The sequence below is a fragment of the Dermacentor silvarum genome, chromosome 6 (assembly GCF_013339745.2).
Source record: "Dermacentor silvarum isolate Dsil-2018 chromosome 6, BIME_Dsil_1.4, whole genome shotgun sequence".
NCBI classification, from domain to species: domain Eukaryota; kingdom Metazoa; phylum Arthropoda; class Arachnida; order Ixodida; family Ixodidae; genus Dermacentor; species Dermacentor silvarum.
The window spans coordinates 91,554,634-91,626,722 of NC_051159.1; the positions used below are offsets into that span (position 1 = coordinate 91,554,634).

At 44.4% G+C, this 72,089-nt stretch overlaps 1 long non-coding RNA gene across 1 annotated transcript; it reads left to right on the top strand.

Annotated features, from left to right (window-relative positions):
* The first annotated feature begins 34,366 nt into the window (after positions 1-34,366).
* Positions 34,367-53,121, top strand: LOC119455105 (uncharacterized). The gene is made up of 3 exons (XR_005192782.2): positions 34,367-34,542; positions 52,405-52,524; positions 53,042-53,121. It is a non-coding gene; the product is annotated as an uncharacterized LOC119455105 (long non-coding RNA).
* Positions 53,122-72,089: the final 18,968 nt, after the last annotated feature.

The following is a 72,089-nucleotide window of genomic DNA, read 5'->3' on the forward strand; positions in this document are numbered from 1 at the left end:
GTGTTGCAGGCATAGGAAGTTGAATTTATGAAGCGTTTAAGTGGCGTTAAATTTAACAGCGCAGAAATAGTTCAGTGCCGGGACAAAGGCGCTCATAAACGTGCCGACAAACAGCTCGCCAGCCTTTGCTCCAAGGCCAACAAGCACCGTTCTCGCCTTATTTTCAGTAGTCAAGGGGAGGCTTTACCAATACGGGCGTGTTATGGGGAAACACTACTTTAAGGCATGATCTCCAAAAAAACTTATGGAATGCTAAACAAATTCAGCGTTGATAAGAACACTTCAGCATTCAAAGAACCAATCAGTAATGTCTAAGGAGCAGGTTATTTTTTATATGAATATTCCAAAGGCTTGCCTATTATGTTGGTAAACCTACTGCCAGCCGTACATTTATTTATTCTTTGGTGAATATAGTGCAGTGAAAGTCGCTGTTACGGGTGTTTTTTTCTTCTGCTAATACCTGCGGTGCACGCCGTTAGCATCAGTTTTCAATTCCATTCGCCTGACTTCTAGCTGCTGCGCTCCGGTACCAAAAGGGGGAGGCGTCATCCAGTTTCTTAGTATATGAAATTTACATTCATAGACAGCAGTTGGTTAAATCATGCCGATGCTCCTGAATACTGACATTACCAGATGTTCCCCACGGAACGGTGCGGGACGCATAGACATGAGGTCTCATTGTGGCAGACAACAGAACAAATGTTTAAATTTAGCTCAAGTTTGTTTAGCTTACGTCAAGGCGAAGAGCTGCTAAAGTGGACGTGCGAACACACTACCTTTATACGCGACAACACATACGTACATAAAAGCTTTAAACTAGCTCCTCATCGTTGAACTTAGCGTTTTACATTGCATGGACAGCCCAGAAGCAATGTATTCGTAGTCCCGTGTTGTTTTTCTAGATAAAACTCTTGCACGCTTGTATGAAGTGAGAACACCGTGTGGAGATCTTTATGTTGTTATTCCCACAGCTGTCCTCTGTTTTGTCTTTATGCATCTGAACTTCCGACAAATAGCCATACCAATTTCAAGCTGTTCATCACTGAAAGGACATATTTTATTATGTTACATCAGTTCTTGTAATAATCATTACAAAAAGTATAACACGGAGGCTCCCTCTAACTTGACTTCGTTCAATTAGGTTGCACTCAAACTAATGTTTGTTAGCTACAACGTTACTGCTTAAAAAACTGCGTGCGGATTACCTAATTGCTATACTTGCCACTAAAGAAGCACTACCTTATGAGTGTCGTCAATTTGAACGCACGTTTTATCATTTAAGCGTTGCATGCGACAACCCGCCAATAAGGAAAGTTTACCTGTTTCTCTAATAAGCATGATGATTAATGAGGCTACCACTTGAGCCAAAAGCACACCTTAATAACGGTGATATTTTGCGCGTTTCAGCCGACAACGTTATTGGTTAAAAATGCACCGTTATGGTGCGGTAGTTTTTAATTAGTTAGATGTAATTGGTCATTCGGTGCGTCATTTGCAGCGAACAGTATGTATCACACGTGTAAGTGCCAAGCCGAGCGAGCAGACCTACATACAAGTCTGCGATGATAAAGAAACATGAGAAAAAGTAAACACGTTTGGCTCTAACAGCGCTCATCTACGTCCCCTTTCCTCTTTTTGCATTGCTTTCCTGATTTCTCACTGTTTAACAACATGGAACGCCAACTAGCACTGTCTCATACCTTACTCTAACTAAACAGGTGTGAAAAATTTACAGAAACCATGTCTGCAACTAATTACCTAGTCACTGCTGAGAGAACGACAAGCATGTTGCACAGCAAAACTTTTTTTATCTAGCGACAAAGTTGCGATATTAATGACACGGAACGACCGTTCCTGCCAGCGCCTTAGGCATTAAATATTCTTGGTAATTACAAAAGTTTTGGGATGCATATAGTTAGTTATGCCTCCATGTTACAGCCTTGAATGCACGTCATCACTGCTATGGTAGTTGAAAGTACGGAACAAGAAAATAAAAAAATTTACCTCAACTTGGGAAGTGTGTTCAAGCGTGAAACTCGTAAGTGCGTCCGACATCAGCAAATTTAATAAAGCCCCCCATCAATGTCATGGGCTTAACAGTTTGCCAAACGACTCTTAATGGATGGCTGTTTGTTGGAAAGCTACTTTGCATGCGTGGTGGAAATCTTCGTCATTTCAAAATCAATCAGAATACCTGCTTTCAATAGGAAGTTTTAGCTTGTCTCTGTACATATTGCACTGCACGTAATTAGGGGTGTTCGAGTACACAATTTTCGGATGAAATCGAGTGAGAGAAATGACCTACGAACGCGTAATAGTTTTCAGCTTCTTGGCAACCTAAATTTGAAGTTTCTGGTGGGTCCGTTTGGTAAAAAGAACGAAGTTTTATTTATTACTTGTATATAATGCCATTCGCAACCTGACGTCTGTTAGATTAAGAAGTTTGTTAATAAAAACAGCTTCTTTCGGTTATCTGGCGCACAATGACAATGACAGTAATGACACAAGGTTACAGAATGTGACCAGATGCACGCTGTACATATAGTCGATATATTTTAGGCAGCCACAGAGAGGGGAATTCTACTCGAATGGCTGAAATTTACTGACCAGAAGTTGTTTGCCCATGTGTTCGCTCAGGGAGTGGTGCTTCGGCGCAATAAGTGTGGCTTTCCAACTGCAAAAAGCAGTCAGAACAATCCTGACTCGCATCGATCCCTATTTCTCGAGACTCCTGCAAGTTTTGTTGTTTCTTATATTCGAACAGAAGCGAATATTCGACAACTGCGAATAGTAAATTCTAGAAGCGAATACGAATCAAATAGGGAGGACGATTTCATATGTATTCAATATCTTAAAATTTTCGACTTTTTTTTATTTTCAAGTAGACGCACAATCTAAACACTTTTTTTTCATTTTCCACATGCATGGTGCAATCTGTACGAGCTGGCCTGCGTGATGCGTATACTGCTACAGATTAGTTTATACAGGACGTCACTCACGTCAATACAGCCGCATGGTTAAATACAACAAGCATGATGGTGAAAATCTCCGTGATAATTGTACGTTATTCTAGTTTAACTATCTCCAGCTCACTTCAAGCATAGCTATTGAGGCTCTGAACAGTATTCTAATATAATACATGGAATCATGTGAATACTGCGAGTAACTTGGCTAACAAAGCCAATTTCTCAAAACTAAATTGTTAGGTTTGACTGTCACATAAGCTAGTGGAACAAGTGTACATTTCTTCTTATTACTAGCGATGTATCATTCATGGCCGACATTCGAAAGATATTTCCCTCCAAATGTGGCGGAAAATGGCATTAGCCTAATCATTCTCTTATTCTATATTCCCAAGAAGTGCTTCGCTTTTTTTTTCGTCTGTAACCTGGCTAACCGAGCTCAGAAAGGTTCGCAAACAATCGCTATCACAACCCGCTAAGATAAAAATAATGTGTGTTCGTAATCTGAATTGTTCAAGAAACAAACATCGAGCACGCAAGGAACAAACAACGCAGTATCAAAACATTCACTGCTTGCAAGATGCACCCTGCCTGTGCTTACGTAAACGTATACTTTGACTGGCTCATGTGCACATTACACCTGAAAACCTGCGAGATGAAAGCGCGGCTGCTTGCTTTCTCACTGATGCAGGTGCTCTGTGTGATACATTGAGAATATAAATGTATGGCGTGATTCGCGCTAAAGCCTTTATCACTTTTGTGACAGCCTTCTGAAGCAGTCATACCGGGCAGGTGAAGCATTAACAGGGTGCTGCCTTGCGTGTGGTAGGAGCGAGGTCGCAGTGTAGTTTGCGGTAAATACATGATGCGAGAAAATGTAACATTGTCCCTGTACTGAGCTCTGAACCGAGCGGAGATTACTTAGGTTGGTGTGACTTTTTAGTACGTTGAGGATAACTCGTCCGAGATGGCATTAATATTACTTGGCCCAGCAGAGGCTATCCTAAACCCAGGAGCGGTAATTGCAACCTCAGGATAATAGCTTTGGATGCCAGACATTTTTATGAGATCCCCGACCAGCAGAGAAGCAAAAAAAAAAAAAATGTCGCAGTTTCGCCCGAAAGGCGAAGCATCAGTTGCGATAGCAAATTAGTAGAGGGCTATTCGGAGTAGGGATAGTAGTTTTATCGGCTGCATAAACTTGGACACATTCGTTTACTAACTGAATTAACAAGCGTGGTGTCAGCGCACATAAGCAAACATGAATAGATCACACTGAAAGACCGCGGACAACGACTGTCAAAACGCTGGCAGCAAGCGCAGCCGCCGCAGCGGGCGAAGGTTCGTGCGGTCTATCGCTTCAACGGAAACTGAGCGGCGAATGCACAGGACATACAAAGGTCAGAGCCGTGTGGAGATAACAGATGGTGTGGGCGATCGCCACAGCCGCGGGCAAAGTACGAACGCAGTTGTTAGCAGAGTAGAAGCTGCGCCGCCCCCTACCTTCCACGCTGCCTTCCCGCTTTCTTGCTTTCGCGTGGAAGATTGAGTGTCAAGTTCCCCTTACGCCCGGTTGCACGATACGCCTTTGGTTCCGGAGCACAGCGTCGCCCCGCTTCCCTCCCTCCCATACCCCCATGGCCTTTCGCGCGACGGTAGCGTTTGCTTTCCGCCGTGCGATCGCTCTCCGTGATAGCGCGCGTCCCCCGCGCGCTTTCGCTCGCGCATACGGCGTGCGGATTTATATGGACTTTATACGGAACCTCACGGCGACGGCGACGACGACACCGACGGCAGAAATCTGGCTGAAGTGTCCATATAATTGCTATCGCAATAAAACAGGGCTCTTGAGTAATACATGGGGTAACTTTTCTTACAGTTTCGCTCCACGTTTGTGCAATATTATTTTTCGTATGTGTGAGTTTCCGGCAGTATAACTTCACTTTAGAAAACGTGATTATTTAAATTGCCGGGTGACTGGCGATGTTATTGTGTGCTTGACATAAAAAAAAACATTTAGTTACAAGGCATGCATTGTGTTTCAAGCATGCCACACAGACCCGCGGTTAGTCAGATGAACTAAACTGTTCTTATATCGTGCATTTCCTTATATATACATTTGAGGCAGTGCAGAATCGAGCAGCCATATTTATTCGTTCATCCTATTCGTATCACACCAGTGTATCATCCTTAAAAGCAGAATTGTGTCTATTTCCTCTCACACTCCATCGCCGCATTGTATCTCTAGCCATGTTCCATAAGTTTTATTACAGAGTCCGTGTCCGCCCAAGCTTTATCATCCCGTCAGCCCGAATATCTAATCGTAGCGGCCATACCCTTCAAGTCGCCCGGCCACGCAGCCGCACTGCTACATTCTCCACCTCCTTTTTTCCACACGCAGCATACGAATGGAATTACCTTTCTCACAGTATTGCCGCTATCACCTGTCCGACAACATTTCTTCATTATGTAACAGACTATCTTCAATACTTCTTTTTGGGCGAGTTGGTACATCTTGAAACTTTGGGTAACAGCGCAAACAGACGACCACAAGAAGGGAGACACGGACACACAGGCGCTGTGTGTCCGTGTCTCCCTTCTTGTGGTCGTCTGTTTGCGCAGTTACCCAAAGTTTCAACAGACTATCTGTCGCAGTATTAACATGTGGTCACCTTTATTAATTTTTTTGTACACCCACTCCTTATGTAACACCCTCTAAAGTTGTCCTTAAGGTAATAAAACGAAATAAAATCACTGTGCGCAAGTGGTATCCATACACAAGCGGCGGAATTACGTAAGTACACGACGAATAATTCAAGCTTCGACAGCTATAGATGAGTTCTTTTTTTGTGTGTGGAAGTGGAACAGTGAGGGGAAGCCGAGTTGCGGGAGCCGAATATTGTGACCAAACGTCAGCGAAGAGCCACTGGCCTTGAGTTTAGGGCAAACGAAGCGGAACGCCTGCGACAGCGTCGTCTTGCCACAAGCTTCGCTTACCCCCAATTTCTCAACAGGGGAAGCGCTGGTGATATTTTAAAAGAAAATGTCAGATCCGGGCCACTGCCACTTCTTGCAGACAGGCGGACACTAACAGGAAGAAATGTATCAGCAATAATTTGGCTGATAATCGAAGTTGTGCCTATAAGCGTTGTAAATATTCGCTTCAGGGCAGGCTGTTGGGAAACAAACTGAAATTCCAAAGAATTTCATAGCGCATTCTAACGTCCCATGTGCATATATATATATATATACCGAAAATCAAGCTAGTTTTATAAGTTACATGAATAAGCCTACATCAGTTCACGACAGATCGGCGTCACTTTCGCGATTACAACATGTACCCTAACGTGAATCATTAAACTTGAACACGTTTTAGGTATTTCGCTCGATTTTTGGTGAAGTATTCCTTGCTGCTAATGACCGCCTAGCGATGTAGCCCATTTGCGAGACATCATAAAATATCTTCCATCGAACATGCAAACACCCTCCCGCTTCCCAGACCGGCTTGCACGTCACGGGGTTTACATAATCCTTGCAGCTTCACACGCCTTTATGTACGCACTCTCGCCACCAACTCATCCACCTTGCCACACTCCACTGAACTATAAAACCATTCATCTGATCATGTTGTTTGTGTTCGTGACCATGACAAGCTCAGACATGAATTAACAGTCGTTTATGAATCACAGAGTATACCGGGAGCGCTGGGTATATTTTTTCTTTATATTTTTGTTTTCTTATGTACTGCATAACGTTGTGCCCCGTTTTCCTTTTCATTTTGTTCTGATTGACTACTGTTTGCGAGATCCTTGCTTGTTAGTTTTGTTCTTTTTTTGCGTTAACTACTGTATACGGCTGTAAACTTTGATTTGTAAGAACTTTGTATCTCCCCCCACTTACTACTCCGACCCTGGAGCCTGTAAGGTATGTAAATATAAATAAATAAATAAATAAATAAATAAATAAATAAATAAATTTTTGAAAATAAAGTATTCCACACAAAAACTTGTGTATAGAGAACGCCTCCCGGAGATCTTTTTCTTGCATCTTTGTGACAACTACACTGGTGAAATGCCACATCAAGACCAGCCCTTTTCTCACTTCTTAAGTTCACAGACTGGCACCATCTTCGATCGAATAAACAGTTCGTTATATTTTTAGTACGAACTCACTCCTAAAGGGGATAACAATGCTTGGTTATGTGTGGCGTATCTCTAGGCTAAAAGGAGGGGAAAATTCGGATATTACCTTGACAGTATTTTTATAAATTACTGCAGTCTCAAGTGACAGACTTAACGAATGCATTCAGCGGATAAGCATTTTCTCGAGAGGCACTTTTTTCCTATTTTGCGTGGTCTGGCACGCAATTTAATTATGAAATTAGGTTAAAACATCGAGATGCCTTTGATGCATAAATTGCAGGAATTATTTTATCAAATGTCACTTCAGTTATTGCTGCAACTTAACTTTAACTTTAATTAGAAATATTGTGAAGGGAACAAAAATTATCTCAAAGATGGTGAAGGTGAATAGTATGTGGCCTGACTATTATCCTATCTAGCCGGTATGTAGAATATGCTTTTAGTTTTTATAGGGGTTAGTTTCTAGTATAATATTTAATCGTTGTATAGGTTGCGAAAGAAGAAAATTAGAGAATTTTTAACATATACGGCGATCTTTCTCTCCCTTGGAATTGGCCTCGTTTACAGAGCTGTTTTTCTCTGTCATGTTCCAACTCTCATTCAAAGTTCCGACTTTCAAAATTCTTCCATGGCTCACTCTGAAGGCTAAACTGTGGCCACTCCCTTTCTCATTGGGTTTTCTCATCTTTCCTATGTAGTGTGATAATGTGGTTTAACTGGTATGCAAATTAAAAGCAAGATATAGGCGCGCTAAGCTGTTAGCCAGGTGTATTAGACAGAGCAGGTGTCGGATTCGCCCATTCTTGCGCATGTGGCTACATTATTCATCTCATTCTCAAAACTGAAACACATATTCTAACCGTGCTGTCCAGGCCTTAATCTTAATCTTTCACACCGAAAAAAAGTTTTCCAGCCTTCTTTTTTCCGTTTAAACGTTTAAACAGGGGAAAACGAGACAAAGGACGGCAAAAAAGGTGGGACAAAGACAGCACTTGTCTTCGTCCCACCTTTAAGCGTATTCGCAACACAGTAAGGCTGCTTCACGTCAAGCAAGACAATGCAAAAGTTGCAGTGGCATGTATTAGTGAAATGCGCATATTCAGAGGTTGGTGAGCTTGGGTGAATTTCGCGTACTTAATGTGACGGTACGGTCGGGAACCCTTCGTTGCCATACTAAGACTGATGGCGCAGTCCTATTTTTGCTTAAATTCCAATTGCAAGTCTCTATAAAGTCTAGATATCAAGTTTATAGTGCACTTTGGAGGTTTTTCAGACGACAGGAGAAGGCAACCCTACTGCAGTTTATTCCTCATCTCGTCCAGTTCTCTGTGCGGGCGTAATTGGCATGGCGTTCAATTTCATATGTTCAGTATCTTCAATTGACTTTCTTATTATGCTTTTAGTGTTGATGACTAACGCAGATATTGTGCACTTTGCGGAAGGAAAATGGACAGTGACATTCGGCTGATTGGCGATACCGAGAAAATATATTATTTACAGCAGTTACATTATAATATACCAGCAGCCAGACTTAAAACAGCCCTAAGGAAACTGTGGCGTTGCGGAAACCCCTTTCCTTTTTTCTATTTCAGCTGCAGACGGAAAGGGTCACTCCCAGCTTAGACGAAGACAAACGGTCCTCCTGAAACGCGTGTATACGTGCTATACGCAAGGCGTATGGGAAGGTGATTCTAAATGGTGCTTCTTCATCGGGCCGCCCTCAACGGCTAAGTTTCTCACACTCCCCCCTCCACCGCGCAAGGAGGGGTGGCACCCGTACTTATAGTTTCGGTAGCGGCCAGAACCAATCTTTTGCGGTCCAGCCACTGACTTGTAAGGAACGACGAGAAAAAATAAAAAGGGAGAAAGGCAGTAGCAACGGGGGTGAGGGTTAGCCGAAGCGATCTTGGGATCGTGTTCGGACTTCGCACTCTCGCGAGTATTCACCATCGTTTATCTTATCACCGTCGCCCGTTCAGAATTCGCACAAGTACAAATGTCGCATGTATAAAAGCAAATCACAAGGTGGGTTCACATGTGGTGAAGCCACAAACGGGCAGAGACAATAAAAATAATAAAAAACTAAAACTGGAGAGATAGAAATTCGGAGGGGGGAGCTGAAGAAAAATTGACACTGGGTCCCTGTGTGGCCATAGAAACAGGTGAAACCGCCACCATTCGTTCCTTTTATCATTGCTTTGGTTTCGCTCACATTTACCCACGTTTTCCTTTTTTTTCTTGGCTTCTTGACACTTTATTATTTTGCGAGTTCCTATCCTGCAACACGCATCTAGCCGTATGCCTCCACCCTGGTGCGAAACGAAACGCGCCACCGGACACTTTCCGAGTTCCCAGTCACGGCAAAATTTTCAGGTTGTCGCCGTTAGCCATCACGATCATTTCTCATTTTTTTCGCTCGCCGTATTCCAACTGTTCTTGTTTTATTGCTTACGGTTGTTTCTCTGGCCACCAGGCTATTCTCATAGCAAACCACCATTTCACCCTACCTCGGCCATGCCTTCGTAGTTTTACCGGATCCGCGTGGAAGATTCTTTTGTGTTTGTGCGATATCTATAGCGGTCCCCGGAAAGTCATCTATCTAGTGAAGGCACTCTATACAATTCATAAACCTTTTTTGTTGGCTTCTTTGTTTCGCTTATTCCCTACTGTGCATTGCATGTCATGTATTCTCGTGGCTTCGGGTGAACGCCAAATTCCAATGTAGCTATCCTTACATTCCAACACGGCCGCTTTTTAAATCCATCCTTATATATATATATATATATATATATATATATATATATATGTGTGTGTGTGTGTGTGTGTGTGTGTGTGTGTGTGTGTGTGTGTGTGTGTGTGTGTGTGTGTGTGCTTTAGAATTAGAGCGAAATGATATGCGAAGGCTAGGAAAGTTGACCTGACGAGAGGTTTCTGGTTTGCTGCCCTACACTGGAAGAGAGCAGGAGGCCGGTAGAAATATGGGAAAAGGTAGTAAAAGAAAACCACAAGCAAAAACTGAAATGAGGACGCGGGAAGTGCGGCCGGTAGTATCGGAGTTTTTCTGCTAGCTTAGTCGTGTATAGGAACTTCAGTAACGCATTAATAGACTTCAGGTGGTGTCAATGTGTAGGTCGAAATTCAAGGATGGTCTTTCTTCTTATTTCTGGGGTTTTACGTGCCTAAATCAGTTCTGATTATGAGGCATGGCGCAGTGGAGGGCTCTGGATTAATTTTCACCACCTGGGGTTCCTTAACCTGCACTACAACGCAAGCACACGGGCGTTTTTGCATTTCGACTCCATCGAAATGCGGCCGCCGCGGCCGGGATTAAGTTCCGTGACCTCGTGCTCAGCAGCGCGACGCCTTAGCTAACTGAACCACCGCGGCAGGTAAGGATGGTCTGATTCAAAAGAAGCGAGTTGTCCGCCATGTTTTGGAACTTCAGCCTATGGTGAAAAAGTGTTACACATCCACCTCCTTGGCCGTGAGTTTGCGCTGGTTAACACTTACAGGACTAATCTTGTTGAAATGCACAAACACCCGCTCCCCCCTTCCCCTAAAAAAGAATGGAAGGGAGCGTGGCCATCGCTATAGTAAACCACCGCATATGTAAGGCAGAATGTGTGAGTTTCGCATTCGCATGCAACAATAAATATTTTCATCTCTTTTCATTTCATTTACCTCATTAGTCAGATATTTGAACGATACACAGCAATTAATTTTCCCTGTGGTTTCTCTGGCTGCATCGTCTGTTTCTTCGCATAGTTGTGACGCACAAAAAGGTCAGGCCCCTCGGATGCGTGTGTTCTCGGGAAATTGAGATACGAAATGCTTTGTCATTTCAGGACACATCGCTGTTGTGGAAGCACTTCCATCGTTCACGTTGGGTCAGTGCCGATGCAAACGACAAAACGTACCGCTTGTGGGAAAACTTTGTTTTCTCATAATCCTTGCATCATGTATATTATCGGAATGCAATGAAAAGAAGACGAGAACACGGTTCTATTATTAGTTATCTATTAGTTCATTTGGGTCTTGCGCACTCTAAACGCAATATTTGTTTTACCGTGGTGTTATTTTTATTGCGATAGCAATTATATGGACACTCCAAAGCAGATTTCTGCCGTCGGCGTCGCCGTCGCCGTTGCCGTCGCCGTCGCCGTCGCCGTGAGGTTCCGTATGACGTCAATGGAGATGAAATCGTCGCCGCGCGCCGCCGAACGCTGTATGTGCGAGTGAAAGGGCGCGTGGGACGCGCGCTTTCACGGAGAGTGAACGCACGCGGAGAACAAACGCGCGTTCTGTGCCGTGCTCCCTTAAGGGCTGCAGAAGTAGGCGTCTCTTTCCTCCTTTACAATCACCATATATGTAGAGCAAACGCGCCTTCTTCTGACGCACGAAAGGCCGTGGGGGGGGGGAGGGGGGGGGCAGGGAAGGGAGGCGACGTTTAGCTGCGGCACCAAGTGCCTATTTATATCAGAGGCTCTGGCAACAGTCACCAACGCCGCACGCATATTGTGAGAACGCGGGCAAAACGCCGACGGCGTCGACAACAGTGCTGTGTGTTGCCGGCGCTGCTGCATGTCCAAGTTTGTACAGTGGATAAAACTACTATCCTTACTCCCTATAGCTCTCTACTAAGTTGCTATCGCAATTGATGCTTCGCCTTTCGGGTGAAACTGCGACAACTTTTTTTGTTTGCGTAGGTGCTTTGTGCGCTGCGTATACTGTACGATGTGAAATTTCTTGCAAATTTTCGTATGCTCTCCGGTCGCGGAGGTGCGTCTGCTAGTGCTTCGTTTCTCCACCTGCATTCTTCCACGTAGCGGTATGTTTTCTTTCATCGATACATACTTTATTGTTGTAGAAACGCTGGCGCATTATGTTGCAACAGGTTCAATATGACAAAATCTAATCAGTCAGTCGTACTTTATTAGGCTTTATATTAGGCTGTAACGAAACTTGTTGCAGTTCCTATATTGTGAACTTACAGATTGTGACGTTATACTCTAGTCCAACAAATAAGCAGAACATGAGATTGGTTTACACTATCGCTAAATTTATTTATTTCAATTAATAGGGGAAGCATTCTTGATGCATAAGGTCATACTCCTCTGAGCATCCTCGTATCTACGGGATGTTCCGCACTTAAAGTAATCCCTCTAAATTTTGGTATAGCTTAAAACTTACATTTTTACGCGACAGCGTTGACGGGTCTAAGTTGCACCATGCTAGTTATTTCCAGGATTCTTATTTCGACCCAAAGCCACATGTTTTGTTTGCGCGCTGTCATAATCTTTTATGATTGTTCCATTTTACAGGAGACGGCACATTCTCCACACTTATTGTTCCAGCGAGCCCAAAATGATGGACATACTGTATGATAGGATGCGGAAGAATCGTGACTGCAAAAAGCTGAGACAGATCTGCCTTCGTACTTGAAATAATGGTCGCAGTGAGAATCTCTTTTTCGTGAAGGACACAAGGAAAATTTTAAATGTTAAAAATATTTTTGTAAAGCGAGGGCGTATTGTGTGATACCAAATGCGATATATTTCATTTCACAAGCACTGACATAGAGGCAAGTTCTATTAGAGTGGGAAAAAAATATTACCAGGCAATTTTTCTGCAGCGGTCATGCGTGCAATTTCGGCAAAAAAATAGGATTTTGTTAAAGAACGCAGTTACGTGCTTCCGTATAGCAGGTTTAATTTCTGCTTTTGCTTTAGGCAAAAATAAAATGAAAGGCTTTGGTTGCCAGAAAGTCACAAATATGGGGCGCTATAACGTAAAATGATTCCAAAGTGTTTTGATTCCAATTTCCAGCAGTCAGCCTCCACGATTGGTCAAAACATTCTCGGGCCACTCCCGACTTCGCCTGTCTGTCATGCGACGTCACGAAAACCGCAATAGCTCCCCATCTGATATAACGTGTACACATTGATTATGAATGATTAAACAGCACAAAAGTAAAATAATCATTCCTGATTCGACGCATTTTTACCATTAGCCCTCTGCTATTGGTCCAATGTTTTCTGGCTACACCCACTTCGCCTGTCTGTCACGCGACCTCACAAAACCGCGAAAACTCACCACGTCAAAGTGACGTGTACGCGAAAAAAATGCATTAATATGCCGAATAAAACTGAAAATTTTTCTCAATAGCCACAGACTGCCCCGTTCCGAAAGCATTAGAAGATGGCTGCCCACTGATCGCTCAGGCCCTCGCTACTCGCAGCTACCGGTGAGCACGCATTTATTTGCGCATGATAAACCTTTTTGCGCCGCAGTAAAACGTTATCGAGCCCTTTCGGCATGCATACGACATCGCTCTGCCAACTATTCCTTGCTGAGGATCCATTTTAACGGCATTCTTATCCTTCTGTTGCACGCCGTCGCGATTTTCGACTAGCCACCGCAAGCTAAGTAAGGCGAAGCGGACCAATTGGAGAAGCCGGCACCACCCTCTTCATGCGGTTACCTATTTTCACTGTGCTGGCTCGACCCCATCGAAACCATCTCCACTAGAGTGTGCTCCTCGCCTCTGGTCAGCCAATTAGATAAGAAAAACCGTTGAGTGTAGACAATGTTATTGGTTTTGAGAGCGAACAAAGGTGATATCCTATAAACGAGGAGAGTATATGATTGGGTTGTTCAGACAACGCTAGGAGTCACCGCCCGATGCTGGCGTTGGTGGTTACGTAAATTTGACGTCAGGAGTTTGGAATCAAAACAGTTTGGAATCATTTTACGTTATACCGCCCATGTTCCCTGCCCAAATGTGTGCGCGGGAATTTCGCCAGAAGGGTTTCTGCATTTGCCTGATTTTCAGCAGACCTAAAAAGTTTTAAAAATACAGATGTTGAGCTAATCTCCCAAAACACCATATTGGCACCAAAAAAGACATTACATAAAAACGCAGAAAATGAAACAGCAATTATTACGGCCAAAACTAAAGGCCCTGGCCGTTCTATGCTGTAGAAAACCCAGAAAAGCGTCGAAATCAACAAAGCCTTTCTTTCGCAAGTGCTGTTTACCATCGGCCAGTCACCTTCGCTAATAATAAGTTCACCGTCATCATTCTCTGGAATTTTCTCCTAAGAATATTTCTAGCGTAAATGTGCTTTGGTAGTATGGGCCCAGATCCATCTCTGTTCTTTCTGTTGTACCTTTGTTGCGGATAGCATTGTCCGTAATTGTAACTGGGAACAAGTAAAGATTTACAAATTTTAAGCCTATTCGCAAGTAACACAGTAAGGGTGCTTCACGTCAAGCAAGACAATACAAAAGTGGCAGATGCTTGTATTAGTGAAACGCGCCTATTCAGAAGCTGGTGAGCTTGGGTAAATTTCGCGTACTTAACGTGACGCTACGCTCGGGAACGCTGAGTTGCCATACTAAGACTGATGGCGCCGTCCTATTTTTTGCTGAAATTTCAATTGCAGGTCTCAATAAAGTCTAGAAATGAAGTTTATAGTGCCCTTTGGAGGCTTTCCAGAAGACAGGAGAAGGTAGCGTTATGTCTTTATGCTGAATCGCTAGTTTTGTTTCTGCACTGAATGTGCATTTTCGTTTTATATGAATGTGCATGTTTAGCTTCTGTGCACAACTGATCATTGCCCGCAATGTCACAGATCGCAGCGCTACGTTGTGCCCACTTGCAATCACTTTCGCTCATGAGTTGCTAGTTCAATTATTTTTTCGCAGGCAACTCAGTTGTTCATAGGGCCGATTTATAACACCAAAATAGTGTTCTGGCGCAGTATACTTGAGCGAATAGATTCATATTGCCTCCCGAATCACTCCTGACTCCGGCACAGTTCATAACAGCCCACTACAGTTCTCTTTGCTTCAAGTAACCCTTTTCATACAATAAAGTTTTACCTAGAGCTTTTAATTGGTCAAGACCTGAACATTTTGCCAGGGCCTGACTTCATGGATAACAACCTATGTATCTGACACGGGTGGAATTCGCCCGGCGTAGCTGTAATTTTGTAATCAACTGCAAAACTCCATGTCCGAATTTAAATAAACATTATTTATTTACGTTGTCCTTTGGAACTTAAAAGCAAAGTTCAGGTGGAAACACAGGCAAGAGTAAAACAGAATATATGAGATACCTTGGTATGAATTGATTAAACGCGATGATGAAGTAGCCCTCAGAGCACTTTACATAGATTCTGGCAGCAAATGTCACTGAATACATTCACACTAGTCCTAATCATCTAGATGTTGTCCTCGGAGCACTAAGATTCCGGAAGCCTGTTTTTGAACCATACAGCAAAGTGAAGAATCTTTAATTCAGCTGTTGTTTTGCTCTGTTTTCAATTTGTCAAGCTTTGAGCCTTTACATAACTTGACTTATCTCCAGTTCTTATATTCTATCAGGCACACGTGTTCTCTCTCTATAAACTGTTACCTTCTCCCCTGCTTTTTCGTAAGGTGCACTGCCCCTCGCATAATACAATGTGATATGCAGAAAGCGCCCAACCTCCCTGCAGCATTCTTTTCTCGGTGGTACACCTTGGCTTCTCTAAAACATACGCTTCTTGAAATTCGAGCGCATCCATTAAGGAACAATATTTTTATCTTTGCTAACGCATTTTAATTGATGCTGCCTTTGTGCACGTAAGTGTGCTCCATGAAAAGCACTGTCTCCTTTCGGGGAACAAAACCAAGAAATAATAATTAGCGGCACTCATCACCAAGAAACGCATCTTCAGGACGACAGCGACAAGAAACGAAGAATGCAACATAGAAGGAGTGATTTAAAATGCGAGTTACGCGCTTCCTTTTGTCTGTCTGCCTCAAAGGCATTCTCATGTGAGGTCGGGCTTTCAAAATGGCCGCTTTTGTAGTCGCGTCTGCCAGAGCGGCAAGTAAAAATAAAGAGAGGAGAGAGAATGTATAGGCTCAAGTCAAGAACAGTAGGGCTAATTCAAGGGGCGCAGCTCATCGTAGAAAAAAAAAATGTGGTTGATCCCTCTTATATAGGAATCGGTATAGAACACGAAAGTGAAACGTGTCTTCACAGAAGTAGTGTAATGTTTATTGCACATTGATATATAATGTCTATTGGTGTTTTGTGGCTAAAGCGCCCTTAGGCGTTGATGCACCCACGCTGACGCCTGGTGGCACGTCTCCTCCATCACGACTACCAACGTCGATGACCATGAGCAACCGTCGTGCATATGGAAGCTGCACTACGCTGCACACGCTAGCACAACGCGAAAGACGAAGCACGTAACTGACACACTAATACAACGCGCAAGACAAAGCACGTAACTGAATCGTCACCGAGTCAAATCAGCGCGTACAGCGCGTCGTAATTGCAGCCTCCGCGATCAACTTCAGAAACATTTTCAGAGCTAATTGCGGAGGCCACGCTCCGCTGTGCTGAGTACGGTGAACGCCACCTAGGTGGCGTTGGTAGTGCTTCTTGATGCCAGCGTCCCTTCGAATGCTGGCATCGAGGCGTCGTAGTACTGAGACCACCGAAGCGTTCACTGTCGGTGCGCGTTAAGGCCGGAATACATGGAGCGAATAACCGGCGTCCGAGCGAAGAACTTCGTCGGGCGGCGAACGTCCGACGGCCGGCGTCAAGAAATTTGCCGTCCGCAGCCGATCTGCCTGTCCAAACATTTTCGTCGGGCGAACGCCGCCGCCGGAAGCGTCTAGCGCGCAGCGGTGGACGACAGCCAATCAGGAGGCACTAGTTCCGGTCGCAATGCATGCTGGTGTTTCGCGCGCGCGCGCCTTTTCGCGTCGTCTGCAATCGCGTTGGTGTTGCCGTGTCTGCATGTCTCTGCACCGATTGAGTAGTTCCTAGTATGATCTCTCAGGAATCGCGTTGTATTTGTACATCCCATATCCGCTGATCTGCGAGGAAACAGACAAGCAGTGCAAGCTCTCTACAACAACCTTCAACAGAAATCTTCTGATCTCAGAGGCCACATGCTGTCGTCATGCCTATCTCCCGACTTCCCCGATAGATGGCGTTGGCATCGGATATTTCTTTCGCTAGGCTTAGACGCGTTCGAAACGAGAAGCGATCTCGAAAACTACTCAAGGTTATCCATAATACTCTGTCGTCGAAGCGGCCTGAGACTAAGCGAAAGCCGTTTACGCAGTCATTTGCTTCCAACTAAGTGAATTCTACAAGGACAACGCCAAATTCAGTTCGAAGCGGGCGGCCGGGACCGCCGCCAACACGGCGGCCAACGCGCGGCGGCGTTCGCCGCATGTATTGCAACACAGCAAACATCCTGCGTCGTGTCGCCGCGTCGTTACTTGACGCGTGAAGTTCGTCGAGAAAGTTCGCTCCATGTATCCCGGGCTTTAGTGTCATAATGCAGTACTTCTCTTTTCTGCTCATAGGCGGCGGCACCGCCCCGAGCAAGAGCGCGGGTACACGGAGGAGTGTTAGATATATAAGGCGCGTCTGTGTAGCTCTCTGCGAATGCGTTTGTGGCGCAATGGGTTAAACGCTCGGCGATCTATCGTCGCGGACCGAGAGGTCGTGGGTTCGATTCCCAAATTTTGCATGTTTGTGGAACTTTTTCTTCTGGTTTCTTTCTTTGTATTATGTTCTATGACGTATTTCCGTGACGGAAATACGTCAGTGAAGTCTTGGTGGACCCCGGAATAAAACACTTTCGTGTTAAAAAAAACACGTTCCGGAATCAGAAGCGACGCAGCCGTCAAGCTCTAAGTAGGACCGACCCGCTTTTCTCATTGACGTAGACGGTGACGCCATTCAACCGGCACCCAAACTCTACCGCTTGCTTTTCTTTCCTCTTGTTTCCAAAAGCAAGCAGCAGATGCAGCAGGCAGTAGAAGAGCTTGCACCCAGTCGGCGCGATTGTTCTTTCTCGTTGAGAGAAATCTTGGCACATCGATGAGACGTCTTCGCTTGACCGGTTTGTACAACCCCCAATTTGTCTTCTTTGCCAAGGTCTCTGTGGCAGTAAATTATTACGAACGCTAATAATTGGGGAAGCGTAGACGGCGAGAGCAGCGCTTTATAAGGCAGCGCATGAAGGGACATTAAGGTAAGTCATTTCAGAGAGATGAGATGAGGGTGCTTGAGTAGGAAGACACTTCTCAGCCCGGCTAGCGGCAAAAATTATACAAGGTGTCCAAGCTGACGTTATCCATGTTCTCTTTCACCACTAGGATAATGTTTTGTACTAATTACCTAGCTTATCAGACAAGAATACGAAATAAGTACTTAATTTTCGAATTAGTGCCTGACTACTTATAGTAGGCATGTTATTGTGTCTTAAAAAACTTTCCATTCAGTGGTTTATAGCGCGCTATGTGCGGCGTAAACTTTTCATGAACGCTTAACTTGTAGCGCGAAACACGAGAATCGTCTTTTTATTACGCGCCTCATCACGATTGTTAATGTTTATAATTATTAGCATCGCTTTTGAAACGAAGTTGAGACAAATAGTCCCCTACCCTACTTCATTTATTCAAGTCTTACAACTTTTATCGCCATGTGGCCTTTTGCCTATCTCATCTCGATCCTAACTTTCATATTTAGAGCTCATTTAGCCGGCTCTAAAGTGATTTGACGGAACTACCTCCAGTCGTTCCTCAGCTCGCCAACCACCCGGCAGGGACAAGTTTTAACACGAAAGTGTTTTATTCCGGGGTCCACCAAGACTTCACTGACGTATTTCCGTCACGGAAATACGTCATAGAACATAATACAAAGAAAGAAACCAGAAGAAAAAGTTCCACAAACATGCAAAATTTGGGAATCGAACCCACGACCTCTCGGTCCGCGACGATAGATCGCCGAGCGTTTAACCCATTGCGCCACAAACGCATTCGCAGAGAGCTACACAGACGCGCCTTATATATCTAACACTCCTCCGTGTACCCGCGCTCTTGCTCGGGGCGGTGCCGCCGCCTATGAGCAGAAAAGAGAAGTACTGCATTATGACACTAAAGCCCGGGATACATGGAGCGAACTTTCTCGACGAACTTCACGCGTCAAGTAACGACGCGGCGACACGACGCAGGATGTTTGCTGTGTTGCAATACATGCGGCGAACGCCGCCGCGCGTTGGCCGCCGTGTTGGCGGCGGTCCCGGCCGCCCGCTTCGAACTGAATTTGGCGTTGTCCTTGTAGAATTCACTTAGTTGGAAGCAAATGACTGCGTAAACGGCTTTCGCTTAGTCTCAGGCCGCTTCGACGACAGAGTATTATGGATAACCTTGAGTAGTTTTCGAGATCGCTTCTCGTTTCGAACGCGTCTAAGCCTAGCGAAAGAAATATCCGATGCCAACGCCATCTATCGGGGAAGTCGGGAGATAGGCATGACGACAGCATGTGGCCTCTGAGATCAGAAAATTTCTGTTGAAGGTTGTTGTAGAGAGCTTGCACTGCTTGTCTGTTTCCTCGCAGATCAGCGGATATGGGATGTACAAATACAACGCGATTCCTGAGAGATCATACTAGGAACTACTCAATCGGTGCAGAGACATGCAGACACGGCAACACCAACGCGATTGCAGACGACGCGAAAAGGCGCGCGCGCGCGAAACACCAGCATGCATTGCGACCGGAACTAGTGCCTCCTGATTGGCTGTCGTCCACCGCTGCGCGCTAGACGCTTCCGGCGGCGGCGTTCGCCCGACGAAAATGTTTGGACAGGCAGATCGGCTGCGGACGGCAAATTTCTTGACGCCGGCCGTCGGACGTTCGCCGCCCGACGAAGTTCTTCGCTCGGACGCCGGTTATTCGCTCCATGTATTCCGGCCTTAACGCGCACCGACAGTGAACGCTTCGGTGGTCTCAGTACTACGACGCCTCGATGCCAGCATTCGAAGGGACGCTGGCATCAAGAAGCACTACCAACGCCACCTAGGTGGCGTTCACCGTACTCAGCACAGCGGAGCGTGGCCTCCGCAATTAGCTCTGAAAATGTTTCTGAAGTTGATCGCGGAGGCTGCAATTACGACGCGCTGTACGCGCTGATTTGACTCGGTGACGATTCAGTTACGTGCTTTGTCTTGCGCGTTGTATTAGTGTGTCAGTTACGTGCTTCGTCTTTCGCGTTGTGCTAGCGTGTGCAGCGTAGTGCAGCTTCCATATGCACGACGGTTGCTCATGGTCATCGACGTTGGTAGTCGTGATGGAGGAGACGTGCCACCAGGCGTCAGCGTGGGTGCATCAACGCCTAAGGGCGCTTTAGCCACAAAACACCAATAGACATTATATATCAATGTGCAATAAACATTACACTACTTCTGTGAAGACACGTTTCACTTTCGTGTTCTATACCGATTCCTATATAAGAGGGATCAACCACATTTTTTTTTTGATGTTGTGATTGTCATCCACTAATCACTACTTCCGTGCTTCGTGTGACGATCGTAGCTTACGCAAACATCAGTCAAAGGGTCTGAAGGCTGCCGAGTCAGAGAATGAGCGCAGTTAGTTCCTTCAAATCACTTCAGGGGCCGCTGCTGTGGTGGCGAAGGGGCGCGGAGTCACGCAGCACATTTCATATTTCGTGCGCTATGAACAAAAAATAATCACACAGCATATTTCATATTTCGGGAGCTACGAACAAACAAACAATCCGCTTGGGCGAATACACTGTTGTATGCCAGCTGTAGGCTCCGTGGAGGTTGCTGGTGGTTGTTTCGTGTTGGCTGGGTCTACTCAGCATGACATTACTTCTTCCACGTTTGGAAAAGCTCATCAAGACGTGTTGAACTGATTTAACGTGACAGCGACTAAGGTTGTGCTGCCGTTGAGGCGGAGGGAGCACCCAGTGTAATGCGTACGCGCCCGTTTGACCCTGCAGTCACTCTGGGAGATCAGTCGCGTATTTTAAACATCCGTTTCATGGATGCGCTTTGTTGGCAATGTTCGACCTGTAGTTCATTTGGGCTGTGGTTTTGTGGCAGTGAGAAGGTACGAAACATACGCGAAGATCGTAACCGCGTGGGTGCTGTTCTGCTACGGAATATATTCTGCTCTTTACTTTTAGGATTGACTGTACCCAGATCTTTCCTGCAAGGAAACTAAACATACGGCAAATTCCCGTGAGGCGTTTTTTCACATAATTCACATGGAAGGTCCAGGAGAGATTTCTGTCAATAATCACCCCTCAAAATCTCTGACTGGTGCTGTACGAGATAGCTGTCCGTCGCCGCATATCCGCTATGGAGACATTGGTTCACTGGTAAATGCCACCACTGCACACTTCTCACTTTATATTTGAATTCCTTGTTCCCGAAGGTAGGATGATGGTAAATTGCCTGCCTTCTAAAGCCGCACGCGAAGCTAAATTTGGATCACACCCGATGTTCCAATACAAGTGTCGTCGCCATAGATGGAGAGCCGAACGGTGCATGGAAGGATGTCGGCGAGTGCCATGATGGTTAGATTGAAGAGCGTTGTGCTCAGTACTCCGCCTTGAATAACCCTACGGTTACTGTAATTCTGGGAGGTTTGACCATCCTCGGTAAGTATGAAAAAAGACATCGTTTTGAGGTAGCAACTAATGCAGAAGAAAACCTTGCCGCCAAGTAATGCTGACTCTAACATGCCGCAGTTCGCTTCGTGTGTTACGTTATCATATGCTCCTTTAACATCCTGAAACAAGGCAGCAGATAATCGTTTGCAGGACTTATCTGGGGCTCGACGTACGTCTCCAAGTCGAGAACGTTGACTATGGAAGAAAGGCCACGCCTGAAACCGGCCGTTGCATCTGGATATACCTCGTAATGTTCCAAGCGCCATCCCACTCATGCTAGACTCATCCTCTTCATTAGTTTCTCGCTGGAGCTGGCAAGCGCGGTCGGTCAGTATGATGCAACGTTTACAAGCGACTTGCCAGGCTAGAGCAATGCTCTTAGACGACTGGTCTTCCTTGCCCGGGAAACCGCGATATTTATTTGTGTTGCACCAGGGAGCCATCCGTCGGACGTCGTAAATGCAAGGCGAGAATTTTCATTCGTTGAATTTGCATTTTGAATAAGCAAAGCTCCCACTCTCACCGATTGGCAATTTTCACACAGGCGTTGTGCTAAGGGGGCCGGAAATGCGCTTTGTGTCGTGAGGCATAACAGAGACAGCCTCTTTGTGGCGAAGCTTAAAAATGACTCGTTCTCGGTAAAATGATGTATCGTTTCAACGAAGGTGTCGAGTACGTGACCATTTCTAGCTTTAATTTGCGTCCTAAAATAGACGACGTCATGTTTAAAAAAAAGTTTATTTTTTACGTTGTTCGGAGAAGATGTACGATCCTGTTAATAAACCTGTCCAAAAATTACAAGTGCGCTTGCCTGCTTTAATAACTTTCCTCTGGCAATGTGCTATTCAATCGAAAATAGCATTTCGAATGGGCTTTCAAAGTTAAAAGGTTCTTAAAATAATATTTCAGTGATTTTTTTGTAAATGCAATAGTTAAACGAAATTATCAATAAGTAAAAAAGGTAAACACAAAAATGAAAGAATAAATTAAATAAAAATTGCCACAATTATTATTTCAAATTTAAATACGTGTCTATTACTCGGTTTATTTCCTTCTTTATGGCACTGAATTTAATCATTGTTATCAATTAAATGCTGTATATTTCCTCCTAAATACTCCGCCGACCTTCTTTTTCATCGCTTTTCACGACATGCTTGACGGTTTAAGTATTCCTCTTTAGAAACAGCTTCTTTTAGAAGAGTATGTCACGGAAGATGATGTCTGTCCAATACTATTTCTTCTTTTGTCACGGCCGACCTCTTTGTGATGAAATTTCAGCTGTGCTTCCGTGATCTCGAATCAGAAGGGTCTTATTTCTTTCTATATCCTTGCTTCAGTGCACTTCGCAACACAGTATTTCCTTCGATATAGCAGCGTCCGCCCCTCTTCGGTCATTCCTTCGGCAGCCTTCCTGTATTCTGGGGCTCAATAACGGTTTAAAATATCACTGTTGCCACCGGAACAAACAAAGGAAACAATGGTTTAAAGAAAATAGGTTCGTAGCACTTATCAATGTGTATCCAGGCAGAAACCACAGAAACCACGATTCCATCAAGTTCCTTTATGAGGCGACCCCGCCGACCAATGCGCAGTGCACTGTGGTCCAACGGCGATTCCTGCGGCGATCAAAACAGGTTGCCGATACACGAGAGGCTAATTTTGCGCCCAATGGGCAGCAAGAAAATGAATCGAGAGCGCAGGATAGCGTAGCGAGTGAGCTTGTCAGATACGATGTTGCCAAGAGACGTCATCAACAATTGCAACGGCCCTGTCAGAAACGTATTTGCTGCAAGAACCACTGCCATTATTAAAAAAATAAGATGAGAGGGGGTGGGACGGTGGACACAGAAATGGTGGTTGTATGGGAGGCCTTCAATATCAGCCCCCATGACAGGAGAACAGGAGAAAAAAAACAGGAACACGCCAGTGATTAATTGAAATGAGGAACTTGAGATACGGCGAACCTTGTCCCATTATTTTCCTGTACACTGGTACAAATAACTTCATTTACAGCCGCTAATCAATCATGTCCGGAACTTTTAGGTGTGCTATGGTGGGGAGAGTATCAGTGCTTTAGCAATGGCACTGATAGGAAAGGAAGTCGACATGAGTGAAAACGATAAAAATAACGCGAAAGAAGATACTACAGTAATGTAGCTGCATACATACGTAAGGCAACTGTCGATTGTAGGCGTTTTTATTTCAGTTTGCCCATTTTAAGGGAGGCAGAGAACGGTCCCTTTAAAAAATATAAATTCCGAGAGGTGGATAAAAGCACTAGGATTTTGAATAGAAGGTGGGGTTATATTTAGTACTGCAGCAATGGTATTGGGACAACCTGGTAACGTGTAGGACAGAGTATTACTGAGTTTATTCGATATGTTTCTTCAGGTCATGATACTTGCCTGAAAGTTTCATATAGGGACAGAAGATTGCAGAAAAGGTGCTGGTGTAATCCGACTTATAATTGCGCCGTTTCAATGTGTTTCGTGTGTTCCGTGTATTTTTTAAATAAAAACTGCGTGCTTCAAAGGAGTGCTAACAACGCTTCTTCACTATAAAAAATATTTTATCGCTTGTCATCGGATATTACTGAAGTGCATTTGTGAGTCAGTGTACGTTTTTCAATGGGGCACGGCTAAGCGTAAAGCCAGAGGAGACCTTGAAGTAATTTGTTCGCGAGAAGAGATCCACTAACTCCGCTAACATAACTGAAACTGAAACCGCCAGCGAAACTTTGGGACTACTTGGCGTAGTAACACAACCGCGGTAACTCCGCCCCCGTAGCTTTGGGTGTGATGCCACAGAAAGTTGTCGCCAGTGTAAAGCCATCGTCCCTGTATTGGACTCAGAAAATGGGTTTGCTTGATGATTTCTGCATTTAGCAAAATAACGTCAAACATGCCGGATGGGGGATAAAAACTATGTAGTCTTCACGTGTGCAAGCATTTGCAGAGAAAAACGCAATTTCTTTCCCCAGCACCCGCTAGATAATGCAGGGAGAAGAAACACAGTGAGAAGGGTTGAGGGGTAATCACAAAATTTTCATTTTGACTTTTTTTTAAGCTCGAAAAGCCGGGAACGTTCCACATTGGCGGTTATTAAAGCAAATCTTTATTTCGGTCAACTACTAATGCTGCTGTTGCTACATCACACAGCTAGCTCATACGCTGGACAGCACTGTTATAACGAATCAGCTCATATGTAGTACCACTTGCACTACCTCTACATATGCGCCGGTAGCTGACTTTGCTTTCTACAGAATTAGGCAGTGAAACAACAAACGACGTCCAAATATCCTCACTGCTGCAAATGTACACATTCAAGCGCACAATTCCTTTATTATAGGGAAGCTTTTATTTACTTCTATTCCGGGATCTTATGCGTATCTCGCGTGGGTGGTTTCTCACCGAGGGAAGTTGGACTATCCTGGAGGTAGTGCGATAGTAAAGTGGGCTGAAGCTGGAGATGGGTGTAATTCGAGGGCACGTTGCTCGCGTACATTGCTTGCTAGGGGTCGCTACGTCTTGGTGGTCGCACAGACAATCACTGTCCCACAAAAGGGTGTCCCGAAAATGAACGTCTGTATAGCGTTTTCTGAGTAGAAGATAGAAATCGATTGTTGGTCTTTTTTTGGCTGGGCGAAAATAATAAGGAATTAAGTGGTGCAAAAAAAGTTTGAAAGGAGACTTGGAAGTGACAAAATATTGCTTTCGCTCAGGCATGCTCTCGGGTTCGAGTGATAAACAGCTTACTTTGTGCATTAGGCGTGTCCGTTATCATACTTGGCAAGCAATAAAAACAGACTATGCTGTGATAATATTTAAGAATAATAGGTTCGTGATCCTGAAGAAATAATTGAACAAATTTTGACATAGCAATAAAAATAATCAGGAAGTAACGTTGCTGCCTATGACGCATACGTCAAGTAAGATAAATGAGTTAACACAGGGTCGCTATAGTTCCTCTTATATACAGTGAGAAGTCGGTGCTGCGTAGTCTACGCCTTTGCATATCGCATGATTACGGTATTTACCATGTAATATGTTACATGCGGGCTTTCTCCTCTATGATGTAATTTTAGTACACGGTGACCCACGTCCATTGGTGACTGACCGAGGCCGTTCCTTCCTGTCGATCGACGATATCCTGCGCTCCTGCTCCACGCAGCCAAAGATCGCCACGTCCTACCATCCCCAGACGAACAGGCTCACTGAGCGCTTGAATCGGACCTTAACATATATGCTTTCCAGGTAAGTGTCGGCTTACCGCCTTGATTGGGACCTTGCACTGCCATACGTGACGTTCGCATATTATTCCTTCCGCCATGACACTGCTGGATACTCTCCATTTTACCTTATGTTCCGACGTGAACCAACTTTACCGCTGGACACATTTCTTTCTTCCCCTGCACTTCTACTAGCGAATATGCACGCGACGCCGTTTCCAGGGCTGATTACGCGCGGCAGATTGCCCGTGGCGGACTTGCTGCTTCCCAAGACAATCAGAAGCACCTTTGCGACCAGCGGCACCGCGACGAACGTTTTGCTCCGGGTGCCCTCATGCTACTTTAGACCTCCTCCCGACGTCTGATCTGAGGACGGCGACGTGCCTTGCTTGATGTCGGCTGGCTTCCATGTTGGCCAATGCTTGCTACCTCTTGTAAATACACCTTGTAAATAGTTTCCCTCATGTGCTTCTACGTAACAATATTGTTACGGATGATCGATGTTTATTCACAGATGAAGACCAGGGTGGATGAGAGGTCGCCATGATGTCGCCACCAAAATGTAGCCGTGGCTGCTGCTGAGTTCTTCGTTCTCCTCCTCCTCTATCTCCTCCTCTTTGCCACGTTACAATCCCCCTTTCGCAGACGAAGCCCACTGGGAGCGTCACTGTTCTGTGGTGGGGTAGTAGCGCTTAAGGCTTGCAACATGAGCAAGCTGGGCTTTCTCGGAACGCCTATCTGTTGACAAAACCCGTGCAACCACGTAAGTTAGGTCGCTCAGGCGATCTAAAACAACGAACAGGCCCACATAATGTGACAAGAGCTTGCTCAACAAGCCACGCTTGCGTTGTGGGGTCCATAGCAGCGCTAGGTCACCTTTTTCAAAATAAATGGCTTGAGGGGATCTATCGTACCGATCCTTCGAGCGGTTTTGCGATGCCAATGTGCGGACGCGGGCTATTCGGCGGGCTTCCTCGGCGAGGCAAAGTGTCTTGGCGACGGAATCCTCAGCGTCCAGAGAAAACGGCAGAATCGTGTCGAGGAAGCTCCGCGGCGATCGAGCATAAAGCATATAGAAAGGGCTGTAATTTGTTGTCTCGTGCTTCGCAGTTTTGTAGGCGTATGTTATGAATGGCAAAACATCATGCCAGTTCTTGTGGTTAGAGGACACATAACTAGATATGTTCGTCAAAGTTCGATTCGTGCGTTCAACAAGACCGTTGGTTAGCGGATGGTACGGCGTTGAGCGACGAAATTGTGTTCCACATAGCCGAAGCAGCTCTTCAACAGCGTCGGCCACGAATTGACGACCGCGATCACTTATGATCACGCGAGGTGGACTATGGCGTAGGACGACGTAATGCAACAAGAAAGCTGCGACGCAAACAGCGGTATATGACGGCACTGCTGCGGACTCTGTGTAGCGTGTAAGGTGGTCTACACAAACGATGATCCATCGATTGTTATTCGATGACCGTTAGAGTGGGCCCAGGAGGTCCACGCCAACGTGTTCAAAAGGTGCGTGAGGGGGAATCAAGGGCTGCAGAAGACCTGGTGGGGCGGTTGAAGGTCTTATGCGCCGTTGGCATGGTCACAACTAGCCACATATTGCTTTGGTGTTTGACGCATGTGAGGACAGCAAAATGACTCTTGCACACGCTGAAACATACGGGTGAATCCAAGATGACCTGATGTTGGATCATCATGCATGGCATGTAGCACAGCACTACGGAGACTCTCCGGGACTACAAGAAAAAAGCGGGCGCCACTTGCAGAGTGGTTGGCTTTATATACCAAGCTGTCACGTATGGAAAAACCACCACTGGCTTTCGGATTAAGGGCCATCACGAAAAGAGGTTCCAGAGTGACGTCGTTGCGTTGATCCTCCAGGAAGATGGTCGCGTCCGGAAATTCAGGTGCAATAGCGGTCAGACAGTCATCCAAAGTGTCTTCGTCAGAATTTGCCGCTGGCAGTGGTAAGCGGGAAAGACAGTCGGCGTCAGCATGCCGGCGGCCGCTTCTGTATTTCACTACAAAGTCGTACTCTTGTAGTCGTAAGGCCCACCGTGCTAGACGACCAGACGGATCCCGAAGGCTGACCAGCCAGCATAATGAATGGTGATCAGTGACTATCCATTTGGCTGAACCAAAGTCTTATGTTTGGTTGAACACGAAACAGGCGTGTGGTGCTGAATATCAGAAAAAAAGAAAAAAAAAACTAGCTCATTTATACAATAACACGACCTGACTCAATGTGTCATACGCATTCTACTATCGCACGTTGACTCTCTGTTGACGGTGTGTATGTGTGTATCAAGCCTGTGCATGTACTGTCCGCTGGTTCCATGGTATAAAAGAAGGACGTTGGAAAAACAGTGAACCTTAAAGTTACAATATTCAGTCTAATAGCGAGAGAGATAGAGACAGAGAGAAAGAAAAGGCCGGGAGGTAAGCCAGATGCAAGCCTCCATTTCGCTATCCTGCACGGACATTGGGAAAAAGAGGATTAGAAAGACGGGAGTAGGAGAAAAAGAAATTTTGCCGGCTCAGCAAGCAGGCAAGTTTACTTTTGCGGTGTTATTGCATAGTACGTAAGCAATATTAAGGGGGCTGGCAGGCAAATATGTTAAAAAGAAGTTGTATTTTTTCAATTTTGATACAAAAATGCATCGTGTATTGAACAATCTATCCTCCAAGTTTTATGCCGAAACAAGCATTAGAAGTCCTTCAAACTTGGTGCCAAAGTAACCTCCACCCTATAAAAATTGGTTTGGCTTCACAGCGATTTCGCAAGACCTTCTTCAGAAGAGCTAGAAACATACAAAATGTTGTGTTATTGATTTTTCAATTCAGATGTCTGGCTTTATAACTGCTTTTAGCTTTTCAAAGTTAAGACCGTTCACCAAAAACGCTTGCTGGCCATTGAAGGCAGCGGGTTTGTTTGTGCATCAGCGATTTTGTTCCATCGTCGTTCAAGTTTCCTGCAAATTTTTCATACAAACCCAGTTGCAGTCTTGACGCGCAACACAGAATACAGGAATACATCATTTCTCATCAAACATGTAGAAAAAGCACATATTTTAATGAATTCGGTAGGCTATCCTACGTCAACAAGGTGGGATGCCGCGCTCATAATAAGGACGAGCCCCATGAAGATCGCTGTTGTCTCACTCAATTACTCAAAAGCAATCCAGAGAGAAAAGCGAATGAAATTATTCGCAAATGGTGTGTAAAATTGTCTCTGGAAAATTTAAGGCTTGATGGTAGAGAACTGAATACTTAACGTGATTTCTGGCAAGATTGTCACCTCAAAGCAAAAAAAGAAAAAAAAATGTCGAGGTTTTGTATAGTTATTGTAAATTGTTGCATGTAATTATGTTATTTATGCACCTTTATTTAAATTAAAGAATGTTCCTTGCAAAATTGCCATTGCATGGGGATGTCAATGTTCCAAAATTTATTTCAAAGCGAATTAGAACGTGAATAATATTCGTTTAGTTCTCTCAAAAGCCTACTCTATGAGCGCCAGTTGAAGAAGGTGCAGCGCACTAATTGCATTAAGTACTTTTAAATGTTGCTTCATGAAAGCACTAAAATACATAAATATAAAAGGTAACAATTATAAAACTCCTAAATATTTGTAGATAAAACTATTGCAGATACAAATATATTTAAATAAAAAAACCCTATAAGTTTTAAGAAAGTTTTGGTCAGAGTAACTTGGGAAAAATAAAAAAAAACGCTATGATGTCCTTGTATGCTCCAGTCACCCCCTCTTAAGGACAGCAGCGGGTAGACGCCACGTTTTTCTTGGACAGGACAGCGTAAACTTCTGTAAAAGCCGCACTGGAAATGGTAAGCTACTCGCATGCATGAGACATTCGGTTACATTAGTGTTTCTAGATCCGTTTATTCTCGTAATACTGTTTTGAAGCTGCATTTCTGACTTTAATAGCACTGCCTGAGCGTTTTATTATAAATACTGAGTGGTATATAGAACTACACCATGTTGTCTGCTATCTCGAAAAACAGAAAAAGAGATGACGCGAAGTATCGCACTCATCACTATCACTGCGATGATCGAGGAAAACATTTCCAGATGTAGTGCGCGATCTACTTTATTTATTGCGGGGAAGCACGTCCTGCGAGTTCTAATTTGGGAGCAGCTGTAATCGAACATATAGAAAAGCTATAGAGTTCTGTGCTCACCAGTTTCCTGGAGGCCTAGAAAAACGTAAGAGACCACTTTAAAGAATGCTTAAAACCGTTGACGAAGCCTCCGTTGCGGTAAGTACGCATATTTTATTGTATTACCTCAGATAAGGATAATTAGCGAGAAGGTATAACGGTTGAATGCGACCGTAATACCTTGTGAAATAAAATATGGCATCTTGGCGTAAACTTCTAGGGGCAATGTAATTTCTGTTTTGCAGAATTTTGGGGGGACGAGTCGAGAAGGCGCCAAGTGGTAATAATTGCAGCAACGTTTTCTGAGTACGTGGGCAGGTTTATAGAAAAATGAAGTTTATTCTGTAAAAAATAAAATTATCAACTAGTAGTTGAAAAATTCGTGAAAAATTCTTAGAAGGAAGCGCCGGCCAATATACTCACTGTGGCCTTTCGTAGGTACACAGCCTTTTTATTATTATACGGCGGGTGGCATTGCTGGTCATGCCAAAGCTGTGAACGGAAGGCCGTGCCTCAAGGCTGTAAGTGGAGGTCGCTGAAGTATAATAAGTCAATAAGTTGTAAATGTTCGATTAGACATTTCATTTCCGTCACTTAATCTGATGTGCGCTGACACCACTATTCTCAAAGTTGAAATAACAAGCAAAACTGATTTATCACATACCTTTTGTTACAACTTACATTAAATATCAGTCGTATTTTGCACATAACAAATTAAGAGAGTCATCTTAGCGGGTGCTTTATGTCTGTTTTGTTTTGTCTGTTTGGGCAGCAGAATTGCAGACGTAAAAGATAAGCAAAATAAAGCGTTGGTACATTTTAAGAATTCAATTTTCTAGGGCCGCTGCGCGTAATCGGACCGTGAAAACCGCGCAAACCGGCGCTTCAATGTCGACAATGACCATTACATGTTCTGAAAGAATGAGGCACCGACGCAGAGAAAAACACTCGAGCGTGTAAAAAAGACACGGAGCTGCAGTCACTCCCACAAGTGGCATTTACTTTACTTCGGTTGCTTCGACCAATATACTCACTGTGGCCTTTCGTAAGTACACAGCCTTTTTATTATACGGCGGGTGGCATCTCCTGCGTTCGGAGAAATGTATTATTGCATTAGCTAGCAGCCGTTGTAATATCATTCGAGTTTCTGTAGAACATAGCATCTCTTTGTTGTTGTTGTTGTTGTTGTTGTTGTTGTTTGTTTGTTTTTATCACGTAACATCGGCGAAGCATTTGAAAAATAAGGAAGCCATTTGGTAGCGACAAAACTTGGCGACAATTGCTTGCCGAGAACTGCAGAGAGCAGCAATATTTTTGCTCTGTTTGCTTTGCCTCGCAACCTTAAAATCCTATTTGTTTTGTTTTTCTTCTCGGTTCAGTCATAACCGAAGTGCCATCAACCTTCCGGATGATCCAATTTGCAGAGAACGCGGCATGAAGCTGAATGCGCTCGCGCAGAAGAAACACAAAGGAGGAATCGTAGACGAGCAGCCCTCAAGGAAGTGCTTCTTCAAACAAACACGAGCGGGATCCACGTGGACGGAATCCAATTCTCGCATAACGCATAGTTTCGTATCGCCGACCATTACGACCCCGCGGAGCAACGATCATCTCTCTTCAGTTAACCATTGTTGCCTGACGTTCCCTGCTGTTCTTTCAAGCACTTGTGTTCAATATGCTCTTGCTGCTCCAATATTTATCACTTGTAATCTTCTTGAACCACTAGATCATCCAAACTAATCTTCAGACTACACACACACACACACACACACACACATTTCCTTTTGTAGCACTGAATAGTTGAATAGGAAACATCGCTACGTCGTGTTCTGATCCGGTACTGAGGTTCGTAGTTCGGACTCAGGCGTATAACCCAGAGGGTGGCTTGCTTACACCAGTGATATACATGTTATACCAGTGCACACAACAAATGCCCATTACGCTAGATTAGGTAGAAAATCCATGAAATATTGACCCTCACGCGCACACCCTGAAAGCGCGATTGTACAAAATGACACAGCTTGTTTTCCCTCATCAGCACTCGGGAATTTTAAAGTATGTAATGACTAATGACGCCCCGCATAGCACCCGCAGATTTAGAAAGGAAGCAAGTCTGCGAGTGCGAGAGGTGCATGTCGTGCTGACTTGGCCACAGTAGTGGTGTGACTCGTAGAGACGTGGCTAGTCAAGAAATTGTAAATTTGTGCCTGAGAAACAAGCTGACAGAACGATGGTGGGTAATTCAGAAATAAGCAGCAGCTGCGTTTGGGGCTGCACCTACCTGCGTGATACCGGCGGCCGAGGCATCCTTACTAAGCAGCCGAACGCCGTAAATGATGATACTTTGCCTTCTGGCTCTGCCGTTGAAATAAGGCGCATGATCTGATTTGCTGCCGTTTGTTTGTCGTCTTTGTATGCCGCGACGGAAAAACGCCTGCATGAGGTCGCGAATTGAAGCTCGAATAGATGTAGGCAATGGGACAGGCTCATTTCAAATCGCTCACAAAGATGTGCACCGCAGAAGATTTCCCTCGCCATCTGCACCCTAATGCTTTCTTACAGAATTTTTCTCTGTTAGCGTTACCCGCATCAAATGCGGAAACACTTTGCTATAAAGTGCTGGTTCAAAAAAGGGTATCGCTATTGGCTAAAAGGGGAGCTAAAACGAAAGAACACCTCCCACCTTGCTAAATTTCAAAAGTCGCCAGTATTTCCCCCTGTATCGCGCGAATTAGAAACCAAAACATAAATACGCGAATATTACTTCATAGTGCTCATGCATTGTAGTCAATGGCAAATGGAGTATGCAGTTGCCGACTATGTTCAAATGTCTTTTAGTTTCCACCTTAATAAAAATGTTTGCGTTACAGATAATGTACACCTAAAAGAATTACAATAGTTTTCATTTTTGCCCACCAGCGCACACAATGGAAAAATAAAACAGTGAATAAAGTGCTAGGAAAATTCAAGAGGTAGCGACACCCTGAACAGCGCTAGTTGGCCTGAACACGAGGAGTGCTTTTAGGACTCTACAATGAAGTAAAACGACACGTCGTGCATCTTGCGAGCGCATTTGCAGAAAAAAGGAACTATCTTTGTTTAGACCAATCAGTTTATTGGTTCATACAGCCACAACACCCCGCAAGTGTTTCTACGTACTTCCTGTTTTGTGGCTAATGGAGTCCTGGACTGCGCACCCACCCTACGGCCCCCTTAACCAAATTTTTGCTGAACAAAGTTATTTATTTATCTCTGTCCTGTCATTTCCAAAATAAACAAATCAAGTCTTCATCTTAGTTAGTTTCAGTTAAGTTCTTTACCCACACGATGTGGGTGTTTGTTGTGGGGCTTCATGTAAGCCATAAACTTCTTTATCCGGTTTATGGTGCTTCGATCTTACTGTAGAAAAGAATGTACGGAACATAATGTTAGCTCAACAGAATAGCTTTTCTACAATTTCCAAGGTAACACAAATGAGGAGAATTAGCAGCAGGACAGGTGGACGACTTCAAAGCCTTAATGATAAAATTTTACAATGAGTCGAACGCCACGTCTTTCTGGTGACATAAAATTACCACTTGCTTTCTGTTTTACATTGACTGAGAACAAATTACCTGTTTGAGGGTGCTGCCAATGCGGTCGTGACAAAATTAATCAGTGTAATCCATTTAAATATGTCTTGCTACCAAGCACCTGAAATATTACAGGCGCGTTGTATGCTTGAATCCTGGGATCGAGCAAAAAACATTTTATTTCAAATAATTTTTATGCCTTATAACTTTGCATGTTTGTTTGATTACTTGTAGCATCGATATCTTTTTACCGATTGAATTTTAACATAGGCCGCCCTCACCCTATGCCTCTTCGTAGGCCCGTGAGGTCTTTCTAAATAAAATGAAATAAATAACAAAGTTTCTCTTATGTTGCTTTCGCTTCAACAGGAGACTTACTGAGCCGAAGGCAGCTGCGTCTGCCGCCTGTGGGCATCACATTGGCACGAAATGCCCTAGTGCTGTTGTGGAAGAGAAGAGGCCCTACTTTTTGCACCTCATTAGGGAGCACAAATAGGCGCCTCGGGGAAGAGGAGGGGGACATAAAACGAAAAGAAGAGAGAAAAGGCCGTTGGTGGCCAAAGTGCCCGTGGCTGGCAGCGGCAGGCCCACGGCGCATTTACGAGTTAGACGCCAGCTCCGTAAGCGACGTCAACGCACTGGAACTCGACGGTACTCCCTCGAGCGGGTCGATGGGCGCGCCCCTCCTAGCGGGCACGTCGGGAACCGAGCGTGGTCCTAGCCCGCCGCTGCGTTCCTCGGCTTTTCCCTTCGGCAGGCGGTGGCGGTAGCGACTGCTCCTAGCGACCCCGCGTTTACACGCGCGCGTGCCGAATGTGCAGCTATCCGGGATGGTCTCCGACTTTCCGGGTGATTCCGGCCAAGCTCATCATCGTTCACTCGAGTGCACTCGCTCGCCGTATCCATCATGCGGGCGAGGGCTACGGCTACGACACCGGATAGGGCATGGTGAGTGCCGGGCTACAGCCAGGACAACTGATCTTAACACTGACACTGCACTACGGTTTGTTCTGTCTACGCGCACGTCTGCATCGTTGATGATTGAATCCATACGACTGGGATAAGCTGACCTTGTGCTTTCTCCTACTGCCGTCGCCGCAATTTGACTGTTGTCCATCGTGGGTAAGTGTCGACATGGAGAATGTTTGCACGGCAGGTTTCAAGAATGAGTTAAGCGTGTCAACCTTAAGCTTATGCTAGGCTGTGTGAATACAGTATCTGCAACGAGCGCGTTATGTGTAGGCTTTCCAAGAAAAAAAAAACTGCTTAGTACTGGTAAGCTTGCATTGATCTAAGCTCGTGGCTAGAGCTTTCTTCCGCAGACCAGGTGGTCTCTGGTCCCTAGTCCGATTGGCAAAAGTGCCAGCCTCAGTTGCGTCAGTTCTGGTCTTTCTTTGGCTATTTTCCGCTGTTTTTCGAAAGTTTATGCGTTGGAACGGGTTCATCTGCATGTGTAGCAAAATTTTTGTTACGGCGAGCAGACTAAGGGGAATAAAGAAAGCACCCAATTCTTAACTTCTTAGTTGACAATAGAGCATTTTAATATAAAATACCCGCGCTGCATACAGTTTCGAAATGCACACAATCTAGGATTTTTCTTTCTTAATCTATATGACATTCCTAGCTTCTTTGCTCGCTAAAGATCTTAAGCAAAACAAAACATCTTAATAAAAAAAGCCTCAATATGCAACCTGAAAGGTGTGGAATGCTCAAATTAAAGGTAAACAGCAAGCTGAAAGCCTTCCAATAATTATTTGTAGGCACTTCTGACAAGCACTTCCTTGGGAAACACCAGGCCTTAACGATTGAACAAACGAGCTCCATGAATGAGTACCTTAATCCGTAGTACGATCTAAAAGATATCACAAGCAGCTTTTTTGCGCGCGTTAAATAAACGAAAGTCATGGAGATTGTCAGTAAGACAAGATAACTAATCGGAGCAGTTACTTTCACGTAATGGCAAAAACATTATTAAATATAGATATCGACAATATTATAATATATGTTATATAATAATGTTATATTACATTATCTGTATTCAGGATATATATTCAGGATATATAACTGTTTTTGTTTTATTTTTTCATTCTTTAGAAGTGAAAGCTGTGGTGTTTACTGTCGCCTACGGAAGCTAGTTTCTGGTCGCCATTCCATTCCCCAGCTCAACGTAGCCAAGCACTCAGCCTGGCATTTCTTTATTTCCTTAAAGACCCCAAACGGGGGTATTAGATAAGGTGGCGGGATTAGAACAATAGTTAATATTTGTTAAGGGGAGAGAATTAGTGACACTTCTTTCGTGACGTCAATGTAGATGAACTGGTGATGGCAGCGATCTCTTTCCCCCCAATTTCTCTTTCTCTCTCAGTTATAGTTTCGCAAATTGTTCACTGAGCAATAATACAGAGATTAACGAGCCGAAGGCACTTAGTTTTGCACGCAGCCGTCTTTGCAAAATTTCACACTATTTAAATATTGCGACATGAAATTTACTGAAACAGCAGTCGATGGTAAATAAGTCCTCCGTGCAGTTTACATTTCCCTGAATATATTACTGCCCTGCGTCCAACGCTTGCAAATAACAAGGCTCTCCATTTCGTGAAAAAATGGAGCTAAAATAAATCCAGATTTTCAGGGCCCCTGATAGTAGAGAAACCTAAATTACAGCGCTTTATAAAAAAAATTCACCGCATATCCACGACATGAAAGATGATGAGTGGGCGAAGCACCGGGGGATCATTGAGGTAACCTTGAATCCCCATATATATATATATATATATATATATATATATATATATATATATATATATTGTAGCGAAGCGTTGGAACTCTGAAGTGGGTCGTCCGCTCCAGCGCCTTCTAGTGGGTTGTTTTCTTCGGCTCTCGAGCGCCGCTCGTGCTGAGAGTTCGTGCTGCGCTTTTTGGACTGTCGCCCTTGCTCTGCTTTAAGTGCAGTTCAATAAACACCCTTATAAATTGGCGGAGGTGCTGTACCCTCAAAACCGCTCCGAAACCCCTTCGATGCCCCTGGAGCTATGCTGCAAGGCGCCTCCCAGCAAACGCCTCCTCCCGCATCACCCGCCAGTCCCGGTGTCCCTCGTCAAAGCGACCCTCCTATCTTCACTGGCGCCGATGGCACCAACGCGGAGGACTGGCTCGCTATCTACGAGCGCGTGAGTGTACCCAACAAATGGGACGAGGTAATAAAATTGAGAAACTTGGTCTTTTACCTGGCGGGAGTAGCAAGTCTGTGGTACAACAACCACGAATCCGATTTCCCGACCTGGTACACTTTCAAGACTGCCATTATCGACGTGTTTGGCCGCCCTGCTGTTCGCAAACTGCAAGCAGAACAGCGTTTGCGCGAACGAGCTCAGCAGGCCGGGGAATCTTTCACTAGTTACATAGAGGACATTCTGGACTTGTGCAAGAAAACCAACGCGACCATGTCCGAGTTGGATAAGATCAAAAATGTCATGAAAGGCATCGACGACGACGCCTTCACAATGCTCCTCGCCAAAAATCCTCGCACGGTGGCAGAGCTCATAACTCTGTGCCAAAGTTATGAGGAGCTACGCCGGCAGCGGTCTTTGACCCGTCGGCCACCAGCACGGGACGCAGATTTCGCTGGCTTGTCAACCGTTTCTGACCACACCACCTTGCTGGCAGTAATGAAGACATTTGTGCGCGAAGAAATTGCACGCCAGCTCTCTCTGCTGCCCTTTGCTCACCCGCAGCATGTGGAACAGCGATCAACCACACTCCCGCCTCCCCTCCACCGAGTGATTGAACAGGAAATTGCCGAAGTCATGCCCGAATATCACCAGCGCCCTCAAGTTGTCTCAAGTTGTCGCCAGGCAAGCCCAACCTATCTTTGCGGCTGCTCCGTTTCCTCCGACTGTCGCCCTTGTGCTGCTTTAAGTGCCGTCCAATAAACACTCATATATATATATATATATATATATATATATATATATATATATATATAGATGTTACGGGGAGAATATATATACAAGGGATATATTTACAGGGTAAGGCGCACAACGCTGCAGCAATCGTTCAGGGGAGCGCGTGCACACCAGAAAAACCACCCGTCGTCGTCGTCATCGTTCAAGCACCGACCACAGGATCGCCGCTCGTGACATTATATATATATATATATATATATATATACTGCACATGTGTACAGTATATACAGCACTTATATAACCCTTGTGCACCGCAGCGCCCCTAGCGGTCTCGATGCAAACCAGAGCTACGGACACTGGAGGACGACGAGGGACAAGGCTCGGCCCTAAGGTTCTTCGCCCCTAAAAACACAACTCCAGAGTGGGGCGCCCCCAACAAGTTATCAAACGCTTAGAGCCAAAGCAAGGGAGAGGCATGTTAAATGCGAAGCATTTCTTGGCGAACATTCGCTACTTTGACAGTATCTATCTATTTATCTAGCCACCTACGACTTCGTGCTCTCATGGTCGTTTCATTAAATTGGTATGTACCAAAATTGGCATACTATGAAGAGTATATGACGAACATAAATGATATGTCATCACATGAATGTCATGACATGCGTGTCATGTAGGTCATGAAACAGCCGCCTATGTCTTGGTGATCTCATGGTCGCTTCGTTAACTTGGTGGGTACCAAAACTAGTATAGTACAACAGGAGTGTATGACGAGCATAAGTGATAGGTCATGACATAAATGTCATGACATGCGTGTCATGTAGGGCATGACAAGCCCTACATGACACGCAAGAAATCTGCCGTTGCAGTACTTCTTGCTCTGAAGACCTTCTGTTCGTCAAAAACCACTGAAATGGCTTCTGACGTGGGTACTAAGTGAAGGAAACACTAAAGGATGACGGTAGAAATCGTAGTCATGAGAAGGACTAAGCAAAAACGACAATGACTCAGCGAAAAAATATTAACACTCAAATACCACTGGAATTGGTTCAAATAAGGTACTAGGTGAAGGAAAAGGCTAAGGTTGTTGGTAGAAGTCATAGTGATGACCGTGACTGAGCAAAAATGACAATGGCTCAGTGAAAAACATTAAGACTCAAAAACCACTGAAATGGGTTCCGACGTCGCTACTGAGCGAAGGAAACACTAAAGAATGGTGGTAGAAGTCATTCATGAGTATGACTAAGACTTTCGCCCTCAGTTCTCTTAGGTGTAGCTAAAGGGACTCCTGAGAACTGATGACATGAATGTCATGACATGCGTGTCATGTAGGTTATGAAATATCCGCCTACGTGTTGGTGCTCTCTGGTCGTTTCGTTAGCATGGTAGGCTCCCCGCACATTGCTTTGCATAACATCAATTCCTACAGGGCGTGGGATCCGGCGGCTTTTTATAGGAGGGAAGCACCGTAGGGCCGAGCCTTGCCCCTCCCTATAAGCGCTGTATATATATATATATATATATATATATATATATATATATATATATAGGTATGGCAGTCTTAATGAAGGGAAAACGAAGTCCGCACCTCAATACCATGTACGACCAATAAAACAACATTCTATATACTGTACACATGTGTTGTCACTCATTTGCATGTTCAAGTGGGCAATGTACGGGGGATTCACGGTTACTCGAATGATTCCCCCCCCCCCCCCCGGTGCTTCGCCCACTCGTCATCATTCACTTCGTGGATAAGCGGCGATTTTTAGGGGCGAAGCTCCTTAGGGCGTGGGCCTGTCCTTCCTCCGTATTGCGACGAGGTCTCGAGCTGCGGCGAGCGCGAGCCAGTATTGAGGCAAGGAGAGAAGAAGAGGTTTTTCGTTTTTGGGGTCAGCCATCTTCCTGGCTAGTACTCGTCTCTGCCGGTGCAGTACTTCTTGCTCTGAAGGCCTTCTGTTGCACGTGACAAACTTGTGGAGGTGCGGGGTAGTCCCAGCAAATGTCCTACACGCCTCCTGGTAGCCCTGTGCCTACAGTGACAACACCTGTTCACCGGGCCAGCCGAAAAGTCTGAGGATTGCCCCCTGAGCTTGGACCTCTTCCCGACACTACGTCAGCTACGTACCAAAGGGGTATGGAAGGCACTACTACTGCTGCTCACTATACGCTACAGAAAGTACCAAAAGTATTCCATGGTTCCATCCTTGAGGACGTCGAAGACTGGTTGGCTCAGTTCGAACGCGTCGCTGATTTCAATGGGTGGACCGATGCGAACAAGCTGAAGAATGTATACTTTAGCCTGGAGGATGGCGCTCGCACCTGGTACGAGAACCGCGAACCCTTCTCGTCGTGGAGCGACTTTTGTCGTCATCTGCGGGCAAGTTACGCCAATGCTGATCGCTGTGAACGCGCCGAGCGGGCCATTCAGTCGCGCGTCCAAATGCCCAACGAAAGTGTGATGATGTACGTTGAGGACATGACGCGCCTCTTTCGTCGAGCTGACAAGGACATGGCAGAAGATAGGAAGCTCCGGCACTTAATGCGAGGGGTTAAGGAGCAGCTTTTCGCTGGCCTTGTTCGGAGTCCCCCGACGACTGTGGCCGAGTTCTTAACGGAAGCCAAGACAATGGAAAAAGTGCTTCAGCAGCGGTCAGCAGTGTATGACCGGCAAATCAGCGTCGCGTCATCGATGGATCAGATCGGAGCTGCTGGAGGTAGCATCAACATCGACTCCCTCTGTGACCTCATCCAATCAGTGGTACGCGACGAGCTGCAAAGAATACACTGCCCGCCTCAACCTCCTGCGGGATCCATATCCAGCCTCATCAGGAACGAGGTGCAGCATGCTCTGCAAGTCCCGCTTGCCAGGGAGGTCACAGCACCTGTGCTGACGGAGCTTCGTCGCGCATCATACGCGGAAGCTGCGAGCCGGTATATTCCTGCTTCTCCGCGCTTCGTCCGCCCCACGGCTCACGATACACTTACATCAGTGCAACCGATCCAGCACTTGGAGAACCGCCAACCACTTCAAAGAAAATCGGACGTCTGGCGCACACCGGACAGGCGACCGCTGTGCTATCACTGTGGCGAAGCCGGACATGTATACCGTGAATGTCCGTATCGCCGCCTTGGACTTCAGGGTTTTGCCGTCGACTCTCCAAGGCCAAGATTCGGCGACAGACCAAGAGCCATTGAGGAATACCTGTCTCAACAGCGCATGCCACTGCCCTTGCGACGGCAGTCACGGTCACCGTCGCCGAGACGATTTTCCCCAAATTCCCGGAGCTCCCTAGTGGCGGCGCAGGGGCGTTGGCCAAGCCCTGGACGGGAAAACTAAAGACAGCGACCTTCGGGGGCGAGGCCGCTGATAATCTACGCGAGCAAGGCCTCCCAGCGACGCGACCAGGTACCGGCAGTGATTCGACGACAACAACTGAACTCGGAAGCCGACTGTCTTTGGATATACCTGTGGTGCTCGACGGTCACCATGAAGTCAGTGCGTTATTGGACACAGGGGCTGGTTACTCGATCGTGAGCCGCTGCTTGTGACGAATTTTAGTAATGAGCACCGTCACCTTTTTCGTCGCACTGCCATCGCTCTCGCCTACCCCATAACAGAGACTGCTGAATGTTTTACGTCTGCATCACTGGACAATGCTCTCCAATCGACACCGGGGGCTGCGACGGCAACACTAGGCAAAGTAAACATTAATTCACCTCTACCGGAGGAACAACAAATAGCGCTGCATGAATTGCTGCTTCAATTCCAAGAATGTTTCGCCTCGTCCTCTAAGGTGCGTCAGACGCCCATCACGAAACACCGAATCATTACATATACCGACGTCTCGCCCATAAAACAACAGCCTTATCGAGTTTCGGCCAAAGAACGGGACGCGATACATACGCAAGTCGAAGAGATGCTTCAGGAGGATGTTTATACAGCCTTCCAAAAGTCCCTGGTCATCGCCGGTCGTCCTCGTGAAGAAGAAGGACGGAACACTACGTTTCTGCGTTGACTACAGGCGGCTAAACAGCGTGACTAAAAAAGACGTCTATCCACTGCCCCGCATCGATGATTCACTCGACAGACTGCGACGCGCCAAGTATTTTTCATCTATAGACTTGAAAAGCGGATACTGGCAGATTGAAGTTGATGAACGCGATCGCGAGAAAACGGCCTTTGTTACACCGGATGGCCTGTATGAATTCAAAGTGCTCCCTTTCGGCTTGTGTTCTGCACCTGCGACATTCCAGAGAATGATGGACACTGTTCTCACTGCTATAGCCACCTGTAGTTTTATGAAGTGTTCACTAGATGGCGTAAGTCCGCAGCTCTGGTTGGCATGGAGATGTATGTATACGCATATATACATATATATATGTATATGTACAGTATAACCGGAAGCCGACTTCCTCTTCCGGTTCCGCTTCCGTTTCCACTTCCGGTTCCGCTTCTGGAAGCCAGCTTCCGGCTTCCGGAGAACGCTTCCGGCGTTTTTCTCTCTCGTCCGTAGCTAGGTGCGCTGCGGTGCACAAGGGCGCTCGTTCCCGACGCGCGTTCTCTTTCTCTCATTCCCGACGCGCGCTCTCTTTCTTTCTCGTCCACAGCTAGGGGCGCTGCGGTGCACAAGGGCGTTCGTTCCCGACGCGCGCTCTCTTTATCTCTCGTCCGTAGCTGTGCTTTACCCGAATGATCTCCCGGTGCTTCGCCCACTCATCATCATTCACTTCGTGGATATGCTGTGATTTTAAAGACGATAGTCTTTCTTGGGGAACTTAAACGCTGAAAACTTGGTCTGTCTGTCTGTCTGTTTGTCTGTCTGTCACCCGATTCAGCCACCCGGCCAAAGTTGGACCACTTGCTTACCGCCCACACTACTTAAACTGGTACGGCTGTTCATACTTGTGAACGTTATCGATCACAAAGTAAATATTACGCATATCTGAGGCGCAACATCACTAGGTAAGTATTAGGAGGTGTGTTCCTTTAATAGAAAATACATAGATACGTAACTCTAAAGACCCTAGTTTCTTAAGCTGCGCTGAAAATGCCATGCTATGCGCACCGACGAACGACGTTCCCCGACTGCGTAGGGAGCCTACATGCAACGCCGTTGCATGTAGGCTCCCTACGACTGCGCGCCGACGAGCGCCCTCTGCCATGGAGGAAGGAAACCCTTTGCACAAGCCCTTTGTAAGTTTCCCGATGTATTGCCAGATGGCGTCCATGTCTCACACAGCGCCTCCTCAATTTTATCAATGCCAGCCAGATGCGGCCGATTCAACATAAAGGAAGGGCTGTCTGACGCAGGGCAAAACATAAATGGCCGCTTGATGAAATAATGCGGTAAAACGAAATCTGTTCAAACAAACCTCCATTGCATTTATCATGCCAGGGCGGGAATGGTACGAGAACAGCATCACGGGTGGCCGCGGCTCAGACCAGCACTCATGTAGTACGGCCGGCAGAAGAGTGTTTCGACGACATTTGCAGCGAAGCACGCAGATACGCGGCAATTTCTTATATAAAATCCTTCAACGGCGTGTTTACGAATATAGTATTGTGGGCAACTGTTCCCCACCATGTCTAACTGCCAGTGGAGCCGTAGTTTATAGTAAGGGAAGACATAAGATATCTTTCAGAGCCACCTCATTTGCACTGGCAATCACAATAATTCTTCTGTCAATATATTTGTTAGGTTATTCGCACTGACATTGTAGACTTGTAAGCGCAAGGGAATTGAAAAATTAAAAATATCTTTTAATCTATCATCACGAAATCGAAGGTGAATGATTCTATACGTATGAAATTGTTGCTGTTGCTCGGTACTGAAAAAAGCCGGTATGAGGCTGGTATACGAGGGGGCAGAAAAAAATCACAGCATATCCACGGGGTGAATGATGAAGAGTGGGCGAAGCTCCGGAGGGAATCATCGGATCTCCCGCTTAAGGGGACGCTAGCACAAACGCGTTAGAAACGTGCAGTACTCTCTAGTAAGGAGGAGCGGCCACAGCGTCTTACGCAGCCATTTACACATGCCGGAACGTGCACCGCGTTTGCCGACGCCATCACATGACTGCTGAGAGAGTATACCCCCCCCCCCCCCCCGTATTCATAAACGCTCCTCGACTTGAACTTGACTTGCCACCGCCTTGGGCAGCGCGTTCGAAACGCGTTGAAGGTAAGGCGGAGAGGCCACAGCGTCTTACACCAGCTTCTTACACGGTCCGTAACGCGCTAGCACAAACGCGTTAGAAATGCGCTAGAAACGCGGCCTTTCGTTAATGTTGGGTATTTGTTGCCATCGTGGTGCGTGTGTCTATGTGCGCTTCGTGGCGTAGTGGTTAGCGCCGCGCGTTCGGAAGCGAGGGGTCCCTGGTTCGATTCCTCGCTACGGACACAACTTTCGGAATTTTTTTTTCATAAAACGCCGGAAGCGTTCTCCGGAAGCCGGAAGCTGGCTTCCGGAACCGGAAGCGGAACAGGAAGTGGAAACAGAAGCGGAACCGGAAGTGGAACCGGACGCGGAAGTCGGCTTCCGGTTATACTATACGTATACATATATATGTATATATGGGTATACATACATATACGGACACACAACGCCATCTATTGAGCAATTCATAAAACTAGACGTGGCTACCTACTACGACGGGGACGAACGGGTGCCGCTATAAGGAGCTTCGCCCCTAAAAAAAACTATTCTGTTAAGAAAATGAACCTCTGATACAATATAAATTTTCCATCGAAGTTTTTGTTTCCGTATCTGCATCCCAGCTGTAATTAGTTCGTGGCTACCCACAAGTCTGTCAATTGTTTCGAAAGAAAAACAGCAAAATAGACAGTGAAATCAGGTAATGAAAGCGTCTACTATTTTAATGGCTGAAGCGGTGCGATGCGAACAAAGGGGAGCTCATCGGTTTCAGAAGCTGAGTGCCTCAAGCAATCACCACGGTTCCTTCATAGCAGCGCTGCCAACACTGCTCTTTTTACCGGCTCCTTTGAACAATTAGGCCCCACTGATCCTTTGTGACGTTGTCGCCTTTGCTCCATGTTTCCACGAAATACGCCGGTGACGCTGTCCGCTTCACCACACGCCGTCCTTATCGCCTCATCGCTTGAATCTAGGGGAGACCAGGCGAAAAGCGTGCCAGGGGAAACAGAAATCAGGTTTATAGGGAATAGTTTGAGGGTGCAAGCAAGACGTGTGTGTCTAGCTGGCCGACAAGGCGATGTCGTGTCTGAGCTCACAGTCACTGGCCAATCAGATTGATACACAAAATACGGGTAGTATTTTGAAAGCTCATTATCATCATGAGAACTTAGCGTACAGGAGATAATTTGGCCTTGCTTTAATTGGATTCCTTAATGAGGAGTTCGGCCAATTCTTCATGCTTCTTTTATATTATAGCTCGCATCTTTGTGTCTTCCTTTCCTGCCATCCCTATGTAAATCGGTTTCACTTCATTCTCGACGCAACCGAGCCAATTCTTTGCTCTAGCTCCTTCCGAGGTTTTCGTTCTGCTCACCATTTCTCCTTCCCCGTCAGTATTAAAAGCTCCCTCTATTCGACATTATCCAGCCTTCTTGCATTTCCTGCTTTCCAGATTTTATTTTTATCCGTATTTTAGAAATCCCGTGCGACGTAGCCGAAATTTTGTGGGTGCGCTTCGAGAGACGAGGCGCAGCCACATCTTCGAGATTCATCGGTTGGTGTCCGAGTTCCCCGTCGATTTTCTGTATAGAAGGGGCGTCGTTGAACTTGCCACCGCGCTTCACTAGATCCCCTCTCCCTCTCTCTTATTTGCTACAACTTCCTCAATCTGTCACTCTCTCGTACTCCCGATTGTCTTCTTTTGAAAAAGTCATTCATGGTTCATACGATTGAAGCCTGAAATTGCAACGCCCAAGGACAATCCAGGCTGATGCAGAGAGGACTTGACGTCAGCGTTTTGCGTCGTTGGTATCCATGAGCGGACGCGGAAAGAGTTCAAGGAATATAACGTGGCTCAACAGTACTGTGGTTCCTAGGTCTCTACTCAGTACCCCTCCCCCTTTTTTTCTTGAACGAACGCTGCAGTACCTTGAACGTAGCAGAAAAGATTTGTAACTGAATACATGACAATGAATTGTATATACATTTAAGTTCACCTTCACTTTTTATTTCAGCTCATGAATATCACTGCTTAACTAGCCAACCGAAGCACTGTTATCGAAACAATGTTAGTAATGTTATCGTATCCGGAGGAATGCAACTTCTTTTGCTGAAATACTTAGTTACACATTGTACATTAAACGGGGTCTACAAACCATTCAAGATAATGAAGTTCAATGAGTGGCTCTCCAGAAATGTCCTTTGCTTACCTCATGCGCGATACCGATGAAAACAGTGCGAAACGAGATACTGGCTTATCGAAAGAAAAGTGCTGGATCAAGATACTGTCATTAGAATGTTGAAGGTACAAAAAAGGAAATGATACTGTTGCTCCATTTTACGTGAACATTACGTAGAAAGGACATTTAATCGGCAATATTAGGAATGCACAGGAAACCAACGGGCTTTATTTTTTGGCATGAAGTAGAAACAAGCCATAAGTACACAGACAGGTACAAATAATGCCTTGTGCATAGTTTGAGGGTTTTTAGTTATTTGCTTTAGACTCCTTTCACTAAAGTACCACACACGAATATATCGAAGATAACGTGAAAAAAGACTGACTTTTTACAAAGAATGCATGTTTTTACTTAAACGCGCTCATTGGTTGTCGAGCATTTGCTGACACACTAATAAAGCATTGATGACATACTAATAAAGCTACAACTGCACGCGTGGAAACTGCGCATTTTATTTGAAGTTGTTCCTGCCCTCGCATTTTATTAGGGGCTCAGCAAAGCTTTTTACGCATTTGTTAATCTACTAGGCCTTAAATCCAATTGCAAATTTATATTACTATTGTTAAATTTCATTCAATCTCTAGGCCATGTAGTGCTTAACAATAAATTTTAATCACTCACATTTCGCATGGTGCTATCGCTCAAGCAAACAATAAAGATGTGACAACACTCACAAGCACTCACTTATCGAATAACCTGCTCTTTCTTTTAGAAAACGCTCACTCGAATAAGACCTAATTGGATATCATACTTATACTTATTCAGAGTGCAGAAAAAGTGCTTGAGGTCTAGCTGAAAATGCATTTTCATAGCTTGGCTTTTACCCAAGGCAAAAACATTCGGAGACAGAAGTAGTTTTGCACAGTTTCGTCAAAAACTAATAACACTCCTTGATAGCAATGCGATGGATTAAAATTAGGAGCAGGTGTCTCTGAAAATTGTGAGAGAACAGCGACAGCGTTTAAACAGCCATCATCTTGTTCCAGAACAAGATGATGGAATTTACAAGAACTAAAACAGGAAATTCCCGAGTGCGTGCCCACTGTGAATGACAGTGGCTCAATGCATTAGATTATTCTTACAGTTGTATAGACCAACTTCCTGGGAGCAAACTGAACCACACAATTCTCGGTGAAATTTCACCGTGATGGTGAAGTATTACCAATATCAGCACTTTCACACAATTTCATATTCTGACCAGTAGAAATGCTACAAAATCGGACGGATGACAAGAACTTCGTTTGGTGCTTTTGTGATGAAGCAACCATTATAGACACGCGCAGGGCGTACAGGAGTAGCACAAGTTTAAATGCCGTAGCGCGACATAGCTTGAGTTTCTAAGCGCCGTAGTAGCGTTAAGGTTTGGTAAACTATAAAAAGAATCGAAATTTCCTCAACATTGCTTTTCCCGCCATTACGAACTAGTGTACGGGAGCACAGTGTTTTTTACTTGTACTACGTAACACCTGCTAGTGCGTTGAGATGAGATGAGTGAGCCAAGAACGTAGTGTGCTCAGTGTACACACGCCCATGCACCGAGAGTCTTTTGCCTTGAGCAGCCCTTGCCCACTGCAATGAGCAGAAAGAGCGCTACCATCATCTTTCATCTGTGCAAGGAGCTTTGCTTTCCGCATGAGTAACCACAATTCTTCATTAACCCCGCCTTAATCACGTCTCCCATCTGTTTATCCCATAGCGTATAGCAACGGCAGTGCGAAACAACACCTGCACCTCAACGGCGGACGCGAAAGCATGCACGCCACCTCCCGTTGCTCTCCCACAAAAGGGATGCTCGCGTGGTTGTTGGAGACAAGGGCTGTGCGAAAAGAATGGGGGCGGGATGTGGTCGGGCATCGCAAGGGAGAAGGTGGGAGGAGGGTTGCTGCTTGTAGCCTGGTAGTTGGGTTGACTTGCAAAGGAGGGGAGGGGGGAGGCGTCTCTGATACAACCACTTTCAACCGTCTAAATTAATTAGATCCCGGGCGCCTTACGTAATAACGCAGCGTGGCACACGATTAGCAGCGCTACGACCTTAGCGGTGGTCGCCCTCTTCGAGAGAACCGAAGTTCCAGATGGGGTCTTTCGGCATGTGGTGGGTGAACTGCGTAAGCCACGAGTTTGCATGTGCACAGGCGCACACGCGAAGACCGGAGACGTAAACTTACGCGCAGCCTTGTTCACCGTGTACACACACTCGGCAATGGCATGCACTCCATTCCTCCTCACCGTCCTAGCGCCTCTCTATAGGAAGGTGGGTGCGGCGGTGGGAAACGCGATTAGCACGAAGATGCAAGCTCGCTGTCACGCACGGTGCAGTCTGCGTCTGCAAATTCCTTGGTGGTGCAAGAGGGAAGTGAAGCTCCCTGAGGCAGCGAGGTTTGGGAAAGCCCAGATCTGTTTGCAGAACATGGCGCTTTAGGGCAGCAAGGAAGAAAGCGTGAAAATTCTTAAACACGAAGCTAACGAGCAAGAAAGAATGCCGGAAGCTGTTAAAAAGAAGAGTTTCGAATGAAAGAGAAGTGCTCTGCTTGTTCCTTAATTTAGGGGGCGTGCAGCGTTTCTCTCGTGGAGGATTGAGCACTGAAAAGATCATTACTGAGACACTATGAATGCGTCGAGGAGGAGGAGGAGGAGTAGAGAGAGTGTGAAACGAAGAGGGTAGAACGTTCGTCTGCGGTGTGTCCGTTGCACACTCGATGAGACACAGGCTGGCCGGAGAATGTTTTTCGCGATTTACGTCCTCGTGGCAGAGACGTGTGGTTTTAGGCGCTGCTAATTGCTGGGAGATTCAGCAATTGGGCCCTCAGGGAGCCCTGGGTGGCGCAACGGGCCTGCCTTGCAAATGGCGGGCTCTCGAGGTCCTCTCAGCTGACGCCACAATCCTTCCGCTAAGCGAGGAAGAAACGCATAAACCAAGCACACCAATGAAGCCGCCGAGTAGAAAAACGACCAGGCGCGAGACAAATGGGAACGAATGCATAGCCGCGCGCTGCTGTTGTGGACCTTAATCGGTGTTGTTACGGCCGCTGGGGTTCTTGCAAGCTAGGCTAATGAAGCTCGACGCGTCGTTTTGCTTGAATGAAAAACCGCTCGTTATTCAGAAGTGGGAGCTTCTACATTGTATTGACCATTAAGATACGTTGTGCTAATGACGCAATGACAGCACTGCCTTTCTTTTTTTCTTTTTTTGAGCAGCTGCAACCAATGGAAGTGATTTGCTTTGATTTGCAGTCGCTTTTAAACTAGGAATTTACGCTTTAGGAATATGTCTTGTGCAAGCATTGCGAAATTGCAACCATAGGCAGATAATTTCTGATCATGAAAGTGGCACAAAAAATCAATCCCTAGACTAAGTATTCCTCGCTCATGATTTAACTATCCGAAGCTCGAAGTTTTCTTTGTATGACCAAAGCACTCATTATTAGTAAGGGAAAATTCGCGTTTTTTTAACGAAAATTGGAACCTTTTTTTTCACAGAAAGAAATGCAAAATTTTATGTGTGGTTAGGATTTGTTTGTAATATGTAAAATATTTAGGTAAGAGTGTTGATAAGATAAATTCTCCTATTCCTAAATCTATATTGTTGGTGTATATGATGGCAATTCTTTACAAAAAGAGTTTTCTGCTATGACGACCAGTTTGGGAGATATCGAAACGCGAGGTCGCGTGAACACGAAGCGGTACATAAGGCACTCAAAAATTGTACTTAAGGTACAACCTCACGGGGGGATTCCTTGCCCTGGGAAAAATCTCTGAACCAATACATTCTAATAGCTCATTGTCAATGAAGGAGGGTTATTCATTACCTTGGCAGAACCTAAGCAAGATCAACATATTGCTTCGTTCAAGGTCTTTTACGAGACATTAGTTCTTAGAAACTGTTCCATCCACAACGACGAGGCCATCTTCTCAGTAACTTTTACTAACGCGACCTTTCCTTATGCAAGAATACATGTCCCCAGTCGAGGGGCACGCGCACCTTTGTGCCATGGTATGAAGCATCCGGCCGAAGATTAGGATAGAAAACTGAGCAAGTTGATAAGCATTCATGTTGAAGCTTGTTGAGCGCTCAAAGTTGAACGAAGGACAAGGAAATGACACAGGACAGCGCTCGTGCTGTTTGCTTTCCTCGTCCTTTGTTCAACTGGGACTGCTGCAACAACTTCAACATAAAGTGCTAAAAATATTTGGCAGCCCTAACGAAAAATAAAATATAGCCCACATGTGAGAACCTTGGTCTTTCCAAATATTCTGGACAGACAAAAGTTTGTCTCATCTGTTTCTTTATCATTATTATTATTATTATTGCTTGGAGCAGAGGTATGAAGGAAACAAGATGTTGAAAATCTTGGAAGTTGAATCATGGATAAACAATTGCTACAGGCTGCTACCGTTGCTAAAGTACCTTACACTGCATTTTGTTGCTTTTTCGTTCATTTATCTATGACTTCGCTCGTTTAATTCTAAACTAATGTAGTTTTTGTTCAAGCCCCTGTTTCAGTGATTATTTTGTTTATCTTCCGGAAAGATTCGTTGACTTCGTCGGGTCAATTTTCTCACATATAAACGGTCATTCTTGTTGTATCGGCCGTATCTGTTTTACACGTGCTAGAGCCTCGCCCTTTTCATTTATTTCACCTAGCACGATATATATATATATATATATATATATATATATATATATATATATAATTACTGGCATATTATTATTTAGTGAGCATGACAATCTCAGCAGGAAGGCTCTCGTGCAAGGCAGCAAAACCAACTCAACAAATGTATGTCCAGTGCCAAGGTTCACTATTCTAGGTAAATATGTGAGATGGTCAATTTAAACAATATTTATGGACGATTCATTAAAGTGCACGTGCTTTAGTAACGGGCTTTCAAAAATTTATATCAGGCTATTCGCTTGAACGAGTGACGCAGATCCTTGACTGACAGTTCTGCTGCAAGCGAGCAACAGCTGAAGATGATGCATTGGAAAGCGAGGGCCACTTTCATATGTTGCATCAATTTCGTAGCAGCTTTCTGATATATGTGCTGTTTTAGAGGCAAACTGACAGGTCGAAGCGTAGCGTGCGCAGTATAGTTGGTGGAACTGCGGTTCGCATTAAAGACGAACCGCGCGCTGCTCGCAGCGCATCTAGCACCAAGGCTGAAGGGCCCATCAGTCTGCGGGGACTAGGATTCAGGAAAAATAGATTTTCAGTGCATTACGTGTGATGACGGAGGCGAAGATTGTGTGGGCCGTAAGCGGGGCCCTGGGTCTTGCGGCAAACGATCGTCGGCCTATAGCAGTTTTCGTTGCCGGAGGTGCGCTTCAGTTCGGACCCGGTATTTTTAGTGCCTCACCGTAGAATAGAGCACGAAGGAGGCTCGTGCTCGAAGGTGAATTATGGATGACGAGACGCCAGCGCCAAACAAAGGACAGGCACCCAAATGGCAGTCAGCCGTGCAACTGAAACCAATATTTTCTTTTTATGTTCGTTGTCGTTTCTTTTCAATACCACAATACTCTGTGTTTTTCTTTTGTTCGGGCATATCTGCCCGAATTGTTTATTGCTGCTGAGTGACTGGTGATTCTTGAATTGGTACGACAGCCAGATGAGCTTTTGATGCAAAGATTGTATGGCTTTTACGCCACGCCGATGTACTGCTGACTGGTTATATTATTATTTTCGCCAACTTTGATACAATTATTTTTGAGTGCTAGTGGCGTCCGCGGCCAACACGAGGAATGAAGCATTTTTGTAGAGACTTGAGTCATGCTTCTTAGAAGTGTAGTGCGTGTCAAGCAATATTCCTCTTTTATTATGGATAGTACACGCACCCTGGCACTTTGTATTAATCTTTTTTTTTCTTTTTCAACCTTTTCGTTTCTTCTTGTTTTATTCTTTTGTTTATTCCGTTTCTTATTTAGCAAGATTTTGTGTTCAGGCTTCCGTGGTAAGCTCGAGGCCGAATTAACAAGAGTATCCTTCGCCTAAACTATTTTGAATGACCAGGTATTGATTTGGCTAGCATAGTTGTTTACAATACATTGTCATGCTTGGCACAAAAGCAGGTTCGCTATTGCAAGCTCTTCGTGCAGTTTGACAGGATATGCTCTAGCGTATGAACCATTGTGTACAAATGAGTGCATGTATTATGATAACAACATAATTTTCACCCCCTAGATCACCAAAATACCCTAGTACACTACGCTTTATCACTATTAGGTTAATAACTATGCATCTGAGGCAACAGTATCGCTTCCTTAGCTCACGTGGGAATTGCAAACGACTGCAGGTCTCCTCCTGTGTTTCTGGAATAATTTTTTCGAAGGTGGGCTGAACTTCTCAACCTGTACATAAGGGGCATTCCGCCTACTTATCAGGCACTTCAAGGATATTTGTTCTTATGTTCCGATGTTTTTTTCTGGTGAAGCACAGTGTTTTTTATGAGGGAATTCAATTAGTCTTAGGACCTTTGAAGGTATTTTTCATGGTTCCTATTTATATCCTCTTGCAGAATAATTGCAGAATGCTCCAAAGACAGCGCAATCGGCCGAGGGATGTGCTGCTCTTACGCACTCACAATGTTTACACTGATCTGCTCCTACAATGGAGTTCGCGAAGGTCTGCCAGCGAGGTAAGCAAGTCGTAGGTGGTTATTTGCAGTGAATAAGAATAATAGAAATGTGAATATTACATTGATAGAGAATAACAAACTTCCATGCAGCAAGGATAAAATAAGTGAAAGTCAGTGCTGTATGTCTGAGCTTCTTTGTCATCCATGTCATTTCTTCCTTTGTTCGAAGATAATACTAACAAGGTGATCAATTTTATATCTACACACTTCAAATATCGGACAAACCTATACACTGTACATATCTTCGATATGTACAATGTACGGCTGCTGAGTTGTCCTTGTCATTTTGCTGTGTGCATGTGCAGCGTGAAACAAAGGCGGAATTCAAGAATTTTTCATAACGAGGAACTGTGTGACAATAGATAGCCACCTTGACTTGCACTATGTATTACGGTTCCTAGCAACCATTCGTGCATATGAATTTGCTTGCATTTAGTGTGCCGGTTTTGTATTTTCTGCTGCAACAGTGCCTAAGTGAATTGATATGCATTTTATTTTTTTCATTTCTATTTTGCAGCTTCCGGGGATCTGCCATCGACACCAAATGAACTGCAGTTTTAAAAGCTTAGTGCGCAAATAAAAAGAGTAGAGATGTGGTACATTTTTACCGTATCAAAACCAAACGGTAGTCAAGCGTTCTCTGGGAACTCATTCAATTTTAGAGACGCCTCGTACTGAGCCATTGACTGCTGAGTGAGACGACCGCTAATAATGCTGCATGACAGAGATCGCAGATTGAAAACGTTTTATGGAAGGATAGAAGAATGAACTCCCTCTTATTGCGTTGAATTTCTCGACCTTGACATTTCTGAAATGTTTTGCAAGATATAAGCTAAACATATTCGTTACGATGCACCTATGTAAATAACATAGTCCCTTCTTAACATAAAAAGAATACGGAAAGTTGTGCACAGGTGGAAGTAAAAAAGAAATATAGTATATTTTGATCAGTTGCTTCACATTTACGACTTTTTCGCGTTAAACGATTGTGAAAATTGTTCCTTGGAGTCGAAACACGCTATCCATAATACATCAGAAAAATGGCGCACAAGCTAAAAATAAAAGAACAATGAGGACCACACCCATATCGAAAGAAGTAAACAATATTAACATTTGTGAACAGCAGACGTTGGTGTTTTCTGCTTCTGCAACGACAACTACGCATAACGTTAGCATGTGCATGGTAGTAAAAATCAAATCATTTTTATTTTTTTCCAAAAATACACATTGGAAATGGATGCTAGGGCAAAAAGCTGGTTCAAACAGCTTGACGAGGCCCTAGCAACCATGATGTGGCAGTAGTTTCGACATGTCACATTTCGTTGTTAACAAAGGAACGTAAAAAAAAAACACATACATATTATAAAGGATAACAAAAAAATTGAATATTTACAAAGTACTATAGTAATTACACAATAGTGAGCATATGACAGTAAAGCAGACAATGATGACAAAGCTATCGATTAAAAAAAAAGAAAGGAAAAGCAGAACAAAAGGATAAGAAACGATATGTTTTTACAAGATACTCTCATTATACAACAGTGAAAGTTACACACTAATATAAGTAAAGCAAAACAAGGATAACAAATAACCGTTTGATTACACTAGGAATACTAGTGGTTGAAACACAGGAAAACAAAAACAAATAGTCAGAGGAAATGCGCATCAATAAAATGTTGTCTTATTTCGCTTAAAGTGTAATGATTAATGTCGGTATACTTATTTAATATAAAGGTGCTTATTTAATATAAATGTACTATAACGGGTTATAGTACTTCACTATAACCCGTTTACGATTGCAAGATAGAGATAGGCTTGAAGTTTTTGTACAACAAGCAAATATATATGTCTAAGAAGGTAGCTTTATTATCGTTCTTAAGGGCTAGATGCTGTGAAACTGGAAGAGGACTTGATTTGTTGTTGAGTTATTATCCCGCAGAGCTCCGATTGACTGCAGTGCTTCATTTATGCTATCATAGAATCAGGACCTGAAGGAAGTCCGGAATTTATAATGTTTTTATTTGAACGTATGACCAACTGGTGCCATATCTGTTGTCAAGAGAATGTTCATATCTACACACAGATAGCACAGATATGGTGCCATATCTGTTGTCAAGAGAATGAGTGTTCCTAAAGGAACACTCATCTTCGTGTGATGCGCTCTCAAGGTTTTCCCCTCTCAAGTAAGCATAAACAGTGCCAGCTTTGAGGTAAGTGCACAGCATCGGCTGCCTCGGGCACGAACAAATATTCCGCAAGGTATAAATTATGCATCAATCTCATGCGCACCAAGAAAGTACCATAATTAAACGTGTTAGAAGCCTCACCGTGTGACCGCGCATTTACTGCCTCCGAAATAGGCCCCCTTTGCTATGACACTGCATGCAAGGCGCGCCGATCCTGGAAATAGTAAAACAGTAAACTTCAATAAACTCGGCAAAATAGCGACCAAGCAGATATGCGAACTCTCAAATCATATTTAAATAGGTACGGACAGGTTTGCTTTATTAAAGAAATTCTGCTCTTGATGAGAGAAGAGATGAATGCAACCTGTAGAGGTTTTATGGGCAATTCTGCTGCCATTATTATTATTGCAAACTTAAATAAGCCACACACGAACATACAGTGAAAGAGAAAGAGGCTAGTAACTGCCTCCTGAAAGGCACATCACACCCACCCACTTGGAAAGGAAAGAGAAAAAGGAAATGAAAGCGGACGCTACACAACACATCACGTACTCCAAGCACTACAGGGGAGAGTTGAGGGCCGTAGGAGAAATTAGTATTAATATAGCTTTGTCAGCCTTGTATCGAGTTGAAGCTCGACGTTTTGGAAGGGGAACAAAAATTTGTGGGATGCACTCCGAGAAACATTAAGCTTCCGGATGCTACGTTGTTTCAATATAAACATTCAGACGCAACCGTAAAAATTGAGTGCAATATAGTTATGTGCATTATGTGCAACACAAAATCTGCCTAATAAAATTATGGGGTTTTACGTGCCAAAACCACGATCTGATAATGAGGCACGCCGTAATGGGGGACTCCGGAAATTTGGACCACCTGGGGTTCTTTAACGTGCACCTAAATCTAAGTACACGGGTGTTCTCGCATTTCGCCCTCATCGAAATGCGGCCGCCATGGCCGGGATTCGTTCCCGCGACCTCGCGCTCAGCAGCACAACACCATAGGCACTGAGCAACCACGGCTGGTGCAAATTCAGCTTATACAAGTGGGAATATTACATGCTTACTATTTGCATGTTGATTATTGCAAAATATATTAGAGATGGCCTTTCTGCCTAGTATTTGCAGGAATCCTTGATTCGTGCTTTTCGGATTCTTAATTAGTAGTACAAATAACAATAGTGTGAGTAGGGGCAATGGTAAACAGGCACATGCCAAATGCTCACTTTAATTAGTAGCCTGTACACTCAAGATGTTCAGGGTCATGTGCGAAGCCATTGACTAATCATGGTAAACGTTGGCTTGATGAATACGAAAAAGGTGAGTGATGACTTAATTATTCTTTCGCATGAAAAAGCTTTATGCCTGCTTTATTTCCAGAAAGAAAATTTTATAAAGGTGACGTGTCTGTATTTAAGTTCATTACAGGCCGCATTATTTGCGGATGAAGAACTTATGAAGAATTTGGCCTCGAGGCCAATTTGATGAAATGTAAAGAACATATAGTATAGAAGTAAATGTTTAGGCAGCCCAAAAATTAATAGTGTATCTCTTGAGAAACCTGCTTTTTCGATGAGGTCTGCGGCTTTTTCGTTAAGTTGTTTGTTTATCTAGGTCAATTACTCGCAGGAGACAATCATCATGAAAAGGAAATTCACAAAAGAACAAAAATGAGTTGGGTTGCATACGGCAGGCATTGCCAAAACATGACTGGGTGCTTACCACTGTCGTTGAAAAGAAGTGTACAATCGTGGCATTCTACCAGTGCTCAGATATGGGGCAGAAACTTGGAGGTTAACAAAGAAGCTCGAGAACAAGTTAATGACCGCCAAAGAGCGATGAAACAAAAAATATTAGGCCTAAAGTTAAGAGACAGGAAGAGATCGGGGTTGATCAGAGAGCAAACGGGAATAGATGATATTCTAGTTGACATTAAGCGGAAAAAATGGAGCTGGGCAGGCCATGTAATGCGTAGGATGGATAACCAGTGCACCATTAGAGCTACAGAATGGATACCAAGTGAAGTGCAGTCGAGGACGGCAGAACATAAGGTGGGGTGATGCAGTTAGGAAACTTGCAGGCGCAAGTTGGAATCATATAGCGCAAGACAGGGGTAATTGGAGATCACAGGGAGAGGTCTTCGTCCTGCACTGGACATAAATATAGGCTGATGATGATGATCTTGACATAAAAAGACACAGACACAGGCCAGTCATCCTAATTGTACTTCTTAAAGGGAGCGAGAGCAGGCCAATTTATTGACGATGTTATATTTCATTCATTAGTGCCGCCATCTTGGACTGTTACACAAAGAATTTCTTAGTTTTTTAGTAGGTAAGTCCCATAACGTAGTAATGAATGGTTGAATTCATTTACACAACTATTTTCGTGCTTGCAAATCGACTGTAGTAACGTATGTTTCGTTGTTAACGACATAAAACAGCAGCGTGAAATGTTCAATATGGCGCCGCCTAAACACTTCCATAAGATAGTCTATATAAGATGCAAGAACGCAAATAGAGACTGGTGTGGTAGTGTTCATTCACTCCGCACTTACCGCTTTGCAGTGCTTGGAGCATCTCTTGTGAAGGAAATAGTTCTCCAGCTGCTGTACAGCAAACGCCCCTTGTTCTGCCACCCATGCTGAAAAAGAACACCGCCATAAAATATTTAGAAACGAGGGCGAAGCAGTTTAACTGTTGCTAACATATATCAAGAAATAATGTAAAGGATAGATGTCGGGACGCCATTAAAGTTGTATGGTGCAGTTTCAACTTAAAAGGACACCAAAGGCAACTAATAAGTCAACCTGGACTGTAAAAATACCATTCCATAAACCTCGCAGTGCAGAAAAGACAAAATAGGAGGAAATCGCGTCTGAAGGATCCGCATACTTTGAGCGCAATTCAAGTCGCCAGCCCCCGAGCGGGGAAGTAGTGACGTTGCGTATGCCATCACCGCCCTTTAATGCAGTCGGTAAGTCAAATAGCGCCAGGGAAACGGCACTACCTATTTTTGCGAGTTGGATTCGCCGCTGCGGCTACTTTCGGTCAAGTGGCGTAGACCGTTCGGCCATCCCGCAACATCACATGGACGTGCAATTCACTCCTGCTTGCAGTTTGTGCGAGTTTCGCAAACCTGCCGAACCAGAGCAGCACTACTCGATAGCGAAACTCCTGAAACGAGAAATTGCGGGTGACGCAAGGTGAGCGAAAAATAAACCTTTCGACCAGCACATCGTTGTCCAGGGTAACGTCGAGTTCTCTTTTCTTCTTCTTCTTCTTTCTGGGGTTTTACGTGCCAAAACCAGTTCTGATTATGAGACACGCCGTAGTGGAGTGCTCCGGATTAATTTTGACCACCTGGGGTTCTTTAACGTGCACTACAACGCAAGCACACAGGCGTTTTTTGCATTGCGCCTCCATCGAAATGCGGCCGCCGCGGCCGGGATTCGGTCCCGCGATCTCGTGCTCAGCAGCGCAACGCCTTAGCTGACTAAGCCACCGCGGCGGGTGTCGAGTTCTTTTTTCTAAACATCAAATAGATCTGGACAAGCATACTTTTCTTCCGTCGTATAATGCAATTAGGAGAAGTTGAGTACTAGTGACAGAAATACAATGAGGAGTGCCTACGTCATCGAGCTGGCACTTGAATGTCTCGAGTGAGTCGCAAATTGTGTCCTGCATTTTCCTCAATTTCTCGATGACTAAAACTTTGTTCCAGATAATATTGACGCCTTGGACGTTCTCGAGCATCAATCTGTCAATGCTGTCAGGTTTCTAACAAAAGACGGTGTCATACGGCTGACTTGCCAAGTGGATTGTGCTTAAGATTGACTTAACGTCGCTTCATTATAGCGAGCCAGCTAGCATCGAAGCAGTCACTTAAGATGCAATGCCTGTTCTGTACATGTTTCTTGCAATAAACACATCCGTGTAAAATAAACGATAAACATCCGTGTAAAATGCGGAAAGTATGCGACTCAGAAATTACTGAACACCATCTGTTCAAATCAATTCATATTAAGGTAAAACACCTAACCATATACCGAAGCAGGTGCGATTCAATTGATTGATTCTATAAAATCTGAAGATTAATATACGCCACAACTTCAGCGCCCTGCAGGCTACTAGGCAATTTTCGAATAAACCTTTGGTTGTTTATGATTTACATATTGATAAGGTATACATTTTCATCCAGCACAGGGTAGCCAACCGGTCTGAAGGTGTCCCCCCGACAGTTTTTAACTTTGGGACACCCTATCGTGCTACTTATTCTGTGCCTGCTAAAACGTGCCACACTACTTCAATAAATCGTAAATATATTTACCATTGATCACATTAGATAAACATATTTGCGCAGAGACTAGCATGCATAATATAGCAATATGTAGCTCACTATGCGAGCAGAGGCAGAAAACAATGAAGACATTACCTGACCAAGATTTCAGAACGATTGTAATATGACTGCGCCAAAATACGATGGCTGGAACCACCGCCACTTGATGATAGTACGCGGAATGGAAGTGTCTATTGAGATCTCAATTGAGAAACCTTATTGTGATGTCATCGTACGAATAATTTTGTATGGTTAGTGAATAGACCTCGATCTGTTGTTTTCGCCTCCACTACTATCGGTTCTCTTTTGGCTTTTTTTTTTCTTTAGTTGGTTTTGGAAGTGGCAGAACTATCGGATAGTTTTGTACACACTGCTTTTAGGGTGCTTCAGCTAGTCCTACTTCGTCTCCCTGTTTCTAGCCTTTATTCCTTCGCAAGCACGGATTTTATGCACATTGCGTCTTTCCCGCAGATAAAGGAGAATTTGCGCCAGAGCGGCGGAAAGATATTTGAAGAAAAGAAAGCCCTTGAAATAAAAGTAAAATTCAGAAAAACTAAAATAAAGGTAGAAAAAGAAGGAATATGCACCATCGGAGTTTTTTTAGCATTTTGAATCGCTTATTTACAACACCAACTAGGAGAAAAGGCCGGAGGTGAAATCTGTAGCCCTCCGTGCTGTCTTCTTAGTGTCTCTCGAGAAAGCATCACGCGTACCCTCCCTGCAAACGCAATCGCACCGTGCAGTGGATACCCCGCACACTACACCCCGACGATTTTTCCCAATCCTCCAATCTCCTACGGGGAGTTTCCCATCCAGTAGATTCTTTCTTCTCATCTGCATCTACACCTTGCACGCAAGGTTTCTCTACAAGAAGCTTGATTTATTTTTATGCAGCTCCTGCGTGTGAACCTGCGAATATTTTGGCAAACACAAGACGTTATCAGTCTCAATAGATACAGTGTACGATGACTTCTATTCATTACCATGGCAGTTATATTCGTCCAGTGTATTTTTTATATGCACTCAAACGGAAATAGATAATACATGGGTTGTACATATAGCATTTCGCGTGAAATAAAGCATTGCTCGAGTGGAACAGTAACCATTCAAATCTGATGAACTGGGATCACAACGAGTCTCCACGAGAAATAACATCCACAGCATAGTAGGGCCAATTAGATGCGCTAGAATAAGACTTAAGGCGACAATTGCATGATACAAACCACAAACCCGCTTAAGGAGCAGCAATAAGTAAATTTCATGAGAGGCATCGACCGTGCTACGCTAAAGACAGAATTGCGCGGGATGGGCTTGTAAATCTGGTTCCGAATCTTCTTGCATAATGCAAGCATTATATATAAATGCTAGCCTTAAAAGCTGACCCCTGCCTGCATTGCGCAAGCTTGAAGCTATCGCTTTCCTTAGTCATTATATACAAAAAATGAAATACTTTAGGTTGGTTCTTTTCTTCCGTGCATTGGTCGTGTCACGCGGCTTGAACAACTTTTTCAGCTTGACGGCATGGACTTCTCGACTCCTGTCAATTATCTTACTGTAACAGAGGAAATTATTCTAGCGGATACTAAGAAGTTTCCAAATGACCAAACATCGAACGTTGTGTATTTGCAAGAACACGTCAAGTTTTCTGTGCCGTTATTAAGCACCGGGATTACCCGTGGTCTAGTCCGGCGAACGCCACAATGTGTCCCCACAATTGGACCCGCAGGGTGCCTCGCCGACTGAATGATGAATGATGTTCTCGCGTGTCGAAGCCGTACTCGCACTCATCATCGGCAGGTGCTTCTGCCCACATGAGCATTTGATCACTTCCGATTTCTTTGTTATTCTCTACATCTCTACTTGCACTGCTACTACTGCCCCCCCATTCTTTCCTAGTGGTTGGACTGTTCTCAATCATGCACCCACTCAACTCTACACTTCATTCAAGAGGTATTGTTTTTTGCCAAGTTGGTGCGACCTACCTAACAATATTTTTTTGGCACTAGACAAGACATGCACACCTATGACCCATGTATGTAACTTTTTTGCATCTCTCATCTTCGTTGAGGGCAATTGCCTTGCACACACGACTTCTCGCCTATTGACCTCAAAAAGCATTCAACGCTTCTATGACTTAACCCGAGCTCCAGATAAATTATTTCTTCCAACAGTTCTTCAGCAATAGAGCAGACTTTCCAAAGGTGCTTTTTCGATAGCGATCCAGCAAGATCGAAGGAGTTTTTGATCGAAGGAGCAAGATCGAGGATGGTTTTATTTTTTAGACAGCGCAGTTGTAAGTCAGAAGACCTCTTTGTTCTGTGAATCAAGCTTCATGTTCGGTTAAAGACAATACGTACGAAAAACATAGAGCAGCACGTCTTCCGCCGCCGTTTTTCATTTTTTTTTTTTAGGTTCAGAAAGAAGCCGAATATCACCCTCGCCCACGCTCTCGTCCGCAGTACTTAGTTTTCCTTTATACATGCGCGAGCTATTTATTTGTTTTTGTTAATCTTATTACCAGCAGCAGTCGTCCATGTATCCTGCATTTTCTGTTTAACTGTTGCTACTACTATTGTACATGAATACATTTTACATTGTCGGGTGAAAGCAAGAACTTCCTTTTTTTCTTGTATTTGTTTTATTTTCAATTTTCGGAAACATGACTGCTACTCTGTCAATCATTAGATTCGTTTCACAATACATACTTCCTATTATTGCTAACCCTCCCCCCCCTCCTCTAACTAGATGCACTGTATCAGCAGCCCGTAAGCGTAAAGGAAATAATGGCCAAATGATGATGGCAAATAAAAGAACCTTGACATTTACATACACTGGGCCTATTCTAAACTATGCGTAACTTCGGTTATGAAGGCCACATGTTGAAGATTCGAGGTCACTTCCCCAGCATTATTCTTTCAAAGAGATTACATCTTCTCTGCACCATGTACAGGTGGCTGTGACCTGACACTATATTAGAGCATGGGTGAATACTACGCTTTTTCTATCAGCTTGTCCTAATGTATGCCTCCCGTCAACAGTGCTCAGATATTGCTTAATGCGGGTTTAAGCGCTCTACATTACGCGTAGGGAGGACCAAAGGGAGAGTGTTATTTGAAGCGATTATCTCCAATTTTGTTTGCTATATACGAGAAACGGATGTCTTGTTCACACCCACCACTAATTAGCACATTTCGGGCATAATATTGTAGGAAATATGCCTATTTTAAGCTGTCTTGGTTTTTAGGAAATTGTTACACAAGTTTTTCATCAGGATCTACGGTATGCATGTATGGGATGAAAGAACCCCACTTCACAGTCGTACATATAAATGTATTATCATTTACCAGATTGAAACACACGTCAACATAATGACGTCCGTGTCTGAACGTCACATGCGCAAGTTTTCTTATAGGAAGAAGTTTATATGACTTGCATATGCGTCTTTTGCCTTATGACCAGTATTTCTGAGATTTTCTGTACTCATGTAACATCCATTTCTGTGGCAATTCTCACTGCTGATTCTTTTGTTTACCACTAACCAGTGTTGCACACGTTCCTCAAAAACAGGAACGAAAGCTCGTTCCTCGTTCCTTACCATTATTCCAAGGAGTTTCCGTTACAAGTTCCTTTAATGCGAAAGGAACGCGTTCCAGTTACACTTGGAACATTGGAACGTGTCGTTATTTTAACGTTACATTTGATTTTTTTTAAATTAAAATATAGTGTCGGATAATCCTGAGGCGAAATAAAGTGAGCAATTTAAAACTCACATCGAACTACCTATATTAAACGAATTTGAACATCGCCGACAGCAGATTATAAGGAGATAAAAAAAACGCTTAAGCTTCCACTCTAGAGAGCCTACATGCAAGCGCTTGCATGTAGGCTCCCTATTGCACTCAGCTACGCAAGGCTTGAAACAGCAAAGCTGGGCGATCGTAGCCCAGCATTTTCCGGAAGTGCGCGCGAACTTTTCATCTTATTACTCATGATGATGATGATCATTTCTGTTCGCGCGTCTCGGACTTACGGCCGTCACTGCGCGTTGCATAGCGCAGCTTGCAACACCGACACCGCGTTCCGATGCCGACACCGCGTGCCACGCAATATACCCGCTCCCTGAATGCGTCTCTCTGTCGCTCTCATAGCGCGCAAAACCTCTTCACCTCGCAAAGCACGAGCGTACGAACGCGCCAGCTGTAGACGAAGAGGACGACGCTCGAACGCAATCATATGGTTCGCACAAATGCATGCTCTGCAAGCGTGGCTGTATTAGTGGTTACGCCGCTTGCTTTGGGACCAGGGGTACGCGTGCTCGAATCCCGCCTCGGCCAGAGAGTTTATTTTCTATCTTGGTAGTCTCTTGATACGCACCACAAAATACGGCTGGCCTGAACAGCTTCGCTGTTAAAAGAATTCAAAGAGACTCTCCTAGACGAATTTGTTCAGGAGGCACCGGACATACTCCAGGCGTGTCTAACGGTAACTTTGTTGCTCGTTTATTACAAGTGCAACACATATGGCAATTTCCCCTTCAGTCTTCAAATGCACAGTAAGGATATATTACGCTTCAGATGTCCAAATACAAAGTTACTCACGTGCACCAATGTAATTAAATTTATTGCAGAAGAAACCGAATAGAAAGGAACAATACATAGGCGTGTACTGAATTTATGTGCAATACTGCAGTATGAGTGGAGAAAGAAATGTCCTAAATACATATTCGCAACTTAGTAAAGTTGGTGTCCGACAGATGAACCCGTTTCTTCGTCAGCACTTCGTTGGCAATGTTTAAGAGCCGTTCTCCCGAAATGCTTGGTACTGCCATGCTGTACTTGGGGAAAAGTTGGTTCAGTCCCTCGAAGTACTTCATCTGTGACAACGGCTAGTCAACTGGTACCAGTAGGTACCGCGACAGCTCATCCTGTTCCTCGGCTGGAAGGGTTTGGGGCCCGAACGAGAAGAAATCTTCGGGCGCGGACAAGGTGGCAACATCTGCGCTGGCTGGTTTGGTCACCGCAGCCAACTCTGTCTTTATGTTGATTGTCTATACGCGAGAGCATCACGTGACAATCTTGAAGCCTAGTGATAAAAAATATAGCGGAGAACTCACGAAAAAATGCACCATAGTCACGTGACAGGCAAGCGGTAGTTCTTTGCGCCTCATGCGGTCGCCCATCCGTCCTGCTGATGTGCTGCGTACGTGCGTGGGTCTGTTCATTGCCGTGGAACGTTTACAGAAGGAACGCCGTTCCCTCTGCTGTTCCTTCGTAAACCTAATGAGTTACTGTTACAGTTCCACCGACCCTTAATGGAGCGGTGGCGTTCCTCCGTTCCTCACAAATGGAACTACTCCCAGGAACGCCGTTACGTACAACACTGCCACTAACCTTGTCAATTCCGGTTGCTCCTTCACGCCTCTTGGTTTCTCAGATTTTCTGCGCGGCTCTGTCATTTTGTTTCCTTTCTCACGTGCCTCTTGTCTTTCCTGCTTGAGCTGGTCGGGCAGCTTTTGTTTATCCAACTAACTGCACTCTTTGGATGGCGTCGCTGACTTTGTATAGGCAGTTCCGCTGTGAACTTTTTTCTCTTCGTCTTTCTTTATAATTTTCATTTGTATTCATTTTGTTCGGATGCATATATTGTGCATGTACATGACGGTAATCGGGGAAGGGGGAGGGGCTGGATTGTGCCAAATGTACGGTACATAAGCATGCCCTCACAGGATGGTTCAAAGTTTAGTTTTTAATTCTTGTATCACTAAACTTTTTTTTTTTCGCTGTTCCGTTTTTTCTTGCTTTTCTTTTCTCATGATGCCACGTCACCACTCAGTTGGATATCTCCATACGGAAGAAAAATTTTGCTCCTGACGTGAGTGCATACTGATGGAGGGAAAGCATTATTTATAGTTTTGTAGATGGGACTAGAATATAGCCGAATCGATACAATTGCCAGGCTTCGCCCAGTTTATGTCATTTATTACGTAAATTGTTGAGTATTTATATAAAAGCCTGTTGTATCAATTGCAGATTTTTAAAGGGCATTCAAAAACGCCCAATGCACATTTGTCAGGAAGATAGCTTTTTGGCCCCCCCCCAAAAAAAGAACCATAACATCACAAGCAATAATAAAATTAGGCCGCGGGGCATTTTCGCTTTGGAACACGCTTTACAATGTTTCAGCGAATTATATTTATCGAATTCTTATGGCAGAAGTTCGATTCCGCCACAGAAAAGTAGTGCGACCAATACGCCGCTGTGCTTTTACGCTTACGAAGTTGCAAATTTATCGATCGTATCTTACATGCTTTGGAACATGTCTAGCATGCCATCAAACACTGACTGGTGAAAGTGCCTCATATTGAATGGTAACTTGATAGACTCGTGCGCGCTACTGGCGTAAGAACTACTTCTAATTGGATACCTATGTAATAACATCGCAAAGTTAATGTACATAATAAGAAAATGCAAATGGAGAGCAGGGCCACGAGAAAAGTTTAGCCCTGAGGTCTATTGAACCTTAAACACGCTGTTCAGCTGTGTAGTTGTTTCGGTGCACATGAATGTTTTTCTTTCGTTTCCGCAGACCAATTAACACTTGTCTGTTACATACACTCACATTATGGTCAAATATGTTAATTGTTTTTGTGTTTGTGTGCTTGCGCTCTGTTAGTAAACAGACCAAATACAGAGCAGTTACTCTATAAGCTTTCATTCCATGTTAGTTTTACAATCGCAGCCTTCACAAAACAATCTTGACGGAGATAGCTTACACAATTATGGAGAACGACGACACTGAATTTCCCACGTACATTTGATCGCTTCGTTTGACACCCGAACATCGTTTCAAAAGAGTGTTAGTGGAGATTGTTGCTTGCACCACAGAATACTCGAGCGTGGAGGATAATTGCTACGCGTACGTTGCGCTATATATGTAGACTGATTGATCATATGGATTATCTTTATTGAGATTAGAGGATACTGTACGCATTTGTTTTCAATAATAAGATACAAAAAGACACTTGTTGAGCACATATAATTCGGAACTTACATGTGCTCGCCAGCAATGGTAGTTCACAACTCAAGATGTAATTACGCAGCCCTACGATGAGTTCAACCTGGCGCGAAAGACACCGACATCGACGACGACGAGTGCGATCCAGAAGGCCCTAACTGTGCGATGTCTAAGTGTACGTCGTCTGTGGCCGTTTCTTTTTTTTTTTTTGTTTTTTTTGTTAAGAGAGAGAGAGAGAGAAGTCTACGATATGACGTGCTTAACAGTAAACCGTGCAAATAACCAGAGTGGAACAATTAACTAGGGTTACACCTTTGCTGGCACTCTCGGAGGGTTTGCAAATGTGTTGTTGCCCGAGGCGTAAAAAGGAAGCGTGAGCGCAAGGCACACACCTGCTTCCCCTGTCTGTCCTTTTTCTATCTTTTAACTGCCTGCGTGTGCCAACCGAGAGTCGTCGATGATCTCTTTGGAGGCGCCATTGCTCAGAACACCGGTCCTTGTTCACTCGCGCACGTGACATGCCTGAGGCACGAAGTACCTCTGCATATAAAATAGGCGCAGTGTCGCCACGTGTGCCTGATGGAAAGGCTCACAATAATATACGTAATCTGAGAAGCATCATGATGAGTGCAGTTGCTCGACAGCGGCAGCGTTCCCTAATGCTGAGAATGACTTTGAAGGAGGTCGAAAGTATCGATTGCGTGATGCAGGTTGGAGGAATGCCCGTAGAAAAAGCGAACATGACGAAGCTATATTTGCCGGCCTGGTGCAACTGATTTGCAAGCAAGAAAAAGAGGAGAAATGAGCGTTCAGGAAATTGAACAGCAGAAAGAAAGCAAATGTTTTGAGCGATATAAGGGATGAGAAAGCGACATAGAGATACAAAGAAGTGGATAAAAAGAAAGTAAGTGTACCGTGATATACCCTTAGCCATAAATCAAAGAGGCGTTAATATCCATCGATCCTCGCTGTCTATATTTAGTCTGGTTTTTGGGTGCCCGGTGACCGGCTGATGAATTTGCTACTGTTACTCGCTTGTGCGTGTGACCCGATGGAGCGCTGCGAAGCAGGTTGCATCCAATTCTTTATTTTAATTTTTTTTCTGGAAGCATTGCTCGGCCTCCGCAGGTCTTCGTCATCGCTCTTTCCCGGTGACACGACGGAGATGGATGGAGCTGCGTCTGCCTCCCATGCTCCCATCGCTGACGCTACACGCAGTGTTTCCGGGTTTGTTCCGTAGCTTGGCCGCCCTGCGACAGCACTGTTCCTCGGTACTTGCACCACAACCTGTTCTTTTGATCCCTTGTATAGTGCCCTTCTCCCTTGATTTCCTCTTCTTTCGGGGTCGCATCTCGTCATAGATCATTTCTGTTAAGAAGAATTCTAGCTGTCAATGTGTTAAATTGCTCGTTACGTTGCGGCTGGTTGTTTTTGAGGTTCTTGGCCTTTCTTTTGATCGGTCGGTCATGTCTGCCTTTACGCTCTTGATTGATCGCAGTGTGAAAATATGCAGCTCTGGGCCATATCCCTGTTATTGACAGGTAGTTGTGTTGCGCATGTTCAGGTAGTCTGATTTGTTACTAATTTGTGAGTCGAAGGAAAGAAGGAAGGAAAGAAAGAAAGAAAGGAACAAAGAAAGATAGAGAACACAAAAGCACGGCATAGGTAGGCCGTTCAACCAGATGAGCATTGCTGCCCTGCAAGGATGCTAAAAAAGCGGTAGCACAAAAGTGGGTTGCATTTGGTGACTTGTTTAGGCAGTGCTTACGTCCTTTGTCACATGCTTAACTGGTAATTCCTTAAACACAGTACTATTGTACAACACGTCAAACGAACCTACTAAAGTAACCCGGGTATCGTTGTCTTTTAGTGGACACTTGGACATTGTATTTGCGCAGCTGGTGCAGCAATGCTGCATGCTCATGAACAGAATACGACCATCATACTCACTATACATAGATCTGAGATGCATTACATTTTACAGAAGCACATGCTCATATTGTCGAACATTACTGGATGGAACCGATACGGAAGGGAGACGCGGCGAACTGAACGGGAAGGAAAGACACTGTGAGTTCACACACGCACGTGGATTCACCCTCGACAGGCATCACGCATCGCCTTCGTACTTGTAATACAGGAAGCTAACAGACACAGGTGACGAAGCCCTGCACCTGTCATCTGCTCTACTGCTACTTCGCTAGCTCGAAAAAGTTTCACATCATTCAGATTCCAACATTGCGTTGAATCGGTCCACTCTGTTTTAGAGCGCATACTTCGCTTCTATACATGCAATTCAAAGGTGTGACACCGACAGCAGCTGAAATTGAGCACTTGAATCAAAACACGTTTTTTTTTATTTAAACAAACATTATATATTCGATAATTCCAAACTCGCCGTTTATTATGTTTTTATTCAGTCATACAACTACTACTGCTGAGACTGCGCAACTGGAGAGTGGTGAGCGACGTTCAATAATATCGGTGAACACACCCGCCTTCATTCTCACTTTAAAATAAGTTTCTGCCTGTTATCTGCGTGATAACATGACTGTTAGAAACTAAATCTTGTTTTCGTTTTCAAAATTACCGTCTGAAATGTTTTAAACCTGATCGCACTGCAATACTTAGGGATATGTGACTATAAAGTTTGGCATGCGAATAAAGTGCTTAAGAATAGAGGCCATTCGAAATCACAAACCAATATTTTGTTACCTGTGAACATTTGGTGTACCAAGAACGGATCAGCAGTCGTTATTTCGGAGAACTTTCTGCATGCTGGTTTTCTTTTCGCCTAAGTTGTGTTTCTACGGCTATAGCACAGTTTAGTGCCTAGACTAAAACATTGATGAAAGTTCGTTCAATCGAAATGCATTTCATTAAATATAGCTTCAGAAAGGTTTTAATAAAAGTGTCTTCAACAAACCCACATTCATTGAATTGCATAGAATTCAAGTAATTTCACACATGTTTGTTGTCGATATGGGAATTGTAAATAGCATTCGCTGTTATCGCGGCCAGTGCATTACAAATTTCATACAAAGTGAACCACACACTGTCGCCCCAAAGCCATTTTATCACAAATCGATAACACGACTCTGAATTTGGAAACCAACACCATGGCCGCAAAACTGCTTTTTGTTTTTTGGATACCCTCGTAGTAAAAGGGCTTATTGTATCCTGAGGGTACAGGCAAACATAAATAATTTAAACGAAGCATGGTAGTGGACGCGTATGTCACCGGCCATGGTAAACCTGGCAAGAAAGTGATACTAATGTAACAGTTAAATAGCAATATAACTAAAGGGCGATATTCCATTATGCCACACATCACTAGTGAAAAGGCATCACCCACCCCCTCGTCTACGTCATGCACGCACAGGTGGTTGCTGAGAGGCAGAAGCATCACGGTTGCGGTCAAAAGCAATTTCATATAGCCCCAAAGTCCCCCCCCCCTCCCCCACCTCTCTCTCTCAGAAAAAAAGAAACAAACAAGCAGCATTGACATATCAGCTATACGCAGCCTAGAGGTAAAGTCTCAGTGGCTGCCGGGCTCTAGCTGATTACACCTTCGCGTCGTGTGCAGCATTCTTTCTGTACAATCGCTCTCTGTCATTTATCTTACCACCACCTGCACCACCACTTCCACACGGAGTTTACACAAAGAAGGTCAAGTGTACAAAAAAGAGATATTTGAGTGCACTAGTGTGAGCGAGAATACGGGGCTTACAAACACATAAATGTAAACAAAGATACATTGCACAAAGTATAAATTAAGGCTGAAGGGGGAGTAGGTATGACTAGCATCTATAAAAGATGAAGGATGGAGACTGAGGCTAGCTCACGCTTTGCCAATGACTGGCTGCAATGGCGCTACCATTCGGTCATTCCTTCTTGGCATCATTTTTCTCCCTCACATTCCTTTTGCCAGTATTGTGTCATTTTTCTTAGTTTACTCAAACGCTACTCCTTTCAGCGCACACTTCCTGGCCTCTAACGGTTAGGTCGCACGAGAACCGACGTCGGGCAGCTTTCACGGTGTTCAAAAATGTAAGGTTGTCGTCGTTGAACGCGCCGTTCTTCTGTCATACGTCATTGCTTTATGGGTATTTCACTGGAGTGACCCCCAAATCACACTTATTTCCAGATATCGACTTTTGGCTTCTGGTCTTTTTAACGTCTTACTTATGGTCTTCGTTTGGCACGTTATCAAAATTAAGGTTGTGTTCTCTTTCACGATCACCTTTCAGCGGTGCCGCAGGCTTCGCAACGCTTCTAGACACATAAGTCTTCTCGTCTATTTCGTTGCATTGTTTCAGCCTTCGTTTCGCTCTGTTGGTTCTTCTTTTACAGATTTGCTGTGTCATTTATACTTCACTTTCATCTTGTAAAACTATATAAATCTTACGTGCCACATCCAAGCAATAAGTTCTATTTGCCGATACTTCAAAAGCTAGAAGCAGATAAGTTATATGCTAGAAGCACAAACACACACACACACGCACACGCAAGGCCATGATTGCGTCAAAGTCATCAACTTAGCAGTAGTAAACATTGTCATCACATACACCAGAGTGCGTGCGCAACTTGTGCCATGTGTGTAGCCTGCTCTCCATGAAGCACATTACACGTCTCGCTCGCAATATGTGCTAGCTTTATTAATACAGTCATTCAAGCCTATATATATGATCTGAAAATTCAATTATATTATATGTAAAATACAAATTTGCGAAGGCCTATCTTAATATCCACAGAATGGAGCGATAAATCGAAGCTATTATTCAAGTAGAACGCATCCATGAAGGAAATGTTTGTAAAACTTTTTAGTGACTCGCTGAAAGTGACTAACAATCAATGTTGGTAAATTTGTCTTTTCTTAGATTTATGACCCAAAAAAAGGAAGCATTGGGCTGTTATTACTTTTGGTGAGGCTGGTCTTACCTGTTATTCAGAGTGCGCATTCCTAAAATTTGGGCACTTGTTCGTATTTCATTTAGTTTCTTCGAACAGCCAGTATGTGTGAAGAATTTTATAATTTCCTTCACTTCCTAATCATTCACCACTTCTTTGGTTTTCTTTTGTTATCTCGGTGTTAGCACTCCTGGATTCAAATTCGATCGCGAGAACCATCTTTTCCGCGTGTGCTCCAAAAGTGCCTTCATTATTCTTTCTACGGCATGGGCATCTGTCATTGTTCTGCTGAAGTAAAGAAGCCCATGCACAATTACACTTGTTTTTTTTTTCAGCAAATTTATTTTCGCTTGCGGCCAGAATATTAACCAGAGATGCCAGGCCGCCATTAGCATGGACTGGAAAACTCAAGAAAATGAGGTTTTTTGCACTTTCGCGTTTAAAATCGTAATATAGAAACGTGAAATGTGTTTCTTATCTAAAGAACTCAGCTGCAATGTCGCACAGCTCGTTCACAAAGCGTAAGCCGATTTCGGAGCCGGTCATTCAAAAGCGCAGTTTATGTTGGAAAATGGAGGACGCCATAAAGATAATGTCATTTCGAAACTGCGAGACAAAAATAGCAGAAGTGCCTTCTGAGGCAGTGGCGGCACCAGATATTGTCAAGAACGTCCTGAATTCAAGCATTCTGTTCTTTGAAAAGAAAGATATGCTTTGAAAAGACAGCATTTGCATTGAAATGGCGTGATTTCACATGCAGCAGGCTCGAATGACTGTCTTCCTGACGCAAATGTGACGTCAGATTTGTTTGCGCAACTGAGCACATAAATTACCGCATTTGGCAGACCTTGCACGCCCTTAGGTGAAATACATCCCGAAACGTGCGTTTCTGAGAAGCACGCTACAGCAACTTGAAAGATATTGTGCTAATCAGCAAAATAGCTAGGATAACAAAACGAGATTTGCTTAGTCTTTACGTCGCGTTCTAAGCACTCCTCCTTTCGCTTGCATATGCATGATGTTATTCAGCCATAGGTTTAAGTTTGTAGCTCTGAAAAATATTGCAATTTTTAGGCACAACCTTTCTTTACTGTGTTAAAAAAACGATACAGTTCAT